This window comes from Mytilus edulis, chromosome 6 (genome assembly GCF_963676685.1).
Source record: "Mytilus edulis chromosome 6, xbMytEdul2.2, whole genome shotgun sequence".
In the NCBI taxonomy this organism is placed as follows: Eukaryota; Metazoa; Mollusca; class Bivalvia; order Mytilida; family Mytilidae; genus Mytilus; species Mytilus edulis.
In genome coordinates this window covers 31,744,853-31,816,941 of record NC_092349.1, presented here as the reverse complement: position 1 = coordinate 31,816,941, position 72,089 = coordinate 31,744,853, and the positions used below count along the sequence as shown (strand labels likewise).

General features: G+C 31.9%; 3 protein-coding genes across 6 annotated transcripts; 2 read left to right on the top strand and 1 right to left on the bottom strand.

The window, feature by feature from the left end:
* Nucleotides 1–14,418: 14,418 nt before the first annotated feature.
* LOC139527516 (carbonic anhydrase 13-like) lies at nt 14,419–27,473 on the top strand. Of its 2 annotated transcripts, none has more exons than XM_071323020.1 (8): nt 14,419–14,497; nt 20,630–20,659; nt 21,422–21,592; nt 22,206–22,354; nt 24,323–24,415; nt 24,826–24,889; nt 25,629–25,783; nt 26,639–27,473. In XM_071323020.1, the coding sequence occupies exons 1-8, from the start codon at nt 14,431–14,433 to the stop codon at nt 27,281–27,283; spliced, it is 1,374 nt and encodes a 457-aa protein (XP_071179121.1). In that variant the 5' UTR covers nt 14,419–14,430; the 3' UTR covers nt 27,284–27,473. The 2 variants fall into 2 exon arrangements, with proteins under 2 accessions (XP_071179121.1, XP_071179120.1); XM_071323019.1 differs by lacking the exon at nt 14,419–14,497 and adding an exon at nt 18,636–18,743.
* Nucleotides 27,474–37,510: 10,037 nt separating this feature from the next.
* LOC139527515 (carbonic anhydrase 1-like) lies at nt 37,511–51,052 on the top strand. 3 transcript variants are annotated; one of them, XM_071323017.1, is made up of 8 exons: nt 37,511–37,619; nt 42,170–42,199; nt 45,228–45,401; nt 47,257–47,405; nt 48,103–48,195; nt 49,004–49,067; nt 49,519–49,670; nt 50,803–51,052. In XM_071323017.1, the coding sequence occupies exons 1-8, from the start codon at nt 37,580–37,582 to the stop codon at nt 50,914–50,916; spliced, it is 816 nt and encodes a 271-aa protein (XP_071179118.1). In that variant the 5' UTR covers nt 37,511–37,579; the 3' UTR covers nt 50,917–51,052. The 3 variants fall into 3 exon arrangements, with proteins under 3 accessions (XP_071179118.1, XP_071179119.1, XP_071179117.1); XM_071323018.1 differs by lacking the exon at nt 37,511–37,619 and adding an exon at nt 37,807–37,868; XM_071323016.1 differs by lacking the exon at nt 37,511–37,619 and adding an exon at nt 40,430–40,618.
* A 4,045-nt stretch (nt 51,053–55,097) lies between these two features.
* Nucleotides 55,098–68,625, bottom strand: LOC139527514 (heat shock 70 kDa protein 12B-like). Its single transcript, XM_071323015.1, has 4 exons — nt 67,898–68,625; nt 64,531–64,770; nt 59,303–59,456; nt 55,098–56,465 (listed from the first exon to the last, which is right to left on the bottom strand). Exons 1-4 carry the CDS (start codon nt 68,528–68,530, stop codon nt 55,429–55,431), a joined length of 2,064 nt encoding a protein of 687 aa, XP_071179116.1. The 5' UTR covers nt 68,531–68,625; the 3' UTR covers nt 55,098–55,428.
* Nucleotides 68,626–72,089: the final 3,464 nt, after the last annotated feature.

Below are 72,089 nucleotides of genomic sequence, written 5' to 3'. Positions count from 1 at the left end.
AATTAAAGGTATGTTGATTTTTGCAGCACAATTCAGATAAGGTACAGTTTTGACATGAAATAAGTGTAACTTTATTTGAACTTAAGACAAAGAAGCCATTAATGCTTGATGTTGCAGAATTTAACATAGAAAGCAATGGGGCTATAAATTAGTGGTTTTACACCTATTAATGATAATTTCTACCCTGTTTTGTGTTTTTGGAATCAATTATTGCAGTCGGTCAAAATCTAGTTATAATTGTGATCCATGGATTTTGAACGATAACTGAAGTTGATTACACAACTTTGGTACTTTTTTTGTCGAAATTTTGGTGATATATTACCATGTTTCCAAGTCTGACAAACTTAGTGTTTGCTAGCTTTCTGAGACAAACCAAGGATCTTGTTGAAAACTGTCTCTACAAAACACGTACCGACACATGGTAGCAATCTGAATAAAATATCAATTGCAGTTTTCGTCCTTCAATATGGATGTTTGCAATTTTCTCAATAATTTGTTAAATAAAACATGTTTCGACAATTATATTTGAAAAGTACATAGAATGATGAAAAACCATCATGCAAATTATAGCAATATATCATAAACATCCTTCTGTAAGATAAAACTGCAAGAAGTCATTTGTAAAAATACCAAAGCATACAACATTTTGGTTGAGATTTAAAGTTTCATATCAAAAAACCAATAAAGTTGCTCCTCACCTAATGAAGTTTAACTGAAGGTGAAGGTGTCGCCCTTTCCATGATACTGGTAGACAATGGTGTTCTCCTGGATATACTGTGATTTTTCACAGCGGAGTAGAACATAAGCATTGCTTCTGCCAGTCATCATAGAAGTGGACTAAGTCCTATTGGGTTGTAAATTGCCTAGGAGGATGTCTAAGGAAAGGTAATATTTGATGGTAAGTAAGGTAAGAACGAGAGAGTGAGTGAATGAGCTAGAGTGAGTGACTGAATGAGCGAATGAGCTATAGTGAGTGAGTGAATGAGCGAATGAGCTAGAGTGAGTGAGTGAGTGAATGAGCGAATGAGCTAGAGTGAGTGAATGAGCTTGAGTAAGTGAGTGAATGAGTGAATGAGTGAACGAAAGAGCGAGAGAGAGAGTAAACGGCGCGAGAGACAGAGAGAGAAAAGCAGCGAGCGAGAGAGAGAGAGAGAGAGAGAGAGAGAGTAAAGCAGTGAGAGACAGAGAGTGAATGAGCAAGATAGAGAGTGAATGAGCGAATGAGAGAGAGTGAATGAGCAAATGAGAGAGAGTGAATGAGCAAATGCGTGAGAGTGAATGAGCGAGAGACAATGAGTCAGCGAGAGAGACAGTCAGTAGGCGACAGAGTGAGTGACAGAAAGAGTGAATTAGCGAGTGAATGAGTGAGAGATACAGTGAATGAGTGAGCTAGAGCGAGCGAGTGAGCTAAATATAAATAGAGTGAGCAAGAGAGAGGGATTATAAGGGATGTCAGAACTTATGTTACATTATTTGTTTTAGGTAACTGATATGCTAATGTCATATTACAGCCTTCAAATTGTTACACTAAGGTAGTTTCCCCTTTTTTGGACATTCAGCATGCACACAATTAATATTTTACCTGAAATTTTAGTTTTTGTTAAAAAAGGGGGGACAAAATTATCAATTATATTTTATTTTTGGACCACTGTATTTATATTCAAGTAAGAATCTCTGATAAAAATAAGACATTTAGGTCAGAACACTGTTATTTGAGAAGTTTTTAACAAATCAAAACTAGTAAAAGTGAAAAAGTGTCATATCTGTCACTATTAGTATCCAGATGCAGTTTTCTTTTTTTGATGCATATGTTACTACCAGTCCAATTAGAGCTTGAATTCAGTGATACAGTGTTTTGACAACAGCTTTATGTGTTTTTCAATGTTAGAAATATATCATAAAAGGAAATTAAGCCAAGCAGAAGTCAATATAACAAGTTTAGTGCTGTTATAGGCATAGAACCACTAATTCAGGCCCGGTCGGAAAGAACATACAAGAAAGTAGTACATAGTTTTAACAAAATAGTTCTTACGCATAGCTGTAATTTTGACAATTGCGGGAATATTTGGTTATTTTTAGTATCAAATGAAAGCTTTGGGGCTTGGGTTCACTGTAGAACCCTTGTTGAGAGATTTATTTAAATTATAAAGAAGAATTTGAAATTTTGATAGAAGGGCACCTTTGACCTGTTGTTCAGATCAGAAGTTCCCGTTTTTGTACTAGCACAAGTCAGATAAGGTACAGTTTTGACATGAAATAACTGCCACTTAATTTGAACTTAAGACAAAGAAGCCATTAATGCTTGAAGTTGCAGAATTTAACATAGAAAGCAATGGGGCTATGAATTAGTGGTTTTACACCTATATATCAAAGTAAGAAGATTTGGTTATAACATGCTAGATGAAATTGATTAACTGACTGATACACAAATGTTTGAGGTAAACAATTGCAATGTTTGACTTAATTTTCTATGTTGTGGTGAAGAATCCCATAGCCAGTGCTATTTTCATTGAATAAGGTATACATAATATTTTGGCGGTTATTATTTTGGCGAATTCAAAACTTTTATAAATACTTTTGCATGTGCACTTTATTTTGGCAATTTTGTTTTATCCGCGAAAATAAGCGGAATATTTACACCCCGCGAAAAATAACCCGCTGTACGGCATATATATGTTAGCAGTTTGGTATTTTTGTTACATTAACTGCAAATATAGGTTGCACTTCTGAAAATATAGACAATGCAATTGCACTTAGAAACTCCTTTTACGGCTAAAACTGTACCACCTTCACTATGAAATCTCGTAAATTTTTTATCCTAGTTCATATGCACTATAATGTTTTTTTAAAGACAAAACAGTGGGCTATGAGATATATTTTTATCCGTTATATGTTTCGAACTTCTAAGAGATCCGAGGTAAACATTCAAAAGATGTGTCTCTATGAGATGAAAATGGAGGTCATATCTTGGAAACCAGAAGGACAATAAAATAAAATATACGAATTATATTTTTCTTTTTTGAAAAGAGGCGTGGTTTGTGAAACGTCTGTATTTACAAAGTGCGATCTATGGATTCTGAAACAAGGGAACTTTATCTGTTTCAGCGCATCTATAATCCGGTTGGTTCAACATCTCTGAAAACGTCTTGGAAATTTGAAAAATCATGATATTTACGCGAACTTATGTAACTACAATATTTATAAAATACTAAAACTAGACTCAAGCTGGCAGCCACTTTAAGCAGCCAATCAAGATAGCTGCCACTTGTTTCAAGCAGCCAATTTTGATGATAAAACCAAAAAACTGCACGAGACTCAAACGTTCCGAAAATCGATATATCTTAAATAGATGCAATTTATCAGGGGACATCGACAATTTCACGGCTTGTACTGATTTTAAAAGCATTTTATTCCGTTTTGAATATTATATGAAGCTAGAGGTCTGTTCGTTATTTGATATTCGATAATTGATATTCAAGATCCAACTGGCTGCTAGCAGTATTGAAAACCATTTAAAATATGAGGAAAACATACGCTTGAAATCGTTTAATGACCCTTTAGGCTGTCGTAAATTTTCGTTGTCCTCGAATATAAACCCTTATATAAGTTGCATATTTGTCTTTTTGTAATATAGATTTTAAGTAATAAAACGACACCAAAGATTCACCAAAGATGTAATTTAATATAAAATATATAAAAGGTAAAAAATCAACGTTATTGAGTATGTTTAATCAGACAGTTGTTTGGTTTATAATATTTAAAAAAAGAACCAATCATTTACAAGTAAAAAAAATCAGCAACAAGTAGTTTAAAACACGATTAGAACGAAAACATAAGAAAACCATGATCTAGAAAAGCTGAACGAATGGTCCAAAAATGGTTAATGTCTTTTAATCCAGATAAAACAGAAATTATGTTATTTTCTAATGTTGAAACCCCAGAAATTAACTTTATATTCAATGATAAAAATATACCTATTACAAATATTCATAAACATTTAGGGGTTACATTTATAAACTGAGCAGGAAAAATTTAGAAAAACTCTATTTAGTTTTTATAAGACCTTTATTTGAGTATGCAAGTGAGGTTTGGGATAATATTGGGGTAGGTTATGTCAATAAACTGGAGCAATTACAGCTCCAAGCTACTAGGATAGTTACGGGGTTACCTATATTCACAAACTCAAGGGTTATTTATGAAGAACTTGGATGGGAAACATTAGCTGAAAGAAGAGAGAGAAGAAAAATCCAAATGTTTTATAATATTCAAAATAATAATGTTCCAGAATATTTGTCAAATTTAATTCCCCAAAAAATACAAAGTATGACGGTCTATCCTTTACGCAATGGAAATGACATCATTATTCCATTCTGCAGACTAGCATTAACTACTGATTCTTTTATTCCATCAACCATACGTCTTTGGAATAATCTTGACGATCAAACTCGTGATGTGGAATCAATTAATAAATTTAAAACTGAACTAAAAACCGTTATCCCCAGAGTAATATATTTGTACCGAAGCAATATGAATTTGGAAATCGAAGATTGAATATAATTCTCACCCAACTTCGATGTTTTGCATCATCCTTAAACTATGATCTATATAGGGTCAATATTATTTCTGACCCTTCTTGCCAATGTGGTGTTTATCGTGAAGATTCTTATCATTTCTTTTTTAAATGTATATTATATTCATACATAGTAAATAAAATGTTTGAAAGTTTGCCCTGGCTTCCAAATGATTGTAAAATTAACACAGAACTACTTACCTCGGGTAGTTGTCTTCTTTCGCTAGAGCAAAACCAAACCATTTTCAAAAATGTCTTTGAGTTTATTAAAAGTTCGGAAAGATTTCAAATTTTCTAGGTAGCAAACCATGATCGCACACACATCATCATCTAAGTAAAATTTCTTCTCCCTTTTTTTGTCCTTTTTATTTTTTCGTTTTTTTATTTGTTTTTTTTGTGTGTTTCTGTTATCTAAATAATGATTTATTTATTTATATATTTTTATTTTCATTTTTTATTTTTTTTTCTGTATTATTGTTTTCTTTTTCTTCAATTTTCCGTCTTTTGATCCATATTTAGATATATATTTACTAAATAGATATACCATTCTATACATGCATGCTCATACATATACTTTTGTATTATATTGCTATCAATGTTAAATGGAGAAGACTTCATAAGTCTGTTTGACTTGTGTCTTATCCAATTTGTACTTTAACAAATAAAATATGTTTAAACTAAACAAGAAAACCAATGTTGATCGGGAACGGTCATTTGATCAAAATAGCAATTAAAAGACTGAATAAAAAATTATTACGTCAGTTTCAGTCTTTCAAATTTTAGACTTATCAACTGCTTTTAATTCTGTGGTGTTAAAAAAATCGTTTGCAGTTAATTAAGATATGTTAAGTCTATCTTAGACTGTTCAGTATTTGTTATTTACCGGGACACATCAGCAACATCCGTAATTGTATTTAATATATGGTGATACATAGAAAACAAGTACTTGAATTACCCGAACCAAAACGTTAGATGTTCCAAATAGGTAATCCGTTCCTGATCCACAAGCACAACCCATCGTTTTGGTCATGCAAGTATAAAACCGATGTTGAGTCACCTTCTGTATTCTGAAGAAAAAAAAATTCCGTAACGATTTTACACAATATGGTCAAGTATATATTGCCCCTTGTCATGAAAATTGTTTTTTTGGTAAAATGGTACAGTCCTTTAAGAACATTATAATTGCTATATTTTTGCTTACATCCACTATGTCCACTTTATTTGATCTTTGGTTACTATCTCTCTCATACGCAATTTAACCACATCTCCTTATTTTTTTTAATAAAGGGGGACAAACAATTAATGTAATTGTAATGATTTTATCTTATTTCATCATTCCCCTTTTGAAATCTAGAAAACATTATCCCTATATAAACATAAATGTACTGACTCATAACTCTCAACAAGTGCAAAAAAGTCGTAACGAACTAATTACTATATTTATTATTTTTTGATACTTCGTCGCTGGGCTTCTAAAATGTCGTACAGACTTTTTTGGCTAAAAATAATTTTTGACACCAATGGTCTGGGCGGGAGGAAATCTTTGGTACTACAAAATAGCATACAGTTAGACCAACCAAAATGTGTGAAATAAGACATATTACAAAATTGCCAATGTCAGTTGTTTGTAAAGTTTCAATATGTATAAATAAGAGACCAGTGTGTTTCATAGTTTGTTAAAGAAAACTCAGCCGCAGAAGACTGCGTAACAGGAGCATATTATACACTATATTATTTACAACATAATTCATAATACAAACAGTATACCTTGTTGACTTAAACATCTTCAGAAAAAAGTTTTTGTTTATTACAGTTTTAGATTAGACAAGCATCTTTTCTACCCTTTGAATAAAAATTGACAGCTTAGACAGCACATTACTATTACAATATTTAAGCATGCTAGTACTTTTTTTTACATTTGTATATTTTAAATAATATGGAGGTATGAACTTTCCCCTTAACTCCTTAACTTCACAATTAGTACATTCACATATATAGTAACATACTCGAGGGCAATATGTATAAATGATTGAGCAATGTAGCTCATACAGTATCTTTTTGTCTGTTTTAATTACATAGAAGCTCCGCTAATCCGTAAAGAGACAATTTTGAAGGTTGATTTATAGACGATGGGCATCATTAGAAAAGATGAAATTTTTATCCGGATCTGTTAGTCGTGAGAGACTGCCTTTCCATCTTATCTTAATCATATGCATGATGTTAATGATCAGGAAAAAAAATTGGCACATGATTTCTCATAACAGCAACGAAAAGTACAATGACTTTGTTTTTAGATAAAAACAAAAAACAAAACAAAACCTATATCTTTCTGATCTCCTCTTTTTATTTCATTTCAGTTCATACATGGTGTACGTAAGTGTTCTGGCAATTTTTTAGTCGGTTTTTTAAAACAATATGCTACACATAAATACACAAACATCTCTGCAGTTCCAGCGCCAAATCGATTGAATTCTGTTCACTTGATGGAGTAACAGAAAATAGTCCCAGTGGGTAAGTGGTATTTGAAGATCTGTACTTTGTGTCTTTAGTGGGATTTTTATTAATATTTATGTCTTGTATGAGTCAAACCTTTTTTAACTGTTTTTTATAATTTGTTCTTATGTGTTGCTGTTTCAAATACACTCCTGTCACAATTTTTGGGAAAGTTTGGTGTCTGTAAATAAATTTAAACCCACAACATTCTGTGTAAATGTGTGCCTGTAAATCAGTAGTTGTCGTTTGTTGTTTTATATCATATTTGTATTTTATTTAATGTTTTTAACAAAATAAAAAATATGGCCGTTGGATTTCACTCTTAAACTATTTTCTTTTTTTCATATCGTGACTGTTAATAGCATTCTTGGTGGTATGTGTTTTGCTCATTGTTGAAAGCCGTACGATGACTTATAATTGCTAACATCTTCGTTCTTTATTTCCTTATCATTACTTGTCTAATTGGCCATCATACCAAATCTCCTTATTGTATATTTACAGGTCAATGACTGAATATGGTCACCTTTTGCAAATACCCCAGTTACAGTATAAAAATATTAAGATAGATGTTATAATATATTTCATATTTTAAATATAAATGATTTTTTTTCTATTTGATAACGTATCTAGAAGTTGACACGGTAGTTACTTTTTAATAAAATAACAAATTGTTAATCAATAAATCAATATTATTATATTGAATACGTTGAATTAGATATGTGTTTTTTTTTGTCATTTAAAGGTTCTTTTCCAATGTTTTAATTATTAATTACTTAAATTGTTATTATATATAGGTTTTAGTTTTTACAATTTCATTTGAAAGTGTTTCTCCTTAACATATGATTGGTAAAATTATTTAAACAATGATAATACAACTCCCTCAGGCAAAGTTGGCTTTAGATGAATTTGGCTATTTATTTTAGGTATTTTTGACATAAAGCTCTTCAACGATTTTCGGTACTTATACATCTTCAGATTTCAAATGTTTGGCTTTGAGCGTTCCTGATGAAGGTAAATCCAGAAAAGCGCTTCGAACGCAATAAATTATAAAACGTGTTGTTTTCCATTTTTTAATATATATATTTATAGGCGGAGATCATGGAGATTGATTGTCTTCTTATAATTTGTCTTGAATTGACGTAAAAGGTATACAGTGCGAGATAATAAATGTTTGCTGACGAGGCGTTAAGTCGTCATCAATGGATTGATAGTCATATTTTGTATTAAGTACTATATTAAAATCATTCTGCAAATCGACAGTCCTCCCTTAATTGCTAACAAGATTTTTGTTTTTGGTTAAAATTAGACCCAGCAGATTGGAAGGACTTAAACCCAACATGTGGTGGAAAGCAACAGTCTCCGATAGATATCAAAACACCGAATGTCAAGACTGATACAAAAGTTTGATTTTTGTAAGCTTTCTACGGCTAAGAATGTCAAGTTTGAAATTACAAATAACGGCCATACAGGTATGTATCAAAACTAAGAGATATATATCCAATTTCTTTCACACACGAAATAAATAATTCATAAAAATCGACGAAAAATACCAGAGAAAAAGTCAAACTCATAGATCGAACACAAACTGACAACGCCATTTTTAAAAATAAAAAAAAGACAAATAGACAAATAAAAGTACAGAAGACACAACATAAGACTGATGAAAACTTAATATCGAATATTCTTAAGAATATTCAACTCTTAATTTTTACATATATCCATAAAATTAAAATAATATGTAAAGTCTCACATTCTACTTTAAACTGCCAACAACTCCCAAGTTTGTGTGAAATTTGCGTTAAAAGAGATCCATAACGAATGTAAACTTATTTGTATCTGAATAAACAACGCATAATTTTCCTTCTGATACAATTATAGATTTTGTTGAAAATGTCATTATATATAAGGACATGCCTCTTACAAGTCAGCAATATAACAAATGTGTTTCGTTCGTTTTTTGAGCGTTAGAAGTTGCCATTTGACAAAAAACTTTCCGATTTGAATTTCCATTGAGTTCGGTATTTTTGTTATGCTACTTTTTTCTCATTCATTCTTAGGGTAATTAAAACAATCTAATTTTGTCAAAATCTCTCAAAATTGCAATCTAGGACAACCCTAATTCACTTATAAATAGATTGACTCTCGGAAATGTTCTGAAAGTCTCTATGTTAACACATGTACATACATCATACATTAAAATACAGTCGTTTTATGATTTGCTGTATCACTACTATCCAAGGTTGGGAAAGGTTTGAAATAAAGGCAACAGTAGTATACTGCTGTTCAAAACTTATAAATCTATGGACAAAAAACAATATCGGGATAACAAACTAAAACTGAGGGAAACGCATTAAATATGAGAGGAGAACAACGACACAACATTAAAATGTAAGCGTACACAAACAGGTTTAACCCCGTCACATTCCTTATGTGCCAAACAGCATCCTTTGAGGTTCATTAAATATGTAAATGTGTACGTCAAAATTCAATACTTGTAGTAAAATTACTTATAGTAAAATGTGATAGCTGTCAGAACAACATTTTCCAAAATCTTCATTAATATTTAAGCAACCATCCATCACCATTATGAATACTTAAATACGAGCAAATAGGTTTTTATTTTGCTATGAAATGTATTTCATTAAGCTGTTTTTGGGAACAGTGTTTACTCATCTCTATACTTTAATCAAACTATGCTCAAAAAGTTAGTTTCAAAATGTTTATGACGTTGTTGTGATATGAACATCAATCTTTATTCATTTCGTATTCCAGAAAATATAACCCTGGTCATCGCAAATTTAAAATAACTTTACTCTTTTGCAATTTTAGGAGCCAAAAAAAAATGAAATAACATAAATACCGAACACTTTGGTAGCTTCAAAGAGGAATAGTTTATAAAAACTGACAAAATCAAACGTAAGACTTTGTCAATCCATTCGTTTCAACTCGGCCGATTCCGTACCCTCATCTAACGGAGAGAAGGAGACTAGCGGATTCTACCAAGGATTGCCGAATGTTTGTCAATCATTGGAACGAACAGAAAACAGCCGTCATATTCCCGAATTGGTACAGGTATTTGCCAAAGAAATAGTAGAACATTTTGAGAGCTAACTTTACCTCCCACTTGTACGACAGCTACATACATTTTTTGTTGACAACTTTTGTGAGTAACAAAAACAGACATATAAATTGCTTACTATGACAATAATAGTGATCCATCAGCAAATAAATGATAATATATAATAGATACACAACATTACTAAATATGATACTAAAGACAAACAAACATAAAACAAAACCTAATAAGGAAGCCAAATTACACATTATATCATTGATAGTAAAAAGTAATATATAAAACTGAGAAAGAAAATGGGGAATGTGTCAAAGGGACAACAACCCAACCATAGAGCAGACAACAGCCGAATGCCACCAACGGGTTTTCCGTGTAGCGAGAAACTCCCGCACCCGTAGGCGTCCTTCAGCTGGTCCCTTCAAAAATATGTATACTAGTACAGTGATAATGGACGTCATACTAATCTCCAAATTATACACAAGAAACTAAAATTAAAAATCATACAAGACTAACAAAGGTTTTAAGCTCCTGACTTGGAACAGTAGCAAAATTGCGTCGGGGTTAAACATGTTTATGAGATCTCAACCCTCTCCCTATAAATTTAGCCAAAATAGAAAAGTAAACGCATAACAATACGCACATTACAATTCAGTTCAAGAGAAGTCCGAGTCCAATATACATTTTTATAGAAACGTGGTAGTAATATAGTAAATAAAATGATGATGTTCAAATTTTTTCTTATTACAGTACATACGTATATACTATGTAAAATAGATATATGCATGTAATGGTACACTAAATATATAACAATTATATGCATACGAAGCGCCCGTACGTACTCACATGAATCAGTAACACTCAAAGCCAGAAAGCCAGAAAGCCAGAAAGCGTCGAATGGATGCTAAAAAACCAAGTCACGTCAAGTGTCATACGACGAAAGGGGACATGGTTGTACCATGAAAAGTTGACGGTAACTGCAAAAAAAAAAAATCAAAATATAAACCACAACGCCAGCACCTAAACATAATTAAAACTCATGAACTTACAGTAGTATTTTAGAAAATAATACTTACTAGTAAGTGGTACACAAAAATGGTACAACTCGATACATACGAAGCGCCTGTATGTACTCATCCGCATTAGTAACAATCAAAGCCAAAAAGCGTCAAATGGATGCAAAAATACCAAATATCGTCAAGTGTCATACGACGAAAAGGGACATGGTAGTACAAGAAAACTTGAGGGAAAACTGCAAAAAAATAAATTAAATTATACGGCAAACCACCAGCACATGATACATAGAACTCATGATTATACTGTAGTATTTGACCTTTCGATCAACATTTACATATTTAAAAGAACGAGACTTTATTTAACAATTTTTTTTATCAGAAACCAACGACGTTTTACAAATCGTGACTTACAGCTCATCATTTTAAATATCGTATGAGTTAAGAAAATACAACGTGTATTATAACTACATAGTACGCGGCCGAGTTTGGATAGTGCTGCTAAGGTGGATAAAATATAATCTTATAATTTTGAAATTGAAGTCGTGCTGTTTTTTCATTGACATGATAGACTCTGGTACTTAGATGGAGAATGGTCAGATCATTTTTCCTGCCAAGGTCTCAATGTTAAGAATGTTTGTCACAGAAAAATACTGCCTACAAGGAGCAGCAAAAGTCAAAGAAAATCAGACAACATCGTGGGAAAAACAAATGAAAAGACAAAAAACAGTCGCCAACACAACATTATCTCGCGTAGGAATTGACTTTATTAACAATAACAACTATACCATCAACACCATTGTCTGCGTCGGAATCTCAAATTCGTTTATAATAAAGCAATTAACTTCCATGAAATCGTACTAAATTATGAATGAATCCCGCAGATGGTTTATAAACACGCACCAATCTGTTATACATATGTGGTACGTATGATTGTAAATGAGCTCGAGTCAACAATCAAAAACAGTCAACATGATTTACATCTTAACAAAAACTATAGGTAACCTAAATCTCATAATTTTATAAATTTTAAGACATCGTCGACATAAGCCGATATCAATACCGATAGCAATACCAATATTGCAACCGATACCGATACATGTACATACCAAAATCGAAACCAAGGTCAAAACAGAAACCGGTACCAACACCGAAATTGAAACCGGAACCGATCTTGTAAGATTAGATATTGAACCTGTATATGTATATGTTTATGTTGGTACGTTTTAATGTACTCAAGCCATCTTTTCATTTGTATTGACCACAAGTAATTAATGGCCTGTTTGACTTTTTCAATGAAAAACACATCTAAGGACTTGTCTTGTTAGTATTATATATCTACTTTTCACAAGGCTCCGATCAAACAATACATTGGTGGCTCATCTGCATTTTATACAAAGGAATAGTCCATTCGATTAAAAGAAATGTATAAGAAGGACTTCTATTACTAAAATACGCTGACTCTGTTTACCCGCGTAGTGACATTAACCTGGTGTGATTTGTTTTTTATAAATACTCAAAACAACTTTTAAAAATGTAAATCCTGGTCATTTAATTTTCTGAGAGAAAAATCAATCAACATCCTTAATTTTTCTTTCCTTTACATCATCATACAAATGTATGATTTTTAATTCTATCAATAGGAATTTTTAAATCAGGTTCGCTGGCCTCCCAACCTTCATGATTTATGGGGGATTATTATAATGACATGTATTGACCTGAAATTTAAAGTTATTTATTATACAAACAAAACCCCTCAAAACAGGCATTCAAATTGGTATAAAGGGCATTATTTGATAAAAGAACATAGATGTAGGAATATGTGGTATGAGTCGTATCCATCGTACATATTAATTCAAACAATAGATTAACAATCTTGACAATATAATCTAAACAGGCTCTGAGTATTGTCGATAACAGTTATTCTTGTCATTTTATCAAGTTACGTTTTTAAAAACGTAGCATGCTAAAAAAAATCACCGATCTTTTGTCTTCTATTTTGATATTTACCTTTCTTGATTTTTTCAGAACAATCATTTTTGTGCTCCGGTTATTGTTTTTGATACAGAAACAAAAAGGTTATCTAAAGGACAAATCATTTAGATGAATAATTGTTTCATACAGTATATGAAATATTATAAATCGTTCATGTAACTACTTGTCATTATTTAAACCGTGACATAACCCCCAATCAAAAGGTTACTTGTCGTCTTAGGCATCGTTTGAAGGTGTCTGTATCGATTTGATACTGAAAATGACCGCTACAGCCCGTGGATGGTGTAAACTTCCGAAAAGAACGTGTATGGTGTAATGGTGTATGGCATATGGTGCAATGGTGTAAGGTGTATGGTGCTATGGTGTATGGTGTAAGAGGAATGGTGTAACGTGCGATCGGGAATGGTGTGAATAATGGTGTATGACATTTCCTTGGTTGAAAACGAAGTTCTTTTTATTTTATTTGTCGAATTGTAAACATAAACAATAATGATAATTTAACATTTGAAATTTAATTGCATTATGGGTAATTTGGAATCGTGTATATAGAATGGGGAATGGTGCATGGTGTAATGTGTAAGGTGTTAAGCGCAAAGGTGTACCGTGTATTGTGAAATGGTACAAGGTGTATGGTGTAATGGTTTACACAGCTACTTTTGCATAGGTACTATTTCTGTAATAAAATATGTAGTACTGGAAATTTACTTTTAATATTTAGCACTATTTCTTTACTTTAAAATTATTGTAATATTTAGGTACTTGTATTTTACAGTACTTGATTTGTACTAAATATTTTGGTACAGATAGAATACAATATTCCATGTTTGAAAATCATAATTTTAAGACATTTGAAATAGAAAAACTTTCAAAATGCTGAAAATGTAACGGTAGCAACCCAAAATATGTAGTACCTAAATTTCAAGTACAAATTAAGTACTGTAAAATACAGGTACCTAAATATTACAATAATTTTAAAGTAACAAAATAGTACTGAATATTAAAAGTAAATTTCCAGTACTACAGATTTTTAGTACAGAAATAGTACCTATGCAAAAGTAGCTGTGTATGGTGTATGGTGTAATGGTGTATGGTGTTAGTGGGAAGTTTACACCATACAAGGACTGTAAGCACAAACTAAGAATTATCACTTGTATAAAATAGTTTATCAAAGATACATATGTAATGTAATGTGGAAGCAATTTATTACAAGATTGCTGAATCGATAAAAAAAAGTATTATAAGTATAAAAGAAAAAGAAAAATCTTGTTTGTATGCATTTCAAAATCAAAATGGGATCTAAAACTTTTGTTACTTCTTTTATTTTTCTAATTGGAACTTATTTCGCAAACGGTGCAGGTAATTCATATTCTTTTCTTTTTTAATATACTACACTAAATTTTGCAATCAGAAAAGCATATGTGTACTACAAGTTTATTCCATGATGTTGACTATGTTGACACTGCATATCTTAATCTGACTTCGAGGTTAAACCCTGCAATACAAGTACGTGTTGATCCATTGCTTTTGGATTTTCTAAAAATAAATTAGTTTTACATTCTATCCATTTCTCAATTTTTCTTTCCCACCAAAAAAGGGTTCTGACTCATAATATTAGACAAATCAATTTAAGATTAATGTTGTCAAAGTTCGATAACCGGAAACCATAGTATGTCCATTTCATTTATTTTGTTTACATTCCGTTCCTTTTGTAATGAATTTTTAAATGTATTATTAGGTCTTTCCACCTTTCCGTGGAAAAACCTATTGGATTTCTTCTGATTATTAGGTCTTTCCACCTTTCCACCTTTCCGTGGAAAGACCTATTGGATTTCTTCTGATTATTATTATTATTTTTTTTTTTTTATTCTTCCGCCTAATTCTTTTCTTGCGTAGTATTGATGTTTCAAAAGATGTCACTTAGATATTTGGAATATGATATCGTAAAGCGTATGCACTTTTAAAAATGACCACTGCGTAACCAAATACTTTACGTTGTAAGAGTTATCTCCCCAAACACTGTTTTTCTTGTGGCCACTACTCCTTCGCAACCATAAAAGATTACGACAAATTTATTTTACCAAATTGCTCGTTACATCCTCAGGATGTTCTGTTTTATTTTGACCGAAGCCGTATAGAGACTCCATATGAGAGTTAGTTCCCCTTTTGTATTTGAAATTTTGAAATGTATTTTAAACTGGAAAACCATAAGTGATAGAGACCTAGGGTCTTTTGTTTTGAGATCATTGGTCCAAAAAAATGAAAATTAGGTAAAGGTCAAAGGTCAAGGTCATATTCTAAATTTTGATTTTGGCCTATTTTCACTAATTTTCATTAACCTTATAAGATACCGACAAATTATTTTTACTAAATTGTTAGTTGCGACATGTCGTAACTTATATATTTTGGTTAAAAGGGTGTGTAGACATAAAATGGGAGTTTTTGCCCCTCCTATATTAAGAATTAAACGTAAAGTGATATAACTCATTAACTATACATATTACAGACCTAGGGTCTTTTTATTTGGGGTCCCTGGTTTATGACCTTGAAATATAGGTCAAGGTCATCAGTAAATTTGACGTTCTAGATTTTGACCTTTTCTCAAAATTCATATTTATACATCATTTAGCTTTAGGAACTGACATTTTCAACTGAATTTTAATATTTTCATATCAAAATAGATCCTTATTGGTGGAAAGACCTTCAATTGTTCTCTGAACAATTGGTTTTTAATTCTTTTTGTATTTCTTATTTCATTCAAGGTCGACTTATCTTACAACGAAACTCATCATAGATTAGTTACTAAGTATGTCAACGAGTACTCGAGTACTCGAGTATCGCTCGGTGGTACCGAGTATCAATTACCAAAATGATACTCGACTAATCGGTTTCCTATTAGAATGGTGTTGCTTTATTACGCTTAAACAAAAAACAAGTTGAGAGCGCCTCTTGTGAATTTCAAATATTTCTCAAAACAAGAGCATTATTTTAAGGCTCACAGATTCTAAGCTAATCGTGTACCGTCAGAGCATATATGTTTCATCAGTAGGACTGTAAGTTACCTAACCAAGTTGAAAAATAGCCTTTTCCCATTAAAAAATATGACAAGATAGTATTTAAAAAAAAATAAAAATGAAAAGCATCAGTAAGTTCTAATCATCGCCCCTTTTTATCATTAAATGTATTTGTTTAACGTTCACAAATACTTTTGTTTGAATAATCATTCTTTTACAGATATTAATCAATTACTTGATTAGATTATTGCCAGTCAACATAATTAGTACATGTAGTAAATTAATGAGTCATTAATTATGGTATAAAATTCCCTGGACAATTATGTAGGCCTTAATAATAATGTTGAGGGTTTTATATTCATTAGACGAAGACCCACAATAAATAAAATGGGTACACTTTTGTGTTTCCATGTTGTGAATGATTTACCGAGGAAATACTCGAGTATCGTTTGGTAAATCCGACGGGTACTCGATTTGTTAATCTTCGCAGAGTTGACAACACTATTTTTTACGTCAGACCGACTTTCCGTCTACAAAAGACTCGTCAGTGACGCTCGAAACTAAGAGATCACTATTATATGAGACAAGGTGTAGTCAAATCAGTTCGTAATTAAAGGGATTTGGTGATCTATTGTAATGGATTATCGTAATCAAAGAGATCTGTTAATTCACTTAATTGATTATCGTAACCAAAGGGATCCGTTAATCCATTGTAATTGATCATCGTAACTGTAGGGATCCGTTAATCCATTGTAATTGATTATCGTCATTAAAGGGATCCGCTAATCTATTGTAATTGATTATTGGAATGAAAGGGATTCGTTAATCCATTCTTATTGATTATTGTTATTACAGGGATGCGTTTATCCATTGTAATTGATTATCGTAATTAATTAAGCATCGTAACCTGTAATAAGATCGATGTCCGCACTACATAATCTTTTTTTTTTTATTAAACATAATAAAAACCTTGTAAAATTAGAAAAGTAAATGTTCAAATCGAGATAGCAATCAAACTATATGATTGATGTCGACATAAAACGGACAACAATGCTTCCAATTCTCATTTGGTATGAATGACAATTGAATAAATATTTACAATATAAAACCTATTGCACTTCGAATTGTGGAGTCATAATTTTTTTTTCATACCTTACATGTTGAATTTCATATAATTTATTTCTCTCGTAATATAGTAGGAATTTTGAATAATCATAATTTTTATATAATTTTGCTTTTAAAATAAACTCATAATAATTTATAAACCATGAATCCTATTTTGCATGAGTTATAAGTAGAATAATTTTGTGTTCATTGTTTAAGGTCGTTCAATAACATACAGTTGGTAATTTCTGTGTCATTTGGTCTCTTATGAAGAGTTGTCTCATTGGCATTCATACCTCATCTTCATTTTTTTCATATTAACTCATCAGATCGATACAAAGCACACAAACCCGTAGACAAAAGACAGTGGAAATGACAGGGTACCCATAAATTCCTAATATAACAAAGAAGAATGGGTATGGTTGCCTATAATACAGAAGTGTTATGTAAGGGACAAATAATTGACATAAGTAAATGTTTTATACAGTATATGAAATATTATAAAACTTTAATGTAATGACATACTTTTATTAAAGTTAATGCTTACAAGACGTAGTAACGATCAAGCGTGTGTTTATAAAGCGAACGGTTTGTGTGTATGCTAAATTGAAATACTTAAATGATTACGTATTACTTGAGGCTTCGTTTGGGCAAATAAGGTGATTCGAAGTTTGCAGCAATTTATTATCAAGTTTATCCACCCACCCACCCTGTTAGAGTTGATTATTTTCAATATATTGGTATATAAATGAATAATTTTATATTAAGATATATTTTCTCTCTTTTGATGACTGATTTTGTTTGTGTATTTCATTATATAGATATAGGAAGATGTAGTATGAGTGCCAATGAGACAACTCTCCATTCAAATAACTATTTATAAAAGTAAACCATTATAGGTCAAGGTACGGTCTTCAACACGGAGCCTTGGCTCACACCAAACAGCAAGCTATAAAGGGCCCCAAAAGTTACTAGCGTAAAACAATTCAAACGGGAAAACCAACGGTCTAATCTATACAAAAAAGAGAAATTTATCGTGTAGGACATCAGTTTCAGGAATATCGAATGTATTTAACGGTGCTACACCTGTAAGCAAACGTAAAATACTTATCTGATATTTTACTTAATATCCAATACCTTATACAATGTTATATTTGTTTGACCTTGGCGGATTTGTTTTACTGTAATTATTTACAACGTGACATTAATCAAAAGTGTTTACTGTCGTCCGAGGCATAGATAGAAGGTGAATGAATCAATTAATGTTTGGAAGTTTTTGCTAAATGCGAACAAAGAACTATGATTTGTACCATACAAGTAAATCATAAGTACACATGTTCTTTAAAGTAATACATTTAATAACAATTTATTGTCACATTTACGAAAATTAATGCTTACATTATCTTGTGTGCATTTCAAAATGGGATCTACGACATTTGTTTCTTCTTTATTTTTTCTAATTGGAACTTATTTTGCAAATGGTGCAGGTAATTAATACGCCTTTGTTTTTAATATCCTTCACTTGATTTTGCAGTTAGAAAGGAACGTATTTACTACTAATTCATTTTGAGATAAAAACAAATTGCATTATGATTTACAATTAAGCTAAATATTGTGCATAGTGCGCATGTATTTGACACGTCCATGAATAGTGTCAGTTCCGACTAATAAAAAATAGACGAATTATTTTCAAACTTTTTTGTCTGAAAGCAATAAACATCATATAAGATCCTTGCTATGTCTACTCCGTTTTATTCTTTTTTAACAGGCATTTCTCTTTTAAATGAATAATTCCTTAAATCTTTGCTATTCTAATTTATCTTAATATCGACTTATTTTACCATAAACTTCATCATAGTTTTCTGGCTTAAGTTTGTGTTGACGTCATATCGTTTGGTCATTCAGTCAGGCTTTCAAATGAAAACTTCAAATAAAATATAATAAAGAGTTTTTCTCTCTTTGTTCATTGTAAGAGACACGATTCAGTCAACGATTTTTTTTTAATCCATGAATAATGAAAGGGTTTCTTTTATCTATTTCATGTATCGTTTTATAGTACAAATAAAGGAAACAGTAGTATACTTCTGTTCAAAAGTCAGTAATCGATTGAGAGAAAATACAGATTACAAACTAAAACCGAGGAAAAAAACATAAACTATACGCTTAAACATAGTAAGTACGTGGATTTTAGGATCAAATAAAGTTTTTTATGTATCAATTTTAAATTTATTACACCAATAAAGTACTAAGTTGAAAATTCTATATTAACAATATCTTTTTTTTTCTTATTTTCGAGATGCAAATAGATTGAGAAATAAAAATTAACAGAAAAGTTTAAAACATCTATGTTGCCTACATACTAAAGTTTTTAAAAACATACATATTCTAAAGAAAAAACGACAATGTGACGACAGAATAAGGAACCTATGAAAATATTTTTTGTTTAGTTTTTTATTGTTTTTTTTTTTTAAATTAGCAAATTATGTTTCACTTACATATTCAAAATTAGTTCAAAGAATATAAATATAAAGGTTACAGTGGTGACCAACTGCATTGAATGCCAAGCAATTTGTATGATTTGAAACCCATAACAACGATAGGGGTATACTGTTTTAGTTATATCCGTCGGTAAACCTCTTTATTTCTGTCCGTTACTCTCTTCTGCTGGATTTTTTGAAGCAACTACAAATTTAAAAAATAATTATAAAGCTTAACATATATCGGTGAGAAAACCCGTCTGAGACATGTCCATTTCCGTTGACACAAATATGTTTGATTTTAAACTATTTTGTACGTATGTAAACTGATCTTCGCTTTTTTTTTTAAAGGAAACCACAAATCAGGACCTCTTTTTACTAAAATAATCAAATGATGAAAGATACTAGACTTAAGAACAAATGGTAAAAGATTTTATAGTTCTCGGTTTAATTTTAATTTTTTTACACAATTTAACAGCATTTCATGGTTTTTGTATGTTGTAAATCCAAAAAGAGACGCAGTATAATTGCAAATGAATGTGTCGTCTTTGCACTGTAAATATATTTTTTCTTGATTAATTTTCACTCAATGCAAAATAGAGCTATTGGTTTTAGTAACCCGGATTTGTTTTCTATTATTCGATTCATGACTTTTAAACAGCGGTATACTGCTACTACTGTTGCCTTCATTTAAATACAAAGCTTCATGCAGATAATATAAATTACATCTTGGTATTTGGTACCAATTTCAAAATGTGTAAGCCTAATCATATACATTAATCTTTATACCCTACTTTTTCAAAATGGTATATGTTTACTCAAAAGCAATAGCAGGTGTATAAATGATTAGGCGGTGCAGGTCAATAATTTTCTAATTTCTCTTTATATCTTTTCAGTTCATGAATGGGGATATCATCATGGCGTAGGTAAGTTCTCTGTCTAATTTCTCCTCGTAATGTATACGGGAAGATTATACAATTATAATACACATACACAAAATCCCACTTTTAGATAATTATCAGATAACAAATATACCCTTGACTAGTATATAGTCAAATCAAATCAAATATTTTAATATTTAATATAGAAACTTTTTTTTTTTACAGTTTGTGACCAACATAAAAATGCCTTGTAATAATAACATATATTAACACAATAAACATATATACATGCATATGAAACGTACACAATAAAAACAGCATCAAAATAAATAACGACAAACAAGCTGCTAAGAGTCCCCAGCCCTTAGTTCTAATGACTTTTCAAGAATGATCCTAACTTATTTGTTTGTAAAGGCGTTGATGGATTTAGTAAATGTTTTTGTTTGCTTTTAAATTAAAAAAATCAAATTATTGTTGAATATTTCTAAAAAGAACGGCAACTTAATTGTGTTCCTCCACTATTTTAAACAAGTGACTTTTAAGTTTGATTTCTTATATGCACAGGTGCACACTAGCATTACCCAGATTTTTGTGTCATGATAACGAAGCTATATGCCGCCAAATTTCTGTTAGTGGTGTATTTAATACTGTATTAAAGATCAGCATGCAAGAAACTGTTCATCTAATTTTAAATACACACGAGCATTAGAGGTCTAAACGCCGGACATACTCATCCTAAATAATACTATTTTTTCCGTACAAAACATATATAATAGCAACATGATTTTTTGTTTCGGTTTATATTAGATCCTGCACATTGGAAATACCTATTTTCGACATGTGGTGGAGAGCAACAATCTCCGATCGATATTAAGACATCTAAGGTCAAGACTGATAGACGTCTAGGACAGTTTGATTTTAGTGAGCTAACGACGGAAAGAAATGTCAAAATTAACATTCAGAATAACGGACACACCGGTATGTATTACATATAACAAAGATATATCAACTTTTCATTAAGAATTTAAAATGTGTTATTTATTTGGTTGATATTCATTAATATCATGAGTTTTGTGTTGCTAAATTGTTTTATATACCTTCTTTTTTTATTGTAAGCCTTTGTTTTTGTTTCTTCTTACTCTGTTGCATATATATTCTAGTATATCATAATATGACAGTGCACAGCGAAAAACATAATGAAGTCAAAGCAAGCATAAACATACAACTATCATATAATTAAAACTTCTGGTCTTTGCTTCCATGCTACATTTTGTAATTTATACAATTTTTCAGGTTATTTTCTGTTTAAGCTAGTTTGCAAAAGAAAGTTCTATATTTTTAGCCTAAAATAATAAAATGTAGGCAAACACACGAGCTTTAGAGATCTGAACGCAGGACATACTCATCCAAAATAATACTTTTTTTCTATACAAAACATGTAGTAACACGTAAATCCTTGAACAAGATTTTCACTTGACCAAAATACACATTTTGTATTCAATATTATAAATACGACATGTAACACGTACTTGAATATCCTACATATCCTTTAATTGATGTAAATAATTATACGTCTTGACAACAATCTTAGTGGAAGTCGGCTTAAAGGGTCGTGGACTAAAAGTGTCTGGTGGTGGATTGCCAGGAACGTATGAGGTTGAACAGTTTCACTTCCATTGGGGATCAGAAGATACCAGAGGATCAGAACATGAAATCAATGGAAAACATTACTCTATGGAAGTAAGTAAATTATGACACATTGCATTGTAAGAATACATGTATGTTTGACTTTTGATAATTTAATATTTAATCAAAATTAGACAAACGTTAATTTTAATTGACAATTTGGGTAATTTTGTTTTAATCATTTAACTTTAGTCTGGAATATGGTTCAAATACATTGAAACTTGCAAGTACAAGACAAACGGTTTCTAGACTATCAGATCAAACAGTTGTCGTAAAGGTTTATTTTACAGGTGTTTCTATTCTCAATTTGATTTACGTCGTGGAGTGAGGAACAAATCAATATCGACTTTTAGAATGCATACACCAACGTGACTATTGAAAACTGTCAGTCTTTCGGGAGCGGTTTCATGATTGTATGAGGATAAAATGCGCAAATAAAAACAAAAAACCAACAGTTGTGAAAACGAATCAATTACAGAAAAACCTTTAAAAGCATCAACACTGAAGTGTAACTACAGAAAATAACCGTGTGAGGCATGTTTTTACATGCAATGTCACGTCAGCAAAAAAAAATCCTTAACATGCCAACTTAATAGATACCTGATGTAAAGAATTTTGGAATAATTATAAATAAACTCATCATAGATACCAGGACTAAATTTTATATATACGCCAGACGCGCGTTCCGTCTACAAAAGACTCATCAATCCAAAAAAAATCCTAAAACTGTTGCCAAATACAGCTAAAGGAATCTATGCCTGAGGTAGAAAAGCCGTAGTATTTCAAAAAATTCAAATTTTGTAAATAGTTAATTTATAAATATAAAAATATCAATGATAATTCATGTCAGCACAAGAAGTGCTGACTACTGGGCTTGTGATACCCTCGGGGCAGGGTTTCCGCTGGCGGTCGCCATTTTCGCAATTTGCGAAAAAAATAATAATTGTGGCGATAAAAATTTGTCATTTGCGAAAGAATTTGGCGAAAGAAATATATAAACCGATTTATTTTCCTCCATCTTGTTTATTTACTTTTTTTCGAGTTTCTCGTACTTTACCCGATCAGACAATACTCGGAATTCACCTTGACCTCATTAAGATTTAGACAGAAAATCAATAATCAGCTGATTGCATTTTATAGCTATCGACAACAAAGGACTAATTAATAAAGGTGTTGATTGAATTGTTTCACAAAATGATATGGTCAAATGGCTTCCGCTATAAATGTCACATACAGAATTTATTTAAATCTTTGCGACGCACGTGTTTGAAGCAAACTTTTGACATCTCTCCCTTTAAAGATAGTTTTGAAAAGAAAGCTGTTGTTGTGACGAAAATTGTTCAAAAGCAAGAAAAATCTCCGATTTAAAACTTTAATTCTTTTATCCTTTGACTTTAATAAAGTCGTTTGAGTGACACATGCACGTGTTTCAAGCATAGTTGTGCGTCTCAACTTTTTCATTTACGATGGTCAAGAAAAGAAAACTGTCGTTATGAAAAAATCTATCCAAAAGGCTGGGAACAACCCCTCGAATGAGAGTAACCCTTCAATGTAATGACTACACATGAAATGAGGGATCAATTTCATGTGATAAAAGCTTTTGTTTTGTTGTAAAAATTACTTCTTAGTACAAAAGGGCACATCAGGAAAAATATATTTATGTTACTTGGCGAAAAAAATAATAAAGTGGCGAAAAATATCTTGTTTTGGCGAAAGAGTTGGCGAAAAAAATAATTGACCCAGGGGAAACCCTGCCTCGGGGAAATAAATCTCCACCAGCAGTGGCATCGACCCAGTGGTTGACAAGTGAGAGATTTAACTATCTATAAATCCAGGTTTAATCCACCTGTTTCTACATATAAAAATGTCTGTACCGAGTCAGGAAATTTCCCGTTTGATTTCGGACTTTCCGCTTTGAATGTTCCTCGGACTTTGGTATTTTTGTCACTTTACTTTATTCATATTAACTTAATATGTTGTATTGGCATGTTTGTTCTACCCAATGTTTTTTTTTTCGTTTAGATGCATGTTGTAATGCATTCTGATGGATTTTCCTCTGTTACTGAAGCCATGAATACTACAAATGGTCTTGCAGTCTTAAGCTTCCTGTTTGATGTAAGTTGTACTAAAAGAGAAAACTGTGATTTGTTCACAGTGGAACCATTTAGATAAATACTTGTATCGAAACTGAATCACTATGATTTTATAACGATGATTGATTGCTGGCGACTGCATACCTATTAAAAAAATGATTTAAACAGTTTAACTAGGAACAAAGTATATTTTTTTTTATTAAAATTCGAAAAAGTTCAGTATTGAAACAGATCAAAATGTCGACAAATTAAAGGTTTGATGGAGAAGATATATCAGATAGAAACTTTTCCAATTTTGTCTTTGCAATTTGACATTGTTCAAATGTTTTTGAAAGATAATATATTTTATAAAATATATATGCGTCCATGTAATGAAAAAAAACCACTTAATACATTGGGAATTACTAATTGGATAATAACCTTTTTTTTCAGATTGGTAGACATAATCACAATTTTGACGAGATCATCTCCCATTTACATTCAATAGAACATAAAGGTAATCATAACATAGCGGAAGTGAAATTGTATCACCCCAACGTTCTAATTTCTGGGCGTTAAATTAATGAATATTTCGATTGATACTGATATAATGGGAAATGATCGTCCTTGAAAATCTGACTATTTTGAGTTTTTGATAGCATACAATTATTGAGAATCAATAATGTTTTTGGTAAATGTTAAAATTCTTGTAGATGCATTTTTTAATTACATTGAATGGTTAGTTGTCTCTATTCGAGATAGTTATATTTTCTTTTTTTTCAATTATAAAGAGATAATTTTTTTTGGGAGGGGATTATTGATTAGGAATGAGAGAACATGTCGAGAGGAGAGTACACTTATCCTACAAAACTAGTATTGTTCAATTTGCTAAGATCTTAATCTCAACTGTAGGAATTCGAACATGTTTGTAAGTGCTCTCTTAGCATCACACTTGTAAGTTATTTGAATGGTATGTGATTGTATTTTAATGTTCTCCTCCGACACATTTTAATTTTTGGAAAGTTAATAAAAAGTCCATTTAAAAATTTACCTTTTAATTTACTAAAAAAATATTAAACGTACTAATTTGAGTATGAGCACAAGTATGAATTCCATGAAAAAGTTTTGGTTGGAAACCACATGCGATTTTCAAAATAACACACAGAACTGACCAAAAACGCTCAACCTATTTAACATAAGATTAGAGAAATTGCTGTCTTTTGAAGTCTCTTATTATTTCTTTTTTGTTTAAACAGGTGGACATGTCCAACTTAACTCGTTTAGCATGACTTCGCTGTTCCCATCAACGGATTGCTTCTACAGATACTATGGTAGTCTAACAACACCAATGTGTTATGAAAGCGTTATCTGGACAATATTTAAACATCAGATTTATATTTCAGAGTCTCAGGTCTGTATTTTTTCTTTCTTTTTGGAATAGTGAATGAATAGGCAAATTTGTCGGATAATAACATTAATTTTATGATCAAATTTGTGCAATGTGTTGCTATTTCAATATCGAATTCTGTACTTAATTTTCAACCCAGTCAGAACAATTTTCAATCTAAAAATCGAATGGCCGCCCCTGTATATCTAGAGACATTTTGTACGTGGACATAAGAGTAGAAGATGAGATTTATAGAATATTTCAAAAAAAGGAAGTGAATTGCGAGCGACAATTTTCTTTTTTTGTAATACATATCGCTAATTAATTACAAGAAAACTTTATAGAAATGAGACCTTACAAAATGTCAGGACTTCCTATTTATAAGGGTTAGATTAAATCATGCAAATAATAAAATTTCATTAATAAAAGATGTTGAACCGACCACAGCGCGTATAAGAAAACAAAAGTGAATAGACGAGCAACATTTTATAAAATTATATACAACAAGATCTATATATTCAGCTATACAAACCAAACTGACATCGAGGATTTAACATAAGCTAGAGTTTTCCTGTGCTGGTCCGTATGTGCCAAAATCTCTTCCAGCACGAAGTCACAATTACAATGAAAAAGACAATTGAGATGTTGGTACGTGTCAGAATTCATCTGTATCACTGATAGTTATCATGATGGCATCCGTAAAACGGTTGAAAAGATGAAAAGAATTACTATAAATTATATATAATGAATTAAGGTTTGATATCGAGACGATAAAAAAAGAGGATGAATGTCATTTCTTTTTCATATCCCTTAATTTATTTGTATTTCGAATAACAAAATCAATTTTTTATCAATTCTCGACTGTAATTTATTTTGCAGCTAAATCAATTCAGACATCTTGGGAGAACCCATTTTATTGGAACAGGAGATCTTATTAACAATTATAGGAATCCCCAACCAATGAATCATCGAGTTGTCACCTCCAACTGCAGACGACGATCTTCATGTGACAGTGACAGCAGCGAGGGTAGTAGTGACAACAGCGATGGTAGCAATGATAGCAGCGACAGTAGCAATGACTGTGATAGTGATAGCGACAGTGATAGTGACGATATAAGTATTATCACAGTGTTACACAATTCAATCGACACAGAGCCTCTATATGCTAAAAAGTCGGAGTCTCCAAATGCTAAAAAGTTGAGGCCTAAACATGCTAAGAAATTGGATACGTCTAAAAATGCCAAGAAGTCGAAGTCTAAAAAAGCTAAGAAGGTGAAAGCTAAAAGTGTTAAGAAGTCAAATACGAAAAGTGCTAAGAAGACGAAGACTAAAATTGAGAAAAAGCCGGTGATAAACAGGCCTAAGAAGTTGGAAACCGAAAGCGTTACAATGTCGACGATTAGAATGATACATGTAGATAGTGACAGTTATAGTGACAGTAGCAGTGACAGTGATAGTGATAGTGACAGCTACAGTGACAGTGCCAGTGACAGTTTTATAGACGATACATGGATGGATACATAACTTTTATCATAGTGTCACTAAAAAACATCTCAAATCGGATGATATGGAAGAATAACTAATATATATATATATATATATATGTGATAAAATAAAACGCATAAACATTTCACAGATTATAAATGAATGTATAACTTAAAAACTTATTTATTGTTATAATAAATGAAAATAATGTATGTAATAAACGAATAAAATCTTATTTACAAAACTTGATTTTTAAATAGACCTAAATAATCTATCTTACCGAATTACATATTTCTTCAAGGAGAAATCGTTACTACATGTAGCACACGAGTGTTCATTGTTCAATGTTAAAAAATCATAAACATGATTTCGCATTATCATCAAAAGGCAGTAGCAGGACGGAAAAACGTCTCTGTGAAAAATATCTGAAGATTTTGTGATGTATCACCCCCACCCCCTAAACCAGCCCCCCCCCCTCAACCCCCACCCACCCCCTATTTATAAAAGAAACTACGTGATGGTTGGTGAGCTAAAAAGGGAAATCATCACTGTTTAAAATCATAAGAATATTAAGCAGCGATATATATAAAGATATATCATATACATCTTGATTAACTTGACATGCCTGAACGGACTGAACACAACATAATTGAACAGCGTCTTAAAATCTGAAAAGTATTAACGTTTTTCCCTAACCGTAAATTAAGTCAATCAAGACTTGATCAGACCAAAATATAGGCAACAGTAGTATACCGATGTTCAAAACTCATAAATCGATAGAAAAAAAACCAAATCCGGGTCACAAACCAAAACGAGGGAAACGCAATAAATATAAGAGAATGACAACACAACATTAAAATGTAACACAAACAGAAAAACGAACTAAGCATTAGCAAAATGACCGTTTTAGACTTAAATATGGCTACTAGTGCATGCCGTAATGTTTTGAAAATTGAACTGATTTTTGTTTAGTTTTTCATTAAAATGAAAATAGTGTTAGCAATATATATTTATCAAACTGTTAGATACATGTGCCAAGATGCGACATCACATTTAATTTTCTTTTGAATTGTCTTTATTCAGCAGAGCCTAGGAAATTAATCCCCTTTTTGTTGTATCTTTTTTTTATTTATTTAAATTGTTTTTACAGAAATCCTGTTGCTTACCTGCAGTCTGTTTGTTCTTGTTCATATCTTTTCAGTCTTCAATATCTTTGGTAAATAAGTGCTGTCCTATTTTTCTTGTAAAATTGATATAAAGGGACTGAACGTTTATATTATAGTGAGCATACTATATTAAGATTGTACGGATAAAAAAGTTAAATACAAGAAGTAATAAGTTCGAATATAGTATAAAGTAAATAATGAAGAAAGGGTGTAATGTCCCATTCTCCTGTGGATTTATTTTCCTTTTGAATTTCCATTTAAGGTGGTACCTAACACTACAGGGAGATAACTCTGTAATACCAGCTAGATGTTTTAATTACGTTGCGTTGTGAAGGCAATATAAAGCTTCTGAATGATCAAAATTAGTGTTTGTCAAACTGCTATATAACCAGTGTAATTTTTCTGATAAAACGCTTGGTTCAAATTTTTTGATTTTTTTATATTTTTGTAAAAGGGTCAAAGTAAATACTTTGTCAAAATTTTATGAAAATTAAACGAGCCAAATTGATTTTAGTGTAAGTGTTGGGTACCACCTTAATCAGTAACTGTAAGTTGCATTCATGTATAAATCGGTTTCCCTCTCTCATACATAGACTGATTCTCTCCCTTGAATTATACGGTTGTCAGAGCTAAACAGATATAGGACAGGAAATAACTTGTCTAATAACTGGCCATCATTGTATAACGAGAAAATATTATAAAAAAAGAGTGTATCAGCTACGTCAAAATTTGTCACAAAAAAATATAATTTGAAAAATTCAAATGATTTATGAATTCATGTAGTGTAAATCAGGGATTATTTTTCGAAGGTAGAAAAGGTTATCATCATATATCAATTCTAAGTAATAAATATGACGATTTTGTATGATTGCCCATGAGACAAAACACAAAACGCATAGTCAGCTATGAAAGGTTTAGTAATGACAAATGTAACACAATTCAAACGAGCTAAATACCGGTTAAACGACAACGACTGAATCGTGAGCTCCTGACTTGGGACAGGGGCAAATAGAATGGTGGTCATCCAGCTCTCCCCTAAACATGTGACAGTGGAATTATAGCTAAACATATCAACAAACTTTAAAATTCAGATCGATACAAAGCAGAAAAAACAAGTAACAAAAAAACAGACCGGTGATAACGAAATCAATAGTCATACCAATATTAAGAGTGCACAAGCTAAAAATGTCTCGCATTCTTCACTAATCAATGATATTATGTTGATGGACCTTGATATAAAGCTTTACTACAAAAAAAGGGACGAAAGATACCAGAGGGACAGTCAAACTCATAAATCGAAAATAAACTGACAACACCATGGCTTAAAATGAAAAAGACAAACAGACAAACAATAGTACACATGACACAACATTGACAACTAATGAATAAACAACACGAACTCCACCAAAATCTAGGGTTGATCTCAGGTGCTCCGGAAGGGTAAGCAGATCCTGGTCCACATGTGGCACCCGTCGTGTTGCTTATGTGATAACAAATCCGGTTAATAGTCTTATTCGATAGGTCACATTCATGAAAGGGAAGGAGATTGTAGTTACAAAGTAAGGAACATATCCGATATCATTTGTGAAACGGTTATTCCATAACGGTCAACTAACTCGTGATGGCGTCTGTAAAATTTACGAAGTTATGATTTCAACCTCTTGATTTAAGGTAGCACAATACAAAGATTTTGTCACTCCCAATCAGACAACTTTAAACTGATGTAATTCATTTCATCCTTCTTTATATTTTATAAATGAGGTACCAAAAGAAAGAAGAAAGATTAATCTTTCAAATTGTGATAATTTCATTATGACATAATTATTACATAATTAATTATTATGTAATTAGTTGCTATATTGTGATGTCCACACTTGAATGAATTTAGCTTCTTTCTTCTTCATAGCATCCCAAAATATTTTATATATTCTTGTACAACACAGCTTGACCTCCAAAACTGTGTCTCAGATTTCCAAAAACATCAATAGAACAAATTTTATACCCAATTGAATTTAGTGGACTCTTATGAATTGATTTTGCAAACTTCATTGAAGATTTATGAGAGAATGAAATACAATAGGAAAAATCTGAGACACAGTTTTGGAGGTCAAACTGTGTTGTGCAAGAATCTATAAAACATTTTGGGATGCTATGAATAACAAAGAAGCTAAATTCATTCAAGTATAGACATCACAATATGGCAACTAATTACATAACAATTAATGATGTAATAATTATGTCATAATGAAATTATCACAATTTGAAAGATTAATCCTTCTTCTTTCTTTTGGTACCTCATTTATAAAATTTAAAGAAAGATAAGTGGAATTACATCAGTTTAAAGATGTCTGATTGGGGATGAAAAATCTTTGTATTGTGCTACCTTAATAGCTTCATTGTGAGCAACAACCCTCTATCGAGAAAATCATGATAAGAAATGCAAGCACAGGAATATCGTATCAATTGGGAGATGTATACAGATGCAGGTGCTGCTGGAATGTTGCTACTTAAAAATGGAAAGTTCACAATTGGAAAGCTGAAATCATCTCTTTTGTCGACCCTCATTGTCAATTTCTAGATGTAAGTGAAGATATGAGGCCGACTTAACTGTATCTGTAGTATCCTTTATCTTTAGTTCGATGGGATAAATGCTTTCAACATAGTCACCAAATTTTGAATTATTTAGTGAAAGAACATCATCTTTAAAGTATGATTAAAGAATATTGCTAACTTTTTATTTTTTCTTCCGAAGAAGTTCCTGTATGACGCCAGCCTCATAATGATAAAGAAACAAGTCGGCAAGAAGAGGGGCACGATTTGTTCCAATTGGAATGCCAACAGTCTGTTGAAAAACACGTCCTCCGAACGTAACAAATATGTTGTCAATCAAGAAATCAATCATGATAGAATCAGTTTCAGATAACTTTTTTGTTTGAATCAGAGTTACTTTTACAAAGTAGGATTTATCCCTCCCTAAGACAATTAAGATACTTGTATCTACGTTGGCCATTCTTTTTTTATGAAATAAAGCAATACCAACTCTTTCAATTATCAATTACAACTATCAAACAAGAAATACATGTACAGCTTACAATAATTCAATACAATAAATGTAGTTGACCTAAATTAAAGTTTCAAAGAAATAGACTTAACCAAGAAAACGAAACATTAACCAATTAACCATGAAAATGAGGTCGAGGTCAGATGAACCATGCCAAGCAGACATGTACAGCCTTCAATTCTTATATACAACAAAATATGGTTGACCTATTGCTTATAGTTTATAAAGAAAAACAGACCAAAACACAAATAACAAGAATGTGTCCAAAGTACACGGATGCCCCACTCGCACTATCCTTTACCATGTTCCATGGACCGTGAAATTTGGTAATAATCTAATTTGGCATTAAAATTAGAAAGATTATACTATAGGGAACATATGTACTAAGTTTCAAGTTGATTGGACTTCAATTTTATCAAAAACTACCTTGACCAAAAACTTTAACCTGAAACTCCCACTTTCATTTTCTATGTTTAGTGGACCGTGAAATTAGGGTCAAACGTCTAATTTGGCTTAAAATTAGAAAGATCATATCATAAGCAACAAGTGTACTAAGTTTCAAGTTGATTGGACTTTAGCTTCATCGAAAAACTACCTTGACCAAAAACTTTAACCTGAACAGACGCACAGACGGACGGACGAACGGAAGCACAGACGGACAAACGGAGCCACAGACCAGAAAACATAATGACCCTCTACTATCGTAGATGGGGCATAAAAACTTAACACTTAGTAATGAGCTGTCATGAAAATGTAAATGAGGTCAAGGTGAAATAAAACCTGCAAGACGGACAGGTACATCATAAAATATTTTCATACACCAAATATAAATGCATGGGGCATCTATATACAAAGTATGAAACACTTTTAAGAAGTCAACTTACGCCGCCGCCGCCGGATCACTATCAATATGTCGAGCTTTCTGAGACAAAAGTCACAGGGTCGACAAAAACAATATTCCAAGTTCTAATTACAGTGTTTAATTGGTAACCTTTTAGAATAAGTTTATTAACAGGGTCGATAAGCTCAAATTTACTCTGATCGTTTATTAATTTCCGTGATAAGTAAACAACATCTCCGTTAAAATCAGGGTGTGATTGTGCTATCCTGTTTGAAATATTAAAGTTTTCTACAGTTTCATTTGTATAGTCCAACTTCCGAACCAAGTCTTTGTACATGTAGCTATGAAAGATTTAGTACAGGTTTCAAGTAAGTTGTGAAAACGAAATCAACGACTTATCAATTAATCAGTAAGACGGTGCCACAGAAACTCTTGATGATTTAACAATATAAAAAAAATGTTTATAATTGTCAATAAGACAACTATGCATAAGGGACAAAATGACACAGCAATTAACAACTATTGGTCACCATATGTAGCTTTCAACAATGAGCAAAGCCCATAGCGCATAGTCAGCCATAAACATGATAAAGAAAAAACGTTTTCCCATACTTTCTATGAACATTTATTTAGGAAAATTTAAAATATATTTATTGGTTGCGGTGAAAACATTCGCAGAATCTGAAAAATACCAAAGTATTAAACGTACAGTTAGTTATACAGATGTATTCGTTTTTGACACAAAATTATCATATAGAGAAAGAAAGTCTTACATAATAAAACATACACACAAAAAAATCCAGAGTTTAATATAAGATTATGTTATGTTACCTTCATTAGGCACGCTCAAGCCAAATGGAATGAAATCCAACGATGCATTACTATGACAGTATATAAATCTACAAGATAAAAATTAATGAAATGATGTATTACTATGAGAATACATGAAAATCTACAAGAACAAAAGAAATCCGATGATGTGTTACTATGAGAATACATAGGTATATGCAAGAACAAAAGAAATCCGATGATATATTACTATGAGAATACATAAGAATCTGCAAGAACAAAAGAAATCTGATGATTTATTACTATGAGAATACATAAGAATCTGCAAGAACAAAAGAAATCCGATGATTTATTACTATGAGAATACATAAGAATCTGCAAGAACAAAAGAAATCCGATGATGTATTACTATGAGAATACATAAGAATCTGCAAGAACAAAAGAAATCCGATGATGTATTACTATGAAAATACGTAAGCATACATCAGAAACTAAGAAATTTAAAGTTTGTAAAAGATAGTACCACTTTGAGATTTGTAAAATAAGTCAAATAAAAAAATATTGAAATTTAAAAAATCAAAAAGAAATGTCCAACGTTCAACTCTGCACGTTGGGAATCTTTGCCACACCTCTTTGAGGGGTCTGTAAATGGCATATTGAAAGGCAAAATGTCTGTCCCTATCCAAAAGAGGGACGAAAGATACCAAAGGGACAGTCAAACTCATAAATCTAAAACAAACTGACAACGCCATGGCTAAAAATAAAAAAGACAAACAGAAAAACAATAGTACACACGACACAACATAGAAAACTAAAGAATAAACAACACGAACCCCATACACCCTCATTTTGCAGTGGCAGTCAACAATTGACGACCCTGGAGGCCCCACTTACAGGATATACTTATTGTATCTATTATAAAGTTGTTCTCTTCCTGAACATGATTAAGATATTTGCCACTGGAGGTTCAAAGTAACCAACAATCAATCAATCCAAAATTCAAAACAAACGTGTTAACTGTAGATAGTGTGGTATGTGTGTAAGAAACTTGACAAATCAAGATTACTTTATATATTAACATAAGTTTTAAAGAAATCGGTTTGTAAACACTTTTTTACAAAATAATATCATGTATGCGATATTTATAAATTGCAAGACATTACATGTGCACATGTACATGTATCTGATTGACAGTTAAGAGAAACGGGATATTAAAGTGTATTCTTGTGACGACAATAAATGTTACGCATCCACAACATCTTTCTATTTTACTTAAATCCTTTCTTTTAAAATTTCTAAAAAAAAAATAATTTTAAAGCTTCTTTTCTTTTAAAAAAAACCCAACAGCAACTATTATATTCTAAGATGTAATGGGATTTTCAGAGGATGAAAGAAAAAGAAATAAGGAGATAACCCCAAAAAAATCTCGTAAACTTTAAACTCTGTTATTTGCATCATTATTATAAATGCAATATAACATGTATAAGGCACAAAGTAAATGTTATAACATAGGTTAATTTAATAAAATCAAATTAAATGTTAATCATTTGACAATGTAAATTTAAGTATGAAAGCTATGAATACGCATTTCAGAGGCTGAAATTGAAATAGAATATATGATATGGATACAGGCAACACATAATAGTTGATATGTTTTAAGTTAGGCGCTTCGGGATATAGAAAGTTACTGCAATGAATTAGATTGAAGCTTAATAGGACACACATAAACCTTTTACAAGTCAGCAATCTCTGTCTACACAATATATCATGGCTTATGTATGTCCTTAATGTAAGTTCATTCGTATTACCTAGTTCAAGGCAAAAACCTACAGTACATACATAAATGGCCGTACGGTGACCTATAATTGTTAATTTTTGTGTCATTTAAATTGGTCACTTGTGAAGAGTTGTCTCATTTGCAATCATACCACATCTTCTTTTTAATAATTACATACAAACTATATTTGACCTGGTTATTTTACAACAATGTCCAGCATCCGTCTTAGTTAAATGACATGGGGCATGAAACAGTACATTCATTCATTGTCTGTCGTATATGAATAGGTCAAAACATACATTTTATTCAGTGCAAGTACACTGCATTTCACCTGTAACATGTAACGATCATAGTTTAGTATATATATGATAGTTTTAACTGAGCATTTATGATTCCCGGGGGAGAAGACCCACCATACAGAGTGAGCTCCATAAATTTGTAAGATTTGTCAACGTTTAGAAAAGGGCAAATATTAGTTTTATATATAATTTACTAGATGAACGATATATTTCCGGACAAGCAGAACTACAGGTATGAGAGATAATCACGTTCATGGCGGAATTAAAAAATGTGATCTTACTTTGAGGTCATCAGTTTTAAAGGAATCGGATGTAGATTAATCAATAATGCTACATATTTGGAACTATACACATGTATGATATAACAGGGTTATTGCACTACTAACCCGTGTAATAATATGAAACACTGCTCTGGAACACTAGTCCTAAAATAAGTGCAATAACTCGTATTCATTTATGTAAAAAGAGTCAGTTTTCGAATTACAAATTCAGACAAAACTGATTTTAAACGGCTTTGTCAAATCTTTTGTCAGAACTTGGCTAATATTTAAAGTTTATTCATGGAAAAAGAATAGGAAAACTATTAAAAATTTTCGCTTGTCAGGTCTCAAAAGCTGGCGAAGATAACTTTCATAGATGTTTTTTTTGTCTTAAAGTCACTAATCGGAAAAGGGATACAACGTAGTTCAATTATCTTTTCAAAATAAATTATTTACTAATTTCTTACTTTCGTCAAATATTTTCTTTATTAATTTTTCAATAAATTAATCTTTTTAATTAATAATCATTTATTTCATTTTTTTAATTAATAGAATATAATTGATAATAGATTTTTTCAATAGATAATAGTAAAAAACAGGGGCCGATTTCACGAAGCTATCCTAAGACATGTCATAAGACATATCTTAGGACATGTCTTATGATCCTCTTATGACTATCCTAGGACATATCTCAGACCTCGTCTCGAAGCTGTCTTAGGATCATCTTAGCTAAGACATCCTAAACCTGTCGCAAGTTCTTTAAATTTTCAAATATAAATATGATATACGGATAAAAATCATGTAAATGTAGTATGTCTTACCATAAATTATTCTAAACGTATTGATTAATTTAATGACATAATTTGCAAAATCAATATAAAAAAATAAAAGTAATTTATATTATAAATTATCTTTAAACAATACATCAATATAAATATGAAATTTTCAATGCAAAATTAAGAAAAAAGAATATAAAATTATGACATTGTTTTGGTACAAGTGAGTTGAATTCAATTTCGACTTTATTGGTTATAAAAGGTTAAGAGATAAAATCGTGCAATTTTTATATCAAAATTCAAATTCAAATATTTATTGCCATGTAAACTTTAAACATTAAGTTTGTGACATACAAAATAATAAACAATATAACTATATTTCGCATATATATATATACACAATCATTCATTTACAGTAAATATTCCAGTGTCCCCTGTCCTCAGTTCTAATGACCTTTTGATGTAGGACCCCAATTTATTTACTTGTGATGGTGTTGATGGATTGAGTATAAAAATCAACTTTTCTTCATCAGATAAATCTTTAACAGAAAAATTAAAATCCAAATTGTTAAAAAAGTTATTTCTTAGTTCCATATTTAATTTACAATCTAATATAAAATGTTTTTCGTTTTCTAATGTTTTACATTTAAGGCATAATCTATATCAATACATCGAATTTTCATTGTTGACAAATCCTGATAATCCGTCAATGTATATATGTTTTTGGCAGGAACAGGAGAATAGATAATTAGATAATAATAAGATATTTTTTTTTCAAAATTAATATAAAAAATGAGTGTAATTTATATAAATAAACGTATAACTATCCTAAGACCATCATAAGACACCTCTCGCGTTGTCCTAACTTTCTGACCAACTTTAAGAGATGTCCTAATTTAGGACCGCTTCGTGAAACCCACTTAGGACTAAGATATGTCGTAAGACAATCCTAAGACATGACTTAGTTCTAAGAATAGAAAATACCTGGCAAAATTTGTAAAGAATGGAAAAACGGGCATAAAAATTAAAGCCGATCATTAAAAAAATACGCGAACAGCATTTATATAAGGACCTTCTATCTCAAATATTATAATATGATCGAATTTCCTTTATCGTGAAGAAAGAGGGGGATTTGCAGTTCATATGCATCAGAATACTTTATTCGAACTCTGTCTAGAACATGCAAAAGTTTTTTGTGTGCCGAATTCTATTTGTTCTATTTTTATCATACAAGTGCAGTTTCAGTTTCAACTTCGATTCTAAATTTAGATAAAATTTTCCCTTTTCTCGAGTTACTTCCCTTACTCAAGGCCGATGTAAAATATTTCCGCTTCGGACATGCCGGATAGTGAAGAGCCACAGTGCTATGTCATACAGAAATGTGTTTCGTCTACAAAAAGGAGGAGGTATAATACATGTAGGAGCCGTATTTATCCCAAGATATTTCAAATAGTAAACTGTTTTGGCAAACTTTTCAAAATTATGTAAATTTCATTGATAAATTTACAGTTTAAAAATAATCAGAGCACTCAACATAGTATTAGTCTGAGAGCAGAGAGGTCACTTTCTTTTAAATTTTGATATAAGTGCATTATAACTGTGTCGTCATAAATATGGTGAAATGTATGCAGCTGACGTAAAATTGTCATTTCATAGTAAGTGCTTCATTTAAGTTTATACGTGTAACAGAAAAGATTTGTCCAAAAAATTATGAAGTCTGGCAAAGCTATTTTAACTTTTTTAGAAAAATAAATGAAATAGCTTTTGCAGACGTCATAATTATTTGGACTACCCGCCCTCAAAAACTCAATACCAAAATATTTGATTTGTGTAAATCTAATAGTAATACTCATATCGGATAGTCCAAATAATTATAAACGTCTTGCAAGCCTTTTATATATATATATATATATATATATATATATATATATATATATATATATATATTTTTTTTTTTTGCTTTGAGGCCTTCCTCCGACGTAAAGGACGATGTTAAAGCAAACAAAAAAAATATCGAAATATTACTGTGGGTCTGGGTGGGGTTTTATTATTTCTGAATCTTTTTTTGCCATTTTTTTTATTCTTTCTATTTTTTGTTCTCATATGGGGTTTGTGGGGGGGGGGGCAGGACGTCGATTTTAAGCTAAGGATTTCGGGGTTGACCCTTTCGGGTTCCGGAAATTCTTTTTTGAATTGGGAACCTCGTGATTTCTTGCTTTTAAGTTCGGGATTTCGGGATGATGACCCCTCCGCCCCCCCCCTCATATTGTACAACCTATATTCATTAGATTAGATTAATATTTTAGCACACGGTCGTGGCATTTTTCTCTCTTCGTTATTTTCTTTATAATACTCTTTTTATCTCTGTTCTTTATTTTTTTACCCTTTCTGCAGATTTCACCAACTTTAAGAGGTAAATGGACAAAATAAAAATTTAAATATGAATACTGATGATCAACAGACTAATGCAAATACAAATTTCAGTAAGAATGAATCATAAATGTCTTACATTGTCTACATATGAGAGGGGGGATAGGACCTTTATCGGGACTCCGGGATCGGGTGTTTTTAAGCTCGGGATTTCGGGATTGACCCTTTCGGGATCCGGGAATCCTTTTTTTCGGATTTCGGGACGTCGGGATTTACTTTATTTAAATTCGGGACCTCGGGATTTCGTTTTTTTAAGTCCGGGATTTCGGTATCAGGACCCCTCCTATCCCCCCTCATATGACGTTGCGTCTTAATGTTGTTATAATACATTAATTTTGTTATGGGAATTCAAGGGGCCTAAAGTGACCGAACCATACCTTCTCGTAACTATATATATTTCAGTCATATCAGAGCACATTTTAAATGCACAATTTATTCATGATGGGTTATTATCAAATTTGCAGTTGCAGTGAAAAGTTTGTATATACAGGCATTCCCTTGTGTAAAAAATAGTAGATTTAGTCTGGTTTAATAGCTAGCTAAATTCCCACTTGACATTGACCCAATCTTCACGAAAAACTTCAGAATCCATGTTCTAGAAAGACACAGAAATTCATTACCATGAAAAATGTACTACGGTCAACGCTTCTACACCCCCAAAAAATGCACACAAAGTAAAACCTCTTATTTCTTAGATAAGAAAAAACCGCCGCAAAATGTTAACAATCATCCACAATTTTAAATCACTACACAAAAAACTTAAGATGGAGCACGAGTACGAACCATATTCTACCATTTATCTCAGAATAAGCATAAAAGCTACATTCTACCGTATTCAAAGGTATGTTGTGTGTCGATAATGAAACAAGACTTCTCTTCTCTACTTTTTCTTCCTTTAATATAATTGCTATCATTATTCGTATTGAACTAAAATGGAACAAATTTGTATTTAATAGAAAATCATGAGAACGACAATCTGATATTTTTGCCGCAGTAATCATTTCCATCTATTGTAAATATGCATGAATTAAATAAGAAACCTCAGCCACTTTGATGCAGCATTTTGGTATTGCTTGTTCTGGTCTACACTGAACATTCAATGTTATACTGTGACCTCATACTGAAGTCTACATAACTTGCTTCACCTTAAATTGTTTTGAATGAATGTATCATTGGCGGATCCAGGGGGGTTCCGGGGGTTGGAACCCCCCTTTTTTTTGCCAATCAAGGCATTTGAATAGGGACAAATAGTTGGACCCCCTTTTTATCCTGTGTTGGGACAGCCCCCCCCCCTTTTTTTTTAAATGGCTGGATCCGCCCCTGCCACTATGGAAAATATTCTTTATTTTGTTATCCATGTTATCCATGGTACTTAAAAACAATGTTTTTTTCATTATAAACCATGCAGAGTGAAAAAGATCAACAGTCTGAATCCAAGCAATTTTTTTATCTTGAAATACGAATAAATAGAGTCGATCAATTGTCGATATGCGTGCTTGTTATTTTCGAGGTAACATTTATCTTCACTTTTGTACGTGTACACAATGGCTGTATTCCTGCAATTTGTGTTGCAGATTTTTCTCTTTTTATATCCTGTTTTGATTGAAATAATTGATTTTTATGTCTAGCTTGGCCAGGATATTCTATTCTATTTTTTTCTCAATAAATTCTTCACACAGTTCTACAAATAAATATTTGAGATGCTTTCCTGTTCCAATATAAAGTTTATGAAAGAAGGAGTTAAGTTTTTAATTTTACACCGTTAGAAATTGACAACAATTTTATTGACCATACACCGGTTAAGTAATTGAGGCTTAGGCAGGGTTATCTAATAGAACTGTATCAAGCGTATTAACTAAATCGTGTATTTAACCGTGTTAAAATTCTTAATCAATCAATCAGATGTGTACACGGATAACCAGATTGGTATTTGTGAAATCTTCACGATCAATAATCAATGGGTTGATCAGAAAAGGTAAGCAAAAATCTATTTTTACAAAAAAGTTAACATCGCCATGATAATTATACACATAATTTACACACCTTTTAAATGTTCGCTGTGTTTACTACACACATTGTATTGTTGTGGTCGTTTGTCATATCGCACAACAGGATTTAATTCACATTTTGATGTACAACGGGATAAGTGATTGATTCGGTTAATAACACTCCTTGCTTACTCCCCTTGTTTACGAGGGTCTAAAGGGAAATTTATTATAATCGAAACGCGAATCTAAAAATAATAATATATGTAAACATTTTGAGAATAAAAATATGTTGTAAATCATGTAAATGATTAGTATTTTTTTTAAAGTGAATGTTGGTTTTTTTTCTCAGTTTCTTGTTACATTTTTTAAATAAACATGATAAAGGAATTTGTCAGTTTAAAACTTTAAGTTTTTTAGTTAATTATATTTATTTCTAGAGATTTGTTGCATCTATAATAGTCATGAAAGTGAATACAATAAAATATTGATTTTACATGAATTTGAATTATATCGATCATGCATATGTATTACTAAAAATTAAATAAGAGTGTACGAGTCCTGTATAAATTTCAAAATTACGATTTTGAAACTGAGAAAAAATGCATACATGCATGCTCCCTGTCTACTGCTTCAACTGTTTGTCACTGGACGTTCAGAAAACAGCATCACCAATTTTTCATTCAAGATCATTGACGATCGAGATAAAATTAGAACCAGTAATTAAAGGCTACTTTGGTAATTGTTATTTTTTATGACATGGTGAGTAGTTGTTAATAAGAATGAGAAGCATCTCGTAAATAATCGACGATTCTACATGTTCAACTTAAATGAAAAATGGTCGATTGATGTTGTTTTCTGAACGTCCAGTGACAAGTAGTTGATGCATATTCCGGATGATAACCAATAGCTACGACAAGTAAAGATGTTAAATGAAGATTGTGCGGAAATTTTGACTGCAACTGGCAGTTTAAAATAGGTGAATATTTTATAATATAAATGACCATTGGTATTCGTCATTTTCGTTGGATGTCTATTGTTTGTCAGCAAGTATTTTCAACTAGACGTATTCTGTTGTTTTGCTAAATTATGCGGCCATCATTTTTTGGGGGCGAATGTTGTATATATATTTGAAATTGAAAATGTTGTCAGAACAATGATTTGAAGATAATAAAGAACTGTATACTATACTAGTGGTCAGAAAGATAAGGACTTACAAGTTTTGTTTTGTTTACCCACAGGAGTTTGAAATCCTATCAATAACGGGGTTAAAATATACCAAAGTCGACTATCATAGTAGAGAGAGAAGCTCTACTATGATAGTCGACTTTGGTATATTTTAACCCCGTTTTTGATAGGATTTCAAACTCCTGTGGTTTACCTTTATCACAATAACACTTTTTGTAAACTTTCAGCATGTTCAGTTTTGACAAAGTAATAAATTATTCATAAATTGTAATTAAATTACAACAAAACAAATGACGTACATATGTCTTTTTTGTACACTTAACATGCTTAATTCTTAATCTTTTTTTTTGTAGCTCATAACTGGGGATACCAACAGGGGCTAGGTATGTATAAATATGATCATCATCTTGATCATGTTCATAGGGGAATGGATCGGTTTGCATATAGTGGTTCACATTGAACATTCTGTTTAATGCTTTTTGTGCAATCTATTAAAATTTTCTATTAAAGAGCTTGATAAAATGACTTTTATTTCGACGGTATCAATTGTAAGAGAAACTAACAACATACACGATAACTTAGAGAATGGGCGAGAGGAGGCATTGTTTCCATAATATAGATTCAGTTAGCTTAGTAAAATGACGCAATTGTATAATTATTCAATTGTTAATGTAAGCGAGACTGGATAGTTTTTGTACGATTGGCGCAATCATGTTTTTGCATTTTAAGTGCGAACGGATACATCGCATAATGACATGGAATACACCGAGTTTAAGAATACAATTGAGGAGCATTGTCCGAAAACTATTACCAGCGCATGTATGATCGTAACCGCTTGTTCCAATGTACATGTAAACATTATAAAAAAAAATATGCAATTCTGCTGTCCGTCCATTTGCTGTATGCTTATCCAATACCATCTCGATTATTGGTTGTCGTTGGCCTTGACCAAAATGTTAAGCCAATATTGACCAATTGGTCACCACATGGAATTTGCCATAATGATTTTCCAATACCATAAAGTAGGCTATCAGATGACCAAATGTAAAATAATTCCGAAGAGAAAACAAGAGGTTTGGTTTCTTATGAAACAATAAACGAAAAACAAATATAGCAGACAGGAACAAAATACAACTACTAATGCCGAAGGTAAATTTCCAGCTAGGGCATACCATAATTTCAAGTCTTTTTTGTCTGTTTTAAACATTAGTCGCAACAATTTGTACTAAGTAGGTTGGCATGTCTTCATGTGGACAATAATCGAACTCGTATTGTTAGTCTATTGCAAAGCACAGTATACTTTGTTCTAATAGTGTACTGTTCCACAACTGTCTCGTGTAAGGGGAGGGTTGAGCGCTCAAAAACATGCTCCATACTCAGAAGTTTTGTCTTTGTTTAAAGGCCATACGTTTGCCGTTCTAATTGCTAACATCCACTTTGTTTTAAAATCTGGTGGATAGTTGGAATGGTATGAGTTGCAACAGCAGGTTTTATTCACAAAAACCAATCATCTCTGTTTTCTTCAACCTGTCGTGCATTTATAAATCCTTTTTCAGCTAATTTTATAGTTCTTATCTTGTACTGTTACACCACTGTTCCAGGTTAGAGAAAGGTTTGGTGCTAGCAAAAATATTAACTCTGCCACATTCTGTATATGTCTGTTCCAAGTTAGATAGGAGCCTTTAATTCAGTGGTGGTCATTTGTTTCTTTTTATCATATTTGTTTTTCGTTTACTGTTTTGTATATGCTGATTTTCTCATTTGAACTATATACATTTGTCCTTTTCGGGCTTCAAGATACGTTATTTGGTATCGGATGGAGAGTTGTTTCATTGGCAACCATACCTCATTTACTTATTTTTATAAATAAGAACACTTTATTGAATTTAATTCAAGGGCCCGTTTCCGAGAAGTTTTTACATTCAATAATTACCATGGATCGAATTAATGGACATTGACAATGTAATTTCTAGAATAAATGTATGTTATATTTGTCGCTGGACATTTTTTGGATTTCAATCTTCCCAATTCTCAGCAGTTATTATGCTTTTGTATCATATCAGACTTGCGTTCGGTCATTCTCATACACAACTAGCAGTCGGTGAAGAGGACTGACCCAAATGCAATATAAAAACTTTGTATCGTTTTGATTTTAAAATCTATATTTTCTTTATCGTTTAACCTAAGAAATGTATATGATTTTCTTGTTTTTATCCGTTTTATTCACCATTGTTCATTGTAAAATATGCTCTAGATACTTGAATGATAATTACTTAAAATTGCATGTTTACCATGATCTGATTCATCTGATATTAACAATGTATGTCACCAGATCACAGATAAACAAAAATAAAATAATTGTTGTTTAATCCTTAAAACTTACTTGTACCCCACATTAAAAAGGGAAGGCAAACCGATTGAATGACCGATGCCTTACTTGAGGCTCAAATGATTGCGATACTCGGAACTTGACGCATAATGTATTATAAAAACGAGAGTTTAAAAAAAATCTAATCTTTTAACTAAGAAATATTTTTATTGCGTTCATTTAACCAGAGACATATATCTATAATACTAAAATTACGAGGTCCAATTAGTCAGCCGTCATCACGTAAAAACGACAAATCAAAGAATTCGACTTTATATATAACTAATATAGTACAAAGGTGTAGATTAAAAATTACACCACTCCCGGCCCTTTTGTTTTCCACGTAATTAATATTGCCAATAATTAAGAAGTTCCGGGTCGATTCCGATACCGAAACCAATAGTATAGTCACCTGTTACCTATTACCTTATCTGTACTTTCCGCATCTGACAGGCGCACCATCAAACGGTGTGTTCAGGATTTATATGCTATATACACGGGTCATAATCACAGTTTTGACACTACTAAATTGTCAAATTGTTACCTATTGTACTATTTTAATCAGTACAATACGAATACTAAAAATCTGGACTAAAAATAAGGCGTATTGGTACAGTTTTAAATTTGTTAGCGGGCATGAAGTAAAACAGCGAATCAAAGAATTCAACTTTATTTATAACTAATATAGGACAATGCTGTTAATTAAAAAATACTCCATTCCAGGACCTTTTGTTTTTTCCAAATAATTAATATTACTGATCAATAATTGATAAGTTTCAGTTCGACGCGTGTTCAAACAGAAAGATTTGAAAGCAGATAAAACTGTGTATCTTATTATCGGCATGACTTTATCAGATCACAATACTAACACTAAAATAAGGCTTGCGCATAGTTAAATACTTTAATTCAGTCACGGACCCGCGATATCACGGGTGTGTTCTAGTGTCTCTGATTATACAAGGGAGTGCCTAATTTTGAAAACGAACACAGAAGCAATATTTTTGTTTTTAAAGTTTTCACTGTTATACTGTTCTTTTATTTAGTACCAGAAGAATGGCACACAGTGTTTCCTCTTTGCAACGCCAAATTCCAGTCTCCGATTGATATCAAGACGAGCGATGTCGCCTACGATTCGTCCTTGGAAAAGATTAACCTTGAGGAGTTGGAGAAGACTAGGGATGTCGTTATGGTTTTGTGTACAAACCATGGACGTTCTAGTAAGTTTTGTTTTTTTAAGTATCTGCTTTACTTGCAATTTTTTATTTTCTTGATCTCCGCTAAACATGTTGTATTTAGGAATGTTAGAGAGCGGCTATCAGTCATAATTATATGACTTATATTTTCGTAATATGGTGAAATGTCTAGTGACCTTTGTAAGGAACGGATCCAGGACTTTTGAAAGGAAGAGCGTTATTTTCTAAAGAGAATTACTGACCGATTGTATGATCCAAACTTTAAAATCATATAAATCGTGATAAAAAAGATATAAAAATTATATACTGCATGAGTGCCACTGAAAACGCAACACTTTTGTTTTTAAAAAAAATCTTATGATTTTTATTTATTTATATTAGAACTTTGTATTTTTGGTTGAAAATTACTTTTAAGACAATTGTCGAGAACTTTACAGTTAAGTGATTTTTGGAACGAATGCGAAGTAAGGGTTATTTTGAACTGACATAAACCGAGTTCACTGATTTAAAGTTTCAACATACGCACCATTTTCACGATTTTGTCATTTAATTTAAGCTTCCAAGGCTAATGTCATGAGTTTTCCCGCCCTTATTGTTAAGAAACTGCAATAATTATCTGAGTAAACGGCAAGACTTTCTGACAACCAGCCACATGATGTTTTGGGTATGATCCAATGAAGCCTTTCACAGCATACAATTACGAGGAGACTGAAGTTGTAGCCTCTACAATAACCCAATCATCCACAAATCCAACCAAAATGAATCATTTAATGATAAGCCACATCCTGGGGTACAAAAAACAAGAAACGCTCGGCAAGACCGATACATTTGGTCTTTAACATATCCGATATCTACTCTGATGGCTGTCCAAATGTCACGAGAGTTCAATGTTGGTCACGATAGAACCTTTCGAGCAATTTCAGTAAAGCATCGTTTGCGCAGAAATTGTTAAAGATCACATCAGTCTTTTCTTAGTGACATCTAAAAGGCTGTCTGGCGTAAACATCGAACTATGTAGACCAAAAATCATTCATTATGTACCAAAAACCGTCAGTGGTGGTTACATAGACATTTGACCCACCTTGGCCAAAAGTCATGCTTTTCGCCGGATTTTGGTCCGATCGAGCAAACTTTGCATCCGATTTTACATGGTTTAGACGAAACAAACAACCACCACCAATATCATAAAGTCAGCTTGAGTTTGATTTTCGGGACAAGCGGAAAAGCATTCCTCGAAATCACATTAAACGTCCAGGATGATCAATTCCACGGTGCTGTCGAGATTGCACTGCACCACGGGGTTGTAACATTTTTTGTGAGGACTGTGAGTTGATGGTTCGAATTTGGATGTTTCGTTTACCTATTGCGCCCAACATGCCCGAAAGATGACAATGACACATTTTTGTTTGATATCGATCAATTGTTAAAATTGTTAATTTTCAAGAACAATTTATTTTGAAAGATTATCATTTCTAATATATTTTTTTTATTTTGGAAAAACCAAGGTTGTGTTTTCATTGGCACTCAGTATATATATATATTGGCAAACAAAGGATGCTGTTGTCCTTTAAGCTCCCTGGATCCGCTGCTGTGTTTACTGGTACCTTATGAATTGGCATGTTAATTTGAGAGCGTTAAACAATTTTAAACAAATGTCAACAGTTTCTTCCGATTACAGAATAGAGATTTAGTCGAATCTAGCAATTTACACTGGGACTGTTTTAGTTTGTGGTTCTTTATTTGTCAACAATAAACGTAAATAAACTGCAGTTTGCCGTCATTTTGACAGCCTTTTTTGGTCATATCGTTTAATATGTTTGTTTTTGATTAACCTTAGTTTTTGCACTTTGTTTATATATATATGTATATACATTTTCAGTACAAGTTAACCTTCAAGGACATGATATTAAGGTGACGGGAGGAAGTTTACCAGGGACGTATAAAGTAGAACAATTCCACTTCCACTGGGGACCAAATAATAATGTTGGTTCAGAACATACATATGACGGAAAACAGGTGACCGCTGAGGTATGTTGTGTAGAATAGAAAATGGGGTTAGACATGTCAGAATAAGGGATGATTTGGTATGTTGCGAAGCAAAAAAATATATTAAAAAAGCCTATAGGAATATGAGGTCTAACTACAGAGTTATCTTTAATTACCGAAAAAGGTATTTTACATAACTAAAAGTATGATTAAAATTACTTAAGGGGAAATATGCAATAAGTTACATAAGCAGTTGCCAAGAACACGCTTCGCAAAAATCCTCTGTTTGATATTGCCTGCCCATGCATTCCTTGTAGAGGTGGGAAGGTAGGTAGCTATTTTATTTTATTCGACCAACAACATTTGTTACTTGTTTTAGACAAGAAAACAATATTAGAGCAGGTGAAAAAAGCTTTCAATTGAAAAATATGTACATATTTGTATCATAAAATTAGTCTGGTAGGCAACATCAAACAATCTTAATTTTATTTTTGACCTGACTACAAATATATAATATTATTTTGTTTTGCATTACACCCTGGAAGTTTGAAATTACTGATTCAGAGTTGGAACTTATTGTCTATACCAGCATTATTGTGCTTCCATTTAGTTGGTTTATATTACATGTTCATATTGTTGACGTTTTTTTAACGTTTCTTTGGTATTGCTACCTACATTAAATCTGTATGAATTGTATGAAGATGCTCAAAACTGATATTATAACATATATTTTTTTCAGCTTCATATTGTAATGCATCTAGATAAATACTCTAACGCTGGAGAGGCTCTAAAAAACGAAAATGGACTTGCTGTTCTAGGTTATCTTATAGATGTAAGTGTTTTATTTAAAACTGACTGTGTTTATATTGGGGTTTTTTTTTCGGAAGAGAATGATTTTGCAAACCCTTTCTAAATCTATGACATTGTCGTTGTTTTAAAATACCTTATCTAAAAAAATTGTTTTACTCTAAAAGAAATGATTCAAATATAAAGGTACATTTAATTGTATCATGCAGTTGTTTATTTTATATTTTCTTTAAGAATATGTGAAATTGTGTTACATGAAGTGCTGCACAGCTTATAGTGTCACTGATGACTTGTCTTGTATAATAAACACAACTACCTTTTCAACTCGTAGCCTTCAATCTTTAGTAAAATGTAAATCTCACAAATATAATTTATTTCCATTAAAGTATTCATGTACTATTTGCCGCTGGATGCTGATACCATCATTATTATAATGGTCATCATTATCAAATGCTTTTTTTTTTAACTGACTTGACTTTTTTTTTTACCAAATGGGCATCCTGGATAAAGGGGATGAAACATTTATATTGACAACTTTTAAATGTTGAATACATGTTGGGTAATAATTAATTGAGGAAGAAAAAGCAATGCAACACTGTCCCTAACACATGATGATGACAATACAGGGAAACAAATTGACTTATAAGACACAAGTCAATCTGTTATAGATGCTTAAGCTATATATCAGTCTTATTAGTTGCAATGCTGTTCTGGACATAGCAATTGTACAGTAGGAGTTAAAAAAAAGTATCCAAACTAACAGTTTGCATCTAGTTATTAGAACCAAATGTTCCAAACTTTAAAGTTTATTATTTGTGTTATAATGTTTTCAGGTTGGTTCTCATAATAAAAACTATGATGAAATTACTGACAAAGTGAAAAATGTTCAAAAACAAGGTATGTATATTTCCATTATTTTATTAATATAATTTCGGGTTCAATATAACGAATAAACTAAATAAAGATCATATTTTCCCATGCTGTACCATAAAACATTAAAACATTTCAATAATTTCCAAGAACTATTTCTCAGAGTCTGTTCAAGTTTACCTGTTTACATCTGTTATATTATCCTCGACTCTTAGTTAACCATAGTTTATCTAGCTTTTGGAGAAGATGATGTGATCCTGTCCAACTATTACAAACAATTTTTGCAATAACTCATCAATTTCATTTGAAACTATTTACCTATAAATGACATAAAATCTGTATTACCTTGTTGGTTCATATTGTTGTATTTGCTTACAGTTGTTTTTGCAATCTCTTATGATATTCATACAACGTAAATTATTTGCATGTTCTTGTATTAACAAACTGTGTGTTACTATAATGTGTATCTTCTTGGCAGATGACATACTACCTCTTCAAAGCTTCAAACTGAGTTCACTACTACCATCATCTAAGTGTTACTACAGATACTTGGGATCAATGACAACTCCACCATGTGCTCCTGTTATATGGACCATGTTTAAAGAAAACATTTACCTATCTGAGAACCAGGTAATGTACCAGTGAAATATAATCAATGTCAATGTTCAATGGACATATAATTTTACAAAGATAAATTTCATTTGTGTGTTCCCCGAGTGCGAAAAGTAAAATCACAAAAATACCGAAAGCAAAGGAAATTTCAAAATGGAAAGGCCCTTATCAAGAGGCAAAATCCAAAGCTCAAACAAAACTAATGAATTGATAACAACTGTCATATTCCTGACTTGGTACAGTCATTTTATGTAGAAAAGGGTAGCATCAACTTAGTTAACTGGATTTTCGAAGTAAATATCGGTTATTGATTTGAGGATATATACAGCTGGCGTGCAGGTGTGCTGGCGGATGCCAAACAGTGTCTCCAGGATAGAATGAAAACGCTGTGATCATAGTTTTTTTTAAATTTAGATATGTTGTTTCTTGTTTCTAAATTAAGGTAAAGTTCTTTTTTTTATATCTAGTAGTAACATAAAGAAAACACTTCTCTACTTCTGTGCTGTCATCTCCCCCTTCACACTTTGTTAAAACACAGCTCCTTGAGAGAATCTAGTTACATTTGAAAATTCTTCTACATGAAATAGAACAGTACATGAGCACCTGCTGTTTTAAATTTTCATCTGAGAGTTATTTAGGGTTTCAAAATACAAAAAACATAGCATTGGTCTTTACAATTTCTGCGTATATATGTTGGAAACAGTTGACTACATTAGATTGTAATTAAAAATACATCAGTATTTTGGGCTCTTCAATATAAGAATTATTGGTTGTAAAGTACAATAATCAACTTAGATATGATTTTGATAATCAACAAATAACATTTAGTTATATTTCTAAACAACAATTGATGATATTTGTTCAATATCATATGCAGACAAAGGGAGTGAAAAACAAATTTTTTTACAGACACATTTGATATAATTATACTGCTCTATAATGGTTTTATTATATTCACTGATTTTTATTTGAACACATCTTATTTAATTATGTAAATAAGCTCTATGTTTCACCTTTCTGCAACAACAACATTGTATATCATAACTATCTCCATCCATGCTTTTAATGTGGGTATTCATATATTATCCTTCATCAATTTTTATGCATTTAGAATAAAAACATCTAGGGAATGGTATGTTTCATTTTTCAGCTGCAGGAATTTAGAAACCTTGGCAATACAGATATGGATCTGATACACAACTGCAGAAGTCCGAGACCATTAGATGGCAGAATTGTTACTTCAAATTGTAACAACTCTTCTTAGCATGAACATTCAATGTTGTCAGAAGGCTCTATTAATATACTAGGCCCTCTTAATGATAATCTTATGTTACCCATATTTGTTACTGTTACACTGTTTGAAATACTGCCATTTGTGTGTAATGATATTGTGAATTCCACTTTTGATGATATTAATCATTAGCTTCGCATGTTGGGTAATGCTGATGCAATCAATTTTCTTACTTTTATTCTTTTACATGACTGGTAGAATAGTTTTTGTTAGAATTGTTAGGCAAGCCTTTTATTAAGCAAATTAAAAATCATTCAGTCTTTTAATCCATGCAAACATTAAAATATCTCAAAGAGGTGGTTGTTCTCTTATTTTCGTATCAAATAAAATACATTAAAATAAAACCCTTCTGATGTACAATGATTGTTTTAGATGCCAATTCATTCTCAGAATAAAAGGTTTTTGAAATGAAATTGTTGAATAAGGAGAATTACTCCTAAATATACAGATACATGTACCATGAAAAATATGATAATATTAAAATAACTATTTCTCACAATTATTCTGTTGTACATAGCGATTCAATATATTGATGTGTTAGAAAATAATCTATAAGTCAATGTCATTTATTAATGTTAACATGCAATCAATCTTCCCTGTCATTATAAAGTACGAAATATACAACTTCATCCATATATACTTTAAACTCGCATTTATTTTTGTCAGACGTTTTTGTTAACATGGTTAATTTGATCAAGTAAATCCGTTGAAATCTGTTCTTGTTGATTAATATTATATTGTATACCATCTTAATAACTCACATTTATAGTTTTTTGTTTAATTTACTTCTTATAATAATTTTTGCTTGTTGGTTTATTTTGAGAAAATTGGATGTTATATTTTATTAAATCATTTCCTATATGACAAATAAGTTTCTCTCAATTCGAAATGTGTTACTTGCATAAGAATAATTTTATGCAGGCTATGTATGCTTTTTTTTTAATGTAATGAACTGTAGAACATATGCAATTGTTTAAAATAAGTTCTCAATGCTGAATCTGTTGAACTAGATTTCATTACTGATTGTTTTAATTGTTGATATGGGTCATAACATTTTGATGTTAATTGAGTTGATATGACCTTGAGAAACAACTAAACACCATCATCAAACTGAAAAATAAAAACAAGACAGTTTTTATTGTGATCAGTCATCACTCTTGTTTTGATTGTGATTTTCTTTCTTTCACCAAACTCTCATAAATGTGATTGCGATTATCATTTTCTTCTTTCATGTAAGGTAGAATTTCTAAAAGACACCCTCCTGAATTGTTGAAATTAATCATTTGCCATTATATACTTGCATGAATAAGATACATTTAATAATGTGTAATTTACACATTCATTGTGTTGGTTGTCTTTCTAACTGCCAATTTTCTCCATCGTTTGAATACATGGGAAATAATAAGAACAGCAATAGCGTATAGAATGTAAAATAATAAGTAAACAGTTCAATAAATTTTAAGAAGTTAAGGACAATGTTGACTTAAAGTTTCAATACAATGGATAATATATAGAAATGTAAGTTGTGCCAAAGAAACAACAACCCGACGAAAGAGCAGAAAACCGGTGACAATGGGTCTTCAACACAGCAAGGCTATTTAGCAATCCGAGGTGAGCTCCATCTTTATCCTTTACACAATAGTATACTAGTTAAATGAAAATGGGCGTCACGCTAAATCCCCGACACCTATAGATGAATTGATATTAGGCGCAAACATGTATTGAGAAGTCTCAGCGCTCCCCTTCACATGTAGCCAATATAGAAAAGACAAACGCACATCAATACGCAGTGTTTAAAAGAAGTCAGAGTCCAATGTCGGAAGGGTAACAGAAAAAAACTAACAAAATGATAACGAAGCATAAATTAACAAAAGACTACTAGCAGTTACTGACATGCTAGCTCCAGACCTCATTTAAACTGCTATAAAGATTATGTCTTCATCCTAAGAAAATCAAGCATAATCCCTCGCGTAAGGGGTTTAGTATCATAGCGTCATAAAAATATATGACAAGAACAAAACCAGTATCTATAATATCGTTCTTCTTTTCCACGGATTTGACCTATAAAACAAGACTTATCACCGTGTTTGTATTAAGATGAGCAACACGATAGGAGACATATTTGGAGCAGGATCTTATCATCATTTTAGGTCATTTGAGATCACCTCAAGTTTTTGGTTGGGTTCGTCTTGCTCGGTTTTTAGTTTGCTGTGATTCGTGTACAGTTTTTTGTCTTTTGATAAACTTTATGTTTTGCCATGGCGTTGTCAGTTCATTTTTGACATTTGAGTTTAAATGTCCTTTTTGTATCTTTCGCCTCTTACTTTTTATGATTAGTTAAAACACCTATTCCAAAAATACAAATCTTACATTTCATAAACGATAAATTCACAGAAAATTATATTTTTGTTAATAAATGTGGAACGAATAAATTTACCTTTTTTGCAGTGTGTTTAGTGACATTGAAGAATTTTAAATTTCACAAACAATCGTAAAACAAAACTTCAAAGTTTTTACAAATGGTCAGATGACTTTTATCAGAAATCGATTGCGAGAAAACAAATCCGTGTTACAAACTAAAACATAGGGAACCACATCAACTTTAAGAGGAAAACAAAAGCAAAATAGAAACAAAATTGTCATTCATTTTTTAATCTGGACTTCAATGATGATTTTAAAGAGAAATTGTATGACTGATAATGAACCCAAGTTATACATATTACATGTATTAGTAAAACGTACCTTAATAGTATACCGAATTATCATAGGACAACTTTTATTTAAAACTATAAAAGAAAACGTTTGAAAAAAATTACCAAAGCTAGAAGACGTACAATTTTGTTGCCTGACTCTTTTCCCGACTCAAAGAGAAGTAGGGTATTTGGTTTTACATATTTATCAGAAAGTTCCATCGTATGGAAAACTTTCAGCGTAAATTTTATAATCATACAAGTGATTTACGAATTTTTATTCATCTGATAACTTTAATTGCAAGATGTCTGTAAGCATAGTAAGAGAGGCACAAGGAGAAAAAATACAAGTTATTTACTCGTTGGTGCTTCGGATTTTACACTTGACCAATTCCGATAAATGCAATTTCAGGAAAGCGATTTGGTTGCAGGGTATCAAAATATGTTCTTTTCAGTATACAACATTGATTAGAGATGCGATACCAGTGATGCAGACTATTTAGTCCCTTGTGGTATAATGGGCATATCAGTCAGTTTTTAGGTATTGAGATAAATGTTTCACTTTTGACACATTGTTCGAAAATTCTACGTTGATAAATAAAGAAATGATAGTCCAAAATTCCTCATGCAAATTTGGCCTTGAGTATAATTTGGCTATTACGTTTTACGTTTGAGTTCCCTTCTCACCATACAATCCACTCAAAGTGATGCTAGGGGCTGTCTTTAATTTGAGGTGTGTTGGGGTTATTTTGTTACTTGTTGAAGGCCTGATTGTGACTTAGAAATTAAGAAGAGTAATGAAAGCATTTTCCTATGATTTTTATGATTTTTGCTGTGCATATACTGTTTGTATGTTTATGATGGATACCCAATATCCTAATATCTGTTTTATTGCCCCTCACGTATTTTGTTATACAATGTTGGGTATAAGCGATCATTAAGATAAATAGAAAGATGCTGAAACTGAATACCCACTTGCGAAGATATTTTGATTATATATTAAAATTATATTCCTTAAAATAATATTTCTTATTTCAATTAAAACACATTTTGAGGTTGAAACATAATGATTTACAGAATCTGTTTTGTTCCAGCTATCTTTATATTAAAACCACGTTAATTACTTTGTCAGATTTTAGATTAAGCATCCTTACACAGGATTTCTTTTTAAAGTAATCTGCACTTTAATTAAAGATATTGTCAGTAATTACAAACATTTAGGTATGTATGAAGATATAAACATAGATTCTTACATTGGAACCAATGGATTATCGGATTTATCCAATCGAGATAATTAAATTATCAATTTTAATGTCCGAGCCTCGGCGAGGACGTTAAAATTGATAATTTAACTATCGAGATTAGATAAATCCGATAATCCACGAGTAAATATGTAAGAATCTGTTACTCTAATAATTAAAAAAATATTGTTTTTTTTTTTTTTTTTTTTTTATGATTATCCCCTTCGAGTGCCTTTCACATTCCACGAAGTTGTCAATTCTATTAACACCTGCTAGCACATTTTGATTCATCTAGTTAGCTAAAAAGGTTATGACCCTTAAAATCATCCAATAATTTGTTGAGATCACACGTTGATTATATTTATTTTTTTATACAATGGGTCCAGAAAGGGATAAATTTCAATACAACTAGAGAAAGCGAAATACATTTAAAGGTCATCCCAAATAATTTTGAATATCATTTGACTATGTGTGTATTTTCTAAATACACTATGATAATTAACATTAGTAATTTACTTTTTATATTAAAATTCTGTTTTGTGAAAACACACATTTCACCCTAGGCAATTGAATTTTCCACTTACTAAGTTGCCTCCTTCCTTTGCAATGACAGTTAATTCCGTAGATTTAAAAATAAGACACACGCTAATTTCTCGAAACTTTCCTAAACTCGTGTCTGGTATATCTAATTCAAGAATCCCAAGCTCTTGCACAAACGGTCCAAAGGTATACATGGGATCATTCTCTGTTGAAGTATAAACACCAATTGTAGCTTTTGTGTCCTGTGCTCTTGTAGGATGAAATATAGTTTCGAAATCGTTTTTACCAATTATCACAGTGTCACCTTTGCGCACGAGAACTTTGAAAACACAACAACACATAGCTCGATTGTTATAATACCTCAACATTGATTTTGAATGTTTATCAGCATCAAATGGTACGTCGCATGCTATACCATATGTCAGAGGACAAACCCGTTCTTGAATTAATCCAGGTGTATTTCCAAAAATAACTGCTCCTTTAACAACTGATAAAACTGCATCATCCGGGCAAATAACGGTCATTCCCGAAAACTCTTTAATAACTTTATTACGAAGAATTGCAGAATCAGAGAATCCGCCTATCAGCAAAATTGATTTTACTTTTACTAAACATGGTTTCTGCAATAGTTCCCGAGTATGATTTATAATAGCAGTGGTCGATTCATCAAACAATGATATAATTTTTTCTCTTGGAATTCTCAATTTATCTTTATGCCTTGAAACTCCATTCTCAGTTGTAAAGGGTTTTGAGTAAAACTCTTCGTATTTATCAAATAAACTCCGTGGAAACTGTAGAAATAGTTCACTACGTTCACTGCTTTCATCAACTGTTCTTTTCTTTAGCTCAAAATGTCTTTGTATATCGAGGACCTCACCTTTGTATTCGTGTTTGTATTCTTCCCACACTTCTATCCCAAATATGTTCTCAATGAAATTCATAAAAGCCTTGTCAACTATTGTTCCTCCCCATGGTCCACCAGTTGGCTCATGAAGCTCTTTGAGTCTGCCGTTTGCCATTATCTCGTAGGTTGTTATATCTATAGTACCACCTACAACGTAAGACAAATATTAAACCCATGGTAATCGTTAAATGAACTTGAATAAGATTGTACCAGTTATTTAGGAACTTTGATTCTCATATTTTAAACTTTTTTCTTGATATTATTTTATGTGTGTGGCTTTTTATTTTAATTTTAAAACATTGTCCATTTATTTCAGCATGTATCCATTCTTTAGTTTTCTTCGTTGTTTTTTTTTTTGTTTTTTTTTTCGCTACGGCGTTGTCAGTTTGTTTTCGACGAAAGGTTTAAATAACACTTTGGTACATTTCTCCTCTCTTTAATAAAATTGACTATCCATAGATTTAACTACCTTTTATTTGAAAAATGTGGAAACTAATGTATTGTAATGCCGTCAACCCCCCTTTTTGCATATGCTGTGTTATTAAGTACAAATAATAATACGGAGATGTCTGTGAGATGATATGCTTTGCATATGAGTGTATTCGATACGCTGATTACACTAAAATTGATTTAATTCTATTGTGTTTCAAGTGATTTTATGAGTGGAATTTACTCGCGGTGACAAAGTTTGTTCCCGGAGTGCAGGTACCTTTAGTTCTGTTGTAAATTGAGATATTAACCTTTTTCATGTGTTCCTAAGTTATCCTGTTGGTGTAATAACCTTCATGATGAATACATATGTTAGTTCTTAATGATTTTAAGCTGGAAAACATCTTTATTTACATAAAATGTCCAGTGTTTACATTTTGAATTGCCATTTCGGGAATTTCCCTAATTAGAGAGATGGTTGCTGATTGATCCGACTTATGTAAGAGAGTCTGTGATTGGCTGACATTCTTATAAAACTAAAATGATCAACTACGGAAAGCAGTAATTGTTGTGGTTTGGAATTGAATGTTATGAAACACCAAACTTGAAATCTCGGAGAATTTAGGAGGAAATTAGGAGACGAATTAGGGAGACATTAGGAGGAAATTAAGGAGACAATTAGGGAGACATTAGGAGGAAATTAGGAGACTTTAGGAGGAAATTAAGGAGACAATTAGGGAGACATTAGGAGGAAATTAAGGAGAAAATTAGGGAGACATTAGGAGACTTTAGGAGGAAATTAAGGAGACAATTAGGGAGACATTAGGAGGAAATTAAGGAGACGAATTTGGGAGAAGCTGGGAGTAAATCTCGGTGACTCAGTTTGGGTGGTAATAGTTGGTGACAATATATGTAGAGGGTAAATTATACCTATAGTTTTAATTATCAAAGAGATATATGTCTTGGTGACAATAATAACCTTTAGTATTTATATACAGATGGTTATTTTAAATAGATGTTGTTGAATTAAGCCGGCTACATAATTTTATAGGTGTTCTTTTATTGAGACCCTTTGTAAGCCTGAATGAGCTATATGCTAATGGTAGTTTTTTTAACTAGTCGACTGAATCTACAGAGTGGTTATACTCTGGATTGTTATATATATGTGTGTATATATATTTAATTAGTTAGACCAACCATACCAGGAACCCAACTTCCAAACCAGAAACAGCTAGAGCCTTCACAGCCATTTTAAGATTGTTAAATAAATTATCACAACTTTTATATGCTTTGTCTTTTATTTATAAATAATAATTATATAACATTTTTCTAGGTTAACGAAGCTGTAAAGTGTGTGGTTCGACGGTATTCCAATTAGACGTCGGGCCATACATCTTATAGTAATATAAACCATACCAGTTAAAGAAATCCCTTTTATTTGTAACCTGTTATCTCTGGTGTCCGACTCTAACACCAGGGAGGCAGCGTTATAGTATTGCTATATTGATACGAAAACTAATGGTCAATCATTCTGTCGATACTTATATTTTGGCATTTGAATAGGTCATGCAATTTTTTTCCAACGGTTTATGACGTTTTTTAGCTGGATATATTGTGACAGATGCCACCAGTGGAGAAGGATCTGCTTACATAAAACTAGTAAGGGATTTAAATGATGTTTTGCACAATTATATATGTTTACTTGTGAGGCGGGAAACATTGAAGACGGTTTTGGTTTGGCAGCAGCATATTTCATATGATGATCACAAAGTTATTATTTCGTCAATATTCGATATTACTTGACCATAAGAATTTCTTACATGATGTTTTGTTATTAAATCAGATTGTTTTCTGATTTTTCGATAAGTGATAAATGATATCGGATATGTTCCTTATGTCGTAACTACAATACCATTCCTTTTTTCACGAATATGACCTACCGAATTAGACTATTTACCGGATTTGTAATAACATAAGCAGCGACACAACGGGCGCCACATGTGGAGAAGGATCTGCTTACCCTTCTGGAGCACTTGAGATCACCCCAAGTGTTTGGTCGGGCTCGTGTTGCTTATTCTTTTTTTCTATGTTGTGTCTTCTGTACTATTATTTGTCTTTTTGTCTTTTTATTTTTCAGCCCTGGCGTTGTCAGTTTATTTTCATTCTATGAGTTTGACTGTCCCTCTGGTATATTTCGCCCCTCTTTTATAGGGTATTCTGTGGAATGTTCCAATTCCTCCTGTAAAATTTACATAATACAATATTGTTTTCTAAACATTTAAAGATTTTCTTACTGATTAGACAAATTCTTTACTAAACATACGGATTTTTTAAGTGTTATTATTAATATTGAGTGATGATATTTGCTATTATAGCTTCTACCAAATTAGTTTTTCACAATGCATGCCGATTGAAAATTTAAATTAATTAGTGGAATTACGTATTTGTCATCTATCAGCTTTAAAAATCTGAAGCGCATCTTCATAAGATATGCTTTCAACTGCATATATATTGAAATCATGTGACGCTTTGTCATTGCATATTTAATTGATTACCTCCGCAGTCCAAAATTAGAAGGGACTCTCCTGTACCAAAGGTAGAAATTGGACCAATGAGCTGACCTTTTCTTTGATATGTTGATTCTCGACAATATAATGCTGCTGCTTCAGGTTCATAGGCCAAAGTTAGCTGTGTACCAGGAATACCCGCCTTTATACAAATAAAACTGATTTTAATGCAGTACTCATTATTTAATACTCAAACTGGTATGCATGAAGGAAAAGATGAAATATTAACGTACAACATAGTAAATCATTATTTCAGTTTTACTTTATACAACATGTATTAATTGCAAGAGTGCGCACATGTAACTTTTGAGTTTTCCATTATTCTAAAACCGTGAAACACTATATGACAGATTTCAGTGAATGTTTTACAAGCAAATATATATATTGGACTTCAATTGCAAATATTGACAAAGTTACAAATGAAACATTATTCCAACCAAATTTCGTTTTACGTCTAATGCAAAACATTTGTTTTGTATGCACATGACTATATAAATATCTACCGTATACAAAAACATCGGGTACCAAGTAAAAACAAACGAAAATGTGTTTATAAAATCATATCTGACATTGTTACACCCTATATTATGATTGGTTGAGAACCAGCGTATCATTTGTGTTTATTATATTATTTGATAAGTCACATTCATCTTTCACCGACTCCGGCGAAATTGTACCAGGAGATATCTTTTTCAATATCCCAATGTCTCGTCATTGTTTGCTTATATGGCATACATCATTGATCCTTCTCAATTGGCGTTGTTTAATTTTTCTTGTGTAACGTCCATTAGTATTAATTGTTTGTTTATCCAGAACACATACTTTATACAAAAGGTGGCTTATAAAAACCAGGTCAACCAGGGATAAGAGCGGTAAATACCACTTTCGAAAACACTATTACTTTTATTATAAGTGTTCTTCATTATACTATACCTAAAGGGTATGTTTTACTAACATTTTGGAAAACAGTATAACGAAAATACCGAACTCCAACTCTAATTCAAAAAGAGGGAAGTTCAGAAAAACTGAAGAATCAAACGTTTTTAATCAACAAAACAAGTGAAAAGCAACTGCCATATTTCTGACTTAGTACAGCCATTTATCGGAGAAAATGGTGAGTTGAACTTGGTTGGAAGTAAAACGCAACTGCCATATTCCTGACTTAGTACAGACATTTATCGGAGAAAATGGTGAGTTGAACTTGTTTAGTTTATACTGGACACTTTATCTAATGGATATGTTCGGGAACGAATTCAGAGGTGTGTACATAACTACGATATGCCATGCACACACCAGTATCAAACATGTTTACCGATTCAAAAAACCCGAGGATAGGGATGCTTTGTTTTTTCTTCAATTCTGAAAAACCAACATAAACAACTAAATGAATCGCGAAACAAAAGATTTTAGATGGTCACAAATCTTTCTTTCTCTCCTTTGGTATTTACGTAGCAAAAAGGAAAAATAAAATCTCCCTTCTTTATACTGACTATCTAAACTCCATAAAGAATTTATGAAGAACCTTATACAACCGTGTGATCTAGATGTTCGACTTAACAGATTTTTGTTCTGTTTACTAAATTTACTACTGTTGAAGTCTTATAAAATGAGTTTTCAGTTTTTTATGAAAACTTTTAATTTGTATACGCTTTATCTTATTTGGCGAAGAACCATACTGGTTCAAATACAAATACTTTAAGATGATGTCATCAAATATCTGGAAATTTTACTAGCAGAAAACATAGTTGGTAATATTTCAACAGACAGTCGGAATACGAGTGGTATAGTGTAACAGTACCCTTCCTGGTCGCCGTTTTTTACTCATTTGACATGTATGAAGCAGAATGCATTAAGTGCCTTCTTAAGAATAAAAGACAAAACATATATATTTATGTATGTAGGTAACAATTAGTTATCAAAGGTACCAGGATTATAATTTAGTACGCCAGACGCGCGTTTCGTCTACATAAGACTCATCAGTGACGCTCATATCAAAATTTGTATAAAGCCAAACAATTATGAAGTTGAAAAGCATTGAGGATCCAAAATTCCAAAAGTTGTGCCAAACACAGCTAAGATAATTTATGCCTGGGATAAGAAACTCCTTAGTTTTTCGAAAATTTCGAAGTTTTGTAAACAGGAAATTTATAAAAATGACCACATTATTGACATTCTTGTCAACACCGAAGTACTGGGCTGGTGATACCCTCGGGGACGAAACGTCCAACAGCAGTGGCATCGACCCAGTGGTGTAAATATTTATCAAAGGTATCAGGATTTTAACTTAGTACGCGCGTTTCGTCTACGTAAGACTCATCAGTGACGCTCATATCAATTTTTTATAAAGCCAAACAAGTCTAAAGTTGAAGAGCATTGAGGATCCAAAATTCCAAAAAATTGTGCCAAATATGGCATGCATCTAATGTACCGAAATGCAAATTTTAGTTTGCGAATCAGTTTTTGTCTTTTGTTGCTTGCTGTCATATCTTCCGTTTTTTATTTTGTTATAAATAGGCAATTGGTTTTCTCGTTTGCATTGTTTCCTATTTCATCATGTTGGAGTCTTTCATAGTTGACTTTTCGATATGGGTTTTGCTTATAGTAGAAGATCATATGGTGACCAATAGCTGCTTACTCATAAATCAATACCTTTTTAAACTTTGATGTTGCAAACCATATTTTCGTATTTTTTAATTATATGAGATTCAAGATAATACATAAACTAAACGTTCTCTTTCAGAAACTGCTACAACAAAGTTATGAGGAGGACAGATTAAATATGACCCTCTATAAATTTTACGGACACTATCACGAAATGGTTGATCCATATGATGTGTCTTTGTCCAAACTAACTAAGGACATTTTTACCACGTGTAAGATTGTGTTTTGTCATTACGTCGTCTGATCTTTTAATTACCGAACGTGACTTATTTTCGATTGTGACTGTTTTGCTGAGTGTGAATTCGCATTGATATAAGACCTGTCACGGTATTTTTCTATCCCAAATTCATGTATTTACATGTGATGTTATATTTGTTATTCTCATCGGATTTTGTCGGATGTCTTAACGTTTGTAGTTATAAATTTATTTATTTTTCTGTTGTATAGGTGTGTTATGGTAAAGATAATTAATCACCCAGTTCATTTATTAGATTTTAGTTTGGGTAAACGACATTTATACGATATTTGTGGTTCTGTTTGATTCAGAAGAAACACCGACATAGCTAGATAATACAATTAAGGAATAACAGTACTGTAGTTAAAGAGTTGTCACCGTCAATTGTAGATTTGACGGTGGCAACTCTTCAACTACAGTACTGTTATTCCAATTCTAATGCATTACAAAAAGAAATAATACGATAACGAAAAATGTCTAAATTTGACAAATAAAAAAAAATCCGCGAAACTTCATGAACGATTTTGGCGCAAAGACGTCATAGGTAAACGTGACGTCATACAAATGAAAACTTACAAACTGGAGGTTATTACGTTACCTGTACGCTTCAAATTCGGATAAAATTACATTAAAACGGCGAGTTCGAGGTAGGTGTTGTTTTATTTTCGATTATGTAGTAGTAATCGAACATTTGTTGATTCAATCATTTCATAATGGTTGTCCCTCCTTAGTTACGCCTGGTCAACTGTGAGGGGGAGGACAGGGGTAAGGGAGACAGGGAGAAAGAGGGTAGGAGAGAGGAGAAAGGGGTGGGAGAAAGGAGAAAGGGGGTAGGAGAAAGGAGAGGAAGGCTGAGAGAAAGGAGAAAAAGTTGGAGAAAGGAGAAAAAATAAAATATCTCTCCTTTTAAAAAAATTTCTAATATTTCAAGAAAAGATATCTCAAAAGGAGATGTTTTATTCTAATGGGAGAAAGGAGAACGGGGGTAGGAGAAAGGAGAAAAGGGGTGGGAGAAGGGAGAAGGGTACCCCCCTGTCCTCCCCCTCAACTGTGGATTTGACGGCATTTTTTAGCCAATGAAAAAAATTGTTACATACAAATTGCATTAGAATCAATAATCTAATTACTATTATTGTAATTTTAATTGTTATTAATAAATGTTATATCAATATTACATATCTAATCTTGAACTCTATTCTAATTCTATCTTATTTTTGGTGTTTTTCTTTTTAGAAGTTCAAATGTGCGTTGATGGCTTTGGCTAACTCGGCTGTGAATATGTGTTGGGTTAAGGTTGTTTTATGTAATGTATCCGTTTTTATTCTGAAGTTAGTCACCACTTCGGTTTTATCATGTATATCTGTTATATAGTAATTTCATAAAAAAAAATACTGTTTGCAAAAGTATAAATTATTCTAAATAGCAAGAATGTTCTTGAACTAGACAAAAAAAACATAGCCGTATTGGGCACAATTTCTTGGAACGTTTGGTCCACAGTGTTCTTCAACTTTGTACTTGCTTTGGCTTTCGAACGTTTTTCATCTTAGCGTCACTGGTTAGTCTTGTGTTGACGAAACGCGCGTCTGGCGTATTAAATTTCAAATCGGTACCTTTTGTTAAATATTATTGGTGTGCTTCTCTGTTCTATATGTTCTCCCATTTATTTATATTGTAGTCCTGTCATGTAATGTTGTCATTTTAATGTTATATTTAACATTGCCATGAAAGTGGTAGGTTTGACATGCCACAAAACCAGGTTTAACCAACCATTTTTTTTTCTTGAAATGTCCTGTACCAAGTCAGGAAAATGGCCATTGTTATATTATAGTTCGTTTCTGTGTGTGTTACATTTTAATGTTGTGTTTCTGTTGTGTCGTAGTTCTCTTCTCATATTTGACGCGTTTCCCTGAGTTATAGTTCATGTAGTTTGTAACCAGGATTTGTTTTTTTTTCAATCGACTTATGAATTTCGAACAACGGTATACTACTGTTGCCTTTTTTATTCATATCTTGATATTTTCGTGGATATTGACAGGGATTGAGAACTTCACAAATGTATGAAAATAATGATGATTGTCTTTCCAATTTCCTTTTTGTATTTTCAAACAGTAACAAACCGCTGTCCTGTCGTAGGTACGATACAAGACTTACATTATGCAGAAGAAACACGAACTTAGTAATTTACATATAAGACAGTTTTACCTGAACGAATTATGTGATTAAAGCAATGTTTTGTAAATGACGAATACATAATTTATGTGATTTAACTGTGCATCCAATATTTCAGTGTACAAATATGTAGCTTAAAATATCGAATTACCTCTAAAGCTGCTAATCTCATGAACTGTTTTGCTTTATCCGTCCATATAGCTGGCACTGTTACCACCCATGATATATATTGTAAAGGTATTGATGATATTTTCAGCTCAAGGGTCTCAATGACATTGTTTTTCAAAAACTTCAGGGTATCTCCAAACACTTTCAATGCTGACATTCGATATCCGTTTACGTCTTTTATCTTATATCTACTTGTAATTTTACCAAAGCCCATGTTGGCTGCCTGCAAAAACAAATGAATAGGATTGTTTGTCCCCTGGTAGATCATGTTCATCGATATACAATTACGTTACGAATTGGTTATTTAGAATACAGTGCTTTTTTTAAATGAGTGATATTATTCACAAATAAATGTTGTTTTTCAGTAATTCCTATTGCACCAGGGGTAATTAAATGTAATTAAAAACAATTTGAAAGTAATGTTTAATTGAGCACATTTTCAATTACATATGATTTAGTCCAGTCTATTTGTGAATCAAGTGTTCAGATTGTGGTAAAAGCATCAAACTTTGCCGAGTTTTTATGCTCATATAAAACATTCAAAGCTTTGGACCCAATTCAGAAAATAAAACGGCTGCTCTATGCGGCCATTTCAAAATGACTTCCAAAATATTAATAATAATTATTGAAATAAGATATGAAAAATTAATGAATTTACAAAATTTGTGACCTGTCTTCTATTCATCACTAATGACAAAGTTTATCATCTGAGGACTTCATATATTGAAGTATCGGCGGCCATCTTGAATGGGGACCAGTTTGAAAATAATACTGTTATAATAATGTGTGTGTGCATTTACAACAAATCATTGTTATATGACTGTTGCTTTTTCTATTGGATATTGCTTTTGCGTAAAATTTCATTTTATGGTCCTCCTCGCGGTACCCGTTTACTATGTCGATTACTTTGAAACATAAGAGACAAATATTCAGATTTTAACAACTATAAAGTTTAAAGTGTTTGATGTATATTTAAGGATAAAAACAATTTCTAATGCAATTATTTTGAAACAGTTGTTCTGATTGGATGACAGCAAGCGTAAAATTATCTATCTCCTTGTCTGTAACTAAGGAAGCCGACATTTTGAATTTCGGAATGTATTGACATGTTATTTCTACAATAATAAACAAAAAAACTTACTTGTTGCGCCTAAAAATCTTCTTTTTATAAAATTTTATTACATTTTGAAGCGGCACAGAAGCCAGAAAACGCCCGGTGTTTATGTTTGACACCGGAAGCATACCTATGACGTCACCTAGTGTAGGGACCAAAGAAGATAACATCTTTACGCGAAATTTTCTTCAATGAAGATTTTACACTGAAATAAGGATTGAAATTTAATTATGAACTTGTTTTGCATTAGAATAGAGATAACTGTATTGTATTTGAAGCTTTGCGGACGTCCATCAATAGTTTTACTGTCGCCAGGTAAACTAAATTTACGACAGTAAAACTACCGATGGACGTCCTTAAAGCTTCAAATACAATACAGTTATCTCTTAAATATAAATATTGTTTGAAAATATAAAATTCATCTGTACACGCTACGAAACTGGATAAAAACTCGGCGGGTCTCGCTTTACATTCTGTTTCTAAAGCTCACACAGATACATTTTTGCTTGCGACCATGAACATGTACTGTACAGGGCCGTAAATTACATGGAGGCATGTAGGCAGTTGCCTCCCATTGCGGGCTGACCCCCCCCCCCCCCCCCCAAAAAAAACAAATACGAAAAAAAACCAGAAAAATCGCCTTGGCATTTGATAAAGCTTAACCAAATAAAACTTTCAGTATAAACAAACAATGTTACTTTATATTAATTTGAATTTTATGATCAAAATTATGAGTAATAAATTACATGTGAATTTTCAGTTTAAGGTTTGTAAATTGTGTCTGTGAAGCGAAGTTAAAATAGATCGATCTGAACAGACAAAAAAAGCAGGATAAACCACAAAAAATGCTCAAGTTGGCAATGTCAGGGAGTCTTTCATTTTAAGTTCGCAAATTGTTTCACTAAAACTTAGTAAAAATGGCTTGTGCAGTCATAAAGCAGTATAAAGCGTAAAAAAATATTACTTTACACCTAATCTTACTCTGAATCATAAAATTGAGAATGAAAATGGGGAATGTGTCAAAGAGACAACAACCCGACCATAGAGCAGACAACTGTATTCAATATTTTTAGGCGCTCAATTATTGAAATGTAACAAAATTCTAACAAGTGGTGGATTCTGGGGAGGTACATTGCATACAGGGAAAAAACCCGAAAAAAAATCATGTTTTGTCTAAATAGGGTCCAAAAAAATTTACGGCCCTGCTTTATATTCATTTTCATCGAAATACGACTTTAAAATTCTACTTATTTTAGCTCAAAAATTCAAGATTTTCCAAAATGACCGCCATTCAATATGGAAACATTTTCATAAATTTTGTTCAACAAGACAACTGGTATACGCACTGTCATTCTGTTTACCATGTGTCATGTCAATATCTTCCCTTTCCTGATTTTTTTTTTATGATTTTATAGAAATCAAACGTCCGCCATTCTAATAATGGCCGCTTATTCCGCCAATTTCAATTTTCAGAGTGGGTCCATAGCTGAAAATGCTTTCCATGACATGTACTACTGCTATGACAAATTTCTGGCTTTTACCACAATCAGAGCAATTTTGCCAAAAATCTACACAAATTGACTGGACTAGGGTAAATAACTACATTGCCTTTTTGTCATGTAATTGTGATTTTGTTTTCAACTACTTTCAATTACATTGGAGTATTTGCTTAGAAGTTTATAATATTTTTCGTTTCTCTGATGTACCTACACATTGTTACACCTGTTAACTGTTTTTTTTTTTTAAATTTCATTTCGCGTGTACATGTAATTCTAAATTCTTTCTGTTTACTTCGATTGTGAATAGCCATTATGTTAACGAAAAATGATACCTTCCATTGCTTGTCTACAATGTCAACAAATGTTTCAATAATGAACAGTGCATGTAATAAAAGGTCTCATTGTATCTGTTTCACACAATGAAATTGTTATGTTATTTATGACATTAAAAAATATATTCAATTGTAATGTACATAACTACATTTAAAAATCGATGCTTTTATTTTGTTAAAAACTCAATAAAATTGAAAAATGATTCATATGTAGCTATTAACTTTTGCTAGTAATGGACCCTTGGGCTTTTTCCTATTGTCAACTTAATATAGGCTAAATGTAAGAATGGTATATGTTTCACAGTAAATCTAGCTAGAATACGAACCTAGCTACTTATCAATATTCTACTCTTGATTATAGTTTATATATCATTTTAAGTAATCTTTACTTAAGAAAGTACTTACGTTGTCATCACAGAACAAACTCATTTTGAACGTACTAAAATATCTCCAATCTCCAGCTCTATTATCGTCTATTAATTCTGCGTACATATTTTCAGCTTCATATCCAAAACTATTAAACTCTTCATTTTCGTTATAAAGGATACAAGTAGGCACTTTAGGTGTAACCAAACCATCGCCAGATTGCCATCCATTTTTAATTTGAATATCAAGTTTATCATCTTTGAATTTTTGACGTAGAGAAAAAGCCCATCCAGAATAAGTTGTACCGAAATCAATCGCAACAACAACAACATTTCCATCTTCTGTACATGTAGGCTGGTCGGCTATTTCTAGATAATCTAAACTAGATGAAACTTCTATGTCATCATAGTGTAATGTATTTGAAACTTCATTGGTGTTTATTGGCATTGAGATGTTAGATACTGAATTAATATCATCAACTGCCTGGATTAAATTTTCTAGTTCCTTTCGATCTGCACTTGATAATGTGTCGGTATCATCCATGTACTCAACTGCATCCTCAAACTCGTCAATACTTGAGACATCGTCGTCAGCGTCACCTTTTTTGTCAAGTATTGACTCATTTTGTAATTGTAAGGTGTATTCGGTGACATTGGAATTTTTTGTCGACATATTCGATATTTCTGGTGTTATAACTCTTATGTCAAGTGTAACATGTGTAATGTCCTGTTAACATGGTTTACAACTGGTGTGTGTTACTTACTGAAAAATCAATATATAAGTGTTTATTCTAAAATGCACTACCGCTTCAATTAAAAGAGGGACGAAAGATACCAGAGGCACAGTCAACCTATTTAATGCCATAATGTTCTTAATATGTAATAATAATATGAATAGACTAGCATATTGAAAATTCAATGATGATTAACCTCATTAAGTAAAAGAATGTTAAAAAGGAAATACATTTCAATTAGTCAGAGAAATGATAATGGTAAACAACCTTTTGGTAATGTTTGTGTGTAAAGCACTGTTTGTTTTCTTTTGCTTATGGAGTCTTTGTTTTGTGTTTTGTTTATAACGCTAATGTGGTGCTTCTAACGTTTTGCGATTAGAATTTCAAAAGCTATGAAGTATTAAGGGAAACTAATTCTTTATAACAGATTCAATATGATAGAAAAGCAAAATACAGGTGTTGTCCATTCATTACACAAAATAAGTACATGCACCGCAAAAAAGAAACACAAAAGCAAAGAAACAGCGCTTTTATTGATGTTCTTCATCATAACATCACAATGAAACCTGCAAAACGGATAAACCATCACGTCACTGCAAGTTTAAGACGGCCCCTAGCACAGATTTGAGTCGAATTCTTGGGGGGGAATCAGATAGTCTCAGTTAGATATAGGACCACCAAATTGGGCCCAATCAAATAGAACATACTATAAAGTAGTACCTGGTAGTTAAAAAATAATGGTTTCTACGCATAGGTGTAGATATCATACTATGAAGTATATCTTTAATAATTAAGGTATCAATTAATAGGTTAAGGACTGGTAATCCTTGCAGATATATATGTAGTCTCGTGTATTTGCTAGACTCTTTTGTCATGAGCTTTGACCAGATTACTGCACATTAATGTGTCATCTTGTGATGTTCAGTAAGTAATTAACAATTTGAAGCGTAGAAACACTTATTTTTCATTTGGACAGAAAAGCAACCAGAAATTTAACTGTTTATCTAATACATTATTTGATGTTCAAACAAAAAAAAATCATATGAATAGTTAACGTAACTATTGGTCTGAAATGTTAGTGAACTAGTTTTAAAGTTCAAAATATATACGAATATTCATTATTTTTGTGATCACTGTGTTCAATGCCACATATGAGAACCGGGATCGGCATCATGCTGGGACGGCAAATTATCTTCGAACAAGACAGGTCAATATAAATTGTCAAATATCAAATTATTTACTAGGCCTTTTTAGTAAATGAAATGTAATGTACAGATAAAATGGTCATTCGCAATACCAAGTTTACATACACTATATGTACAGGAAGTATTACGGTTTCGCACAATCATGTTTCTTTTTAAACTTGAAACTTACGCTCGGTTTCCACCTATTCGATTCTAATTCAGGTCATGTTGCGTCACACTGATTGTTCACATTATTAAGGAAATTGTGTTGTCTCATGAAATTTCATGATTATACAGTTTTTATGAATTAAATTGTTTGTAACAAATTAGGAACGTGAATGACAAAGGGATTGTCTTTATCGTGTTGATTTGTTCCGCAGTCACTGTGGTACGTAACGGTCTGTAGTAGTCTCTTTTGCCATTCATGAACTGACTCAATTCAATGGATTCATTATCGATTATGTCAATACAGATGTTAATACTTGCATTGCACCAAATCTAATCATTATGTTATTACTAGACATGTTACGAAAAGGTATATCCTCGACGCTGAGGTTGACAAATTAGACTTTAAATTAAAGGACGGTGTCAAAACTTAGTCATTGATCATAATTTAAACAGGTACATTTTAATTCTTGTGCGTTTTGGTAAATTCAAATCACATTTATCTATAACATCCTATATGGTAATTGCTTTTGAGATATCATTGCTGGCTATCATAAGACATGAAACGTGTATTCGTGTAGGAATGAGTGGGCTAAAAAAGGGGGGGCTGAGAGTTATACAAGTTCATTCGATTCTAGATTGATAATATATACATATTAAACTAAATAGATATTAGTTTTATTGTTGTATTACAGTTCCTGAAAAAGTTCAATCTGTCGCTCCACTAATCATACACAGAGCTCTATAATCTAGCTGATTTTTTTCTCTCGGATGTCTTCAAAAGTTTCCAATGACTGAAAGTTTTTAAGTGCTTTATAGCGTGTTAGACATATATCCGACACTCTGATATAGACAAATTCATTTGTTTACATTTTCTTCTTTCTACTCGTGGTTAAGCTCTTAGTTATGACGTAGGTAGGGGTAACCATTTTCGAAAAACACATGACAGACAGTAGCTAACGACCACCACTGAACTACCAGCCCCTGACTTAGGACAGGCGAACGAAAAGTTTTGCGGGCTTTAACATTTTTTATATATATTTCCTGCCTTTTTATCGCCCTATTCTGTCCGGACTTTTTATTAGTTTATTCTGCCTTTTTTTGACATGAATTGTCATCCTGCCTATTTTGTGCGAAGTTCTGTCCTTTTTTAAACTCGAAACTCCTGTCCTGCCTTTTTTTAAATTGTATCCTAGCCCCCTCCCCCTCCATGAAAAAGGTACCACCGTAGAGAAGTCACAGGTACACATCCAACAGATTTGATATTAAAACGCCATAAATATTTTTAGAGAACCCCCTACTATTGTTATCTTCAATAGAGAAAAGACCCATCGATCATCGGTGTTTTATATTTCTATTGTCATTTTTTAAGGAAACGGTTGGTGAATTTCCACAAAACATTTCAGGAATTTATAAAATACAAAATATCTGCATAAAGTAGTGTTAAAAGGTGTAAATGCAAAGTCATTGTGCAATGCATTTGATACGCTGCAGGGATGTTCAACCGGTGAGTATACGTAGTGGGGCATGTATTACACAAACCTCTTACCGTTCTGAACGCGCATGAAATATATTTGCCACTGGATGTAAAGCAACAAACATTCAATAAATCATAAACCACTTATAAGAAAATACAAATTGAGCTGAAACTGTTTAAATTAAGTAAGGTTGTGAGGAAATAAAGGGAAAAAATACATGCCTTCGAAGCTATATGACCGCGAGTAAATTTCCTAAAACTATAATGCAACATGTTTCATGTTGAAATTGTAAAAAAAAATCCTGTTTAAGATGTTTTAAAACAGACCCCGTTAAATAAAAAATTAGGTGGTAGACAAGTGGATCGAAATGTATACACTCCTTTGTTTGCTTTTCATAACTTTTTTAAAATTACCGTAACATATTTATACAATGGTAGGTATAGAATAGATTATAATACCAGATTATTTGAAAGACCTGTTAAGGGCTCGTCGAATAATTCACACACGTATGTACCCCGTGTCTCCGTTGCCCCACACATCTTTTGCATCTACATGAACGTCCCCCTCACCCAATTTTTGCATGGCTATCTATTTCTCATATTTCTTATGGTAAAATGTTATTGAATATTGATTTCGTTCCATACGGAATTGCCTCCAAAAGGATCAATGCA

Excerpts from the sequence above, each read along its gene's own strand:
- LOC139527516 (XM_071323019.1), top strand. The coding sequence starts at position 18,647 with ATGCTTACATTATCTTGTGTGCATTTCAAAATGGGATCTACGACATTT. Across the intron at positions 18,744-20,629 it reads TTATTTTGCAAATGGTGCAG|TTCATGAATGGGGATATCAT; the intron begins GTAATTAATACG and ends ATATCTTTTCAG. Across the intron at positions 25,784-26,638 it reads TTTATATTTCAGAGTCTCAG|CTAAATCAATTCAGACATCT; the intron begins GTCTGTATTTTT and ends TTTATTTTGCAG.
- LOC139527515 (XM_071323016.1), top strand. The coding sequence starts at position 40,546 with ATGTGTACACGGATAACCAGATTGGTATTTGTGAAATCTTCACGATCA. Across the intron at positions 40,619-42,169 it reads CAATGGGTTGATCAGAAAAG|CTCATAACTGGGGATACCAA; the intron begins GTAAGCAAAAAT and ends TTTTTTTTGTAG. Across the intron at positions 48,196-49,003 it reads TTCTAGGTTATCTTATAGAT|GTTGGTTCTCATAATAAAAA; the intron begins GTAAGTGTTTTA and ends TAATGTTTTCAG.
- LOC139527514 (XM_071323015.1), bottom strand. The coding sequence starts at position 68,530 with ATGTCGACAAAAAATTCCAATGTCACCGAATACACCTTACAATTACAA. Across the intron at positions 59,457-64,530 it reads TGAGATTAGCAGCTTTAGAG|GCGGGTATTCCTGGTACACA; the intron begins GTAATTCGATAT and ends ATTTGTATAAAG. Across the intron at positions 56,466-59,302 it reads TCTAATTTTGGACTGCGGAG|GTGGTACTATAGATATAACA; the intron begins GTAATCAATTAA and ends CTTACGTTGTAG.